Below are 72,089 nucleotides of genomic sequence, written 5' to 3'. Positions count from 1 at the left end.
GTTTGGTTTGGTAGACACTTTTCAGAAAAACGCTGGGCACCAATAGTTTTATTACGATATATGATTGATTGTAAAATGCTGATATCGTTGACGGTCAGTGAGGAAATTATATCATATCGGAAGCAAACCGAAGTTTGGTTACCATCACCTGATGATGATAGCGCCGCAAAGGATCTCGGTAGATGAATAATTGGCAAGTTTACTCAAGGTGGAGCATATGATCACCGACGGCATTATGTACAATTAATTTTAGATGATGCTGAATATGACTTCGTAATCGCTGATGCAACAGCGAGAAATATATTTGTAAGTCGAAGAAACGCTTACTTGTTTGACGGAACATGATTAGGTACTGTTGTTGGTTATATGAATGGCAAAAATCGATTCAGTATACTCATTTAAGATCTTCAATGCTCGCTTATGTGTCTATAAATTCATTATCGATGATAAATAGATTCCCGGACACTGCAGTCAGAGTTGCAACGGATTCGTTTTATATCGATAGCAAGTATACATCATTGGTAACTCATTTTACAAACACTGATGCATCATGGGGTTCGTGGAGAATAAAAGAAGAAATGTTATATAATTATACTGAATCCGCGGATGTTACGATTAAAGATATTTATCACAGCAATCAGATATCAGAATTATAGGGAGGCATCCGTGTATGTCCAGTAGCCAGACACAAGACGGTCTATCTAAACGGACCAGAAGGTTCTGGTAAGACGACTCGGGTGATTGAATTATTTCGACAGAATAAAGATATGGTTGTTTTAACACCTACACACAGACTCGCAAGAGAAATGAAACAACGCGGAGTGCAATCATGTACTTATCATAGCTTTTTCAGACACAAGGATGGAATCCTGACCGAATGGGTGCGAAATATATTCCAGAAATTATTGTTTGGGATGAGATATGTACAAGGCCGTTAGAAACATTAAAAATATTTCTTGATTGGTTGTTAACAAAAAATATTGTTGTGATAATGTGTGGAGATCATGGTCAACCACGACCGTTTGTTGGGAAATCTCCGCATGATTGGCTAAAGAATTTAGTTGATTATTATGAAGAAATAACTGATGATCATAGAGCACTTGATGCAGGATTAAGAGAGATTAAAAAGTTCAGACTACAACCGAATAAAATTCAATGTGAAGAAATGCGTAAAATAATTTCAGAAACTTCTATGAACAACTTTCTGCAAATGTGGACACCAAATGATTTGATAGTTACAAGTAAAATGATAGTTCGTGATACACTTCAACAACAATTATTTATGTTACGTAAGGAAAAGTTTCCGGAATTACCAGTGCCACTGTGTTATCGACCAGCAGATACACGACGGCAAAATATTGACTTTGATATACCAGGACAGACCGAGAAACAAAATCTTGTATTAAATGATTGTGTCGCAGTTGATATTAGTGTTGTTGAGGATGCATTGCGTGCTGATAAATCCCCCTTGACGTTAAGATACGCAATGATAATTCACTCATCTCAGGGGTTAACCATCTCTGACACTCGAGTTTGGATTGTCGATGATCGTGTCGAATGGTCAAATTTAGTTTATTTGGCAGTGTCTCGAGTCAGAAGAATATCTCAGCTGCGGAGAATTGTCATGGACGCAACAGAAACCATCAAGGATGTTATTGACAGCAATATAGTAAGAAAAAGATAGCCAGTTATAAACAAATTGATAAAAAAGTAATCGAGATTTTGATATTGATGCCGAATTTATCATGACACTGAAGCATCAGCAGAATGATTACTGTGCGATCTGTAATTGTGTAATGTTGTTGTAGTACTCGAGTAAAAATCCAAGACAATTCAAGAAAAGATAGTAGTCGCGTTAGTACAGGTGACAATACGATGCTGACTTGTCTCGAGTGTAATCGACGTAACGGCCTTGTTAAGTGATCGCGGTGGCAATTGTGTGTCTTCGGGAATTACGTGTAATTGTTCACGTGTAAATCCACGTTGAGGAGCAGTTGAATCTAGTCTGTAGATTGCAGGTCTACCCGTGGATCTTGTTGTATTTGATATCTTGGAGCTTCGTAATACTCCAAATAGGATCCGTTCCTCTTTTTTTCCACTTCAAGTTCACCAGGTTCATATAAATATCTTACAGTCACATTGCCTAATACTGGCTGTGCTGAAAGATCACGTCGTTGTATTGCAATAACGGGTTTCAACGCAGTTGTTCTAGTAATTTCATTATTTAATGCAGCTTGGTAATCTTGCAACTTACTCGCGAGATCTTTTGTCTTGAATGAATTCCTTCGCATATTGAAATCCAAATAACCTCTCAGCAAGCGTTCGATTAAATCGTTCAACGATCGCCTGATCGCGGTGAATTGCAGTATGTCCTCGTGGTATTTTGACATTATGTTGCTTCATCAACGATGATACTGCGCCCTGAAATTCTTTGCCAGGATCAACCTGTAACAGCTGTGGCCATCGTAGACTACCTCGTTGATAAATTCGTTTAAACGCAGAAGCTATTTCAGCAGCTGTGTTTGTTGATAACGGCTCTGCTGCCTTGTATTTACTTGCAACATCAACGACAGTTAACGCGTATTTGTATGTTTTACAACGTCTAGTATCATGTGGTAAAAATAAACTTCATTAGGGACGCGTTCGAGTCTCGGGCTCGGCTAGCGTGGGTACGTGGGAAAGCCTGCCTGTAGCTTCTCGTGCGTCGGTGGTTCTTACCTGGGTTTTCCCGGCTTCTTCCTCCACAGATTATACTGGCCGCCATGTATAGCCTATCTTGTGCTGAAAATGGCGTTAAACCCTAGAACAACAACAACAAAATCATTAGGGACGCTAACATCAAAATGCGCGTACTGTATTGTTTTAGGCGGTGGTAGATAAATTTGTCATATTGCCTGTCCAGCTAACCATTTTTCAGCAGTAGAACGTTCGACACCTGCTGGTTCAGCGAGTTTGCTTATCGCTGCTCTACCTTTCCAGTATCTTGTTGGGGAATAATAAATCGACTCTTATTTCAATAATCGGTTGATTAATTACCGTTTCCCAATACAAGCTTACCCTTCACTGCAGATCTCACCAACCAAATAGTTATTGATTCTTTGAAAGATTTATTTTTTATGGAATTTAATGCGCGAATTAATTTTACATCTGCAATATGCCTATCTTGCAGATCTTTACTTTTATAAGCTACATCATGAGCGTGACAAGCTCGATCAATAGCGTTTATTGGATACTCACCTGGTTTTGGTTGGTCTTGGCCGTCAAGTCTGATATCAAGTCGGGTTCCAGGTCCGCAGTAATTGTATCCTGGAAGATGTTTTTCTCCTGGGTATGTCGCCCACGGAGTTACTGGTAGTTAGGCTAACTGGGCGGCAGTATCACCTCCTTTTCTTTTTAGTTTTGGTTGTTGGTTTGCCACCTGACTCTGTGGGAATAAACTTAAATTTCTTTGTACCGCATCGTTCACACTTACCTGTTACTGCTGACCTGTTATGTTTTGTTGTGATTGTGTCAGTGCACTTGTGGGAGTACGCGTCCTGCATTTCACACAATATAAATCCATATTATTTATCATAGTTCTATAACATGGAGGTCACTGACTTTTAGGCGTTAAAAAAAAACGACAACCGGTCAAGCATCATGCTGCGCTACCAAATTCTATTCGAATGATTACCATAGGTCCGTCTGGATCTGGTAAAACGCAATTGTTACTTAATTTAATAATGAAGTGGATGACCTGGGACAAGTTGTATTTGGTAGCTCCGTCTGTAGATGATGAGCGGTGTTATGATGTACTTAAAGACTTTAATGAAATAGCAAAGTTATTAAATGAAAACGGTGATGGTGTTGTTGAATTTATTATTGATATCGATGAAACACCATCTGTAGATGATATTGATGGGTTTTTTAACAATTTAGTTGTGTACGATGATGTGATGCTGGATGAACAATCTAATCCAGCTAGAATATTTTCTCGAGGAAGGCAAAAAAAACCACAGATGTGATTTATGTTACTCAGCGGTATACACAAATCCCTAAAGTGATCAGAGTCAATTGTAATATTCTTGCTGTGTTTAACGGAGTTGACACGCATACGTTACGAAATATTCATCAGACCTGGTGCAACGGTGATATGGATTATAATCATTTCAGGAACTTATTTAGTCATGCTCGGAAAACGGCGCATGGATTTGTCACGATAAACTTTCATGACCCACGGTAACGATATCGAATCGGTCTTGATACAATTTTAATCAATAGCAGAAGAGAGAGTGAAGCCTCATACTCGGCACTCAGTTTGCAATCCCTTTTTTTTTACAATTTCCAGGAAGGCTTATTTTTGCGAATAACGAGTGAGTCAATTAAAGGTTATTCGCCCTCTATGCTACTTTTGTATTTGATAATGTATTTAACGGCTATATTACTACATCACTGAGACAAATTTCCAAAATGAAGCAAAAACTTAAACTTTTACAGATTTACCTCGCGCATATCCTTTTTCAAATTGTGCACTGTGTCAAATTATTGAGTGTTTCCATACAAAAAGTAATAGATTTGAAATTTTCGTCAACACAGTTCTAGTTCGGATTGATAGTCAGCATTGTCCGAGTGGGAATAAGAAAGAAACATTACCGAGCGGTCGTATCTGACAGACTTATAAGCGTCCCATCTTTCTAAAAGATATCATCCTGATTTTACGTTTATGGAGAAAGATTTTGGTTCATGGTTTTGTTTATTTCTGCATTCGAGCGTGAATTGTATGGCCTGGACAAGCTTGCAGTCTAGTTCCCTAAAAGACCTTGCACCAAAATTTCGATTGTCACTTAATTTTAGTTCACAGTCAACACTCATCTAGCCCCATGATTACGATTTTAACGAGAGTTTAAATCTATATATATTTTTTTTTCACCATATAAATTGACATTTTCTGTATCGCTCATTTTTTTAAGTATGGCACTTTATAAGTAAAATTAATTTGATTGCACATTAAATGCACTGAAAAAAATCAAACATTAATTCACAATGCTTCTAAAATATATCAGAAGTACATTAGTGATATAGAAACTGTCAGGTTTCTACTACTTTAAAAATTAGAAAACAGATAACATAATATAAAATCTGTTTTTGCAATTATTTGAAACTGAAAGGCAAATAGTCATTTGTGTCTATCAGTGTTACCCCTGGACTTATTTTTCTTTCATTTTTAGTTCGTTTAGTTCGTGAATGCTGTTGTCTTCGTGCCTTTTAGTTCGTTTAGTTCGTGATCGCTCCTGTATTCCTGGCTTCTTGTGTGCACTCCATAGAGTAATTAAATATGTTTATTTCATTCCAAAAGTTCCCCTCTTGTTTTATTTTAGCTTGACTCTTGTGAAAGGTTAAATTGCAATCCATATTTATTCATCGTCTGAAAAAAAACATTTTAAAATCCAATAGATATTTAATCCATTGTACAAAGTGTTCCACAGAATGATAGTATTCTCTACGACATATTATAATAAATTATCAAGTTTCTCACTATCAATTCCAGTTAATGCTGTCTTTATGTTTTAGTAAAACGAGGTTGTAAATAACGATGTCAATAACTATTCTTACAACCTGTATAGTGGAATTTCTAAAAGAACAGGTTTTATAACTCCATGTATGTATTGTAGTTACATACATACTATATTTACCATTTGAGCAATACCGTATTAGGTTTGATGTGAATTCTTAAATCGGATAAACATAAAAATATAAAGCTATGGCTGGAAATCATTTGTCTATTATTTCATCATTGAGTTTTAACATAATTTTTATCTCAGTAAATGAGATAAGGGCGTTCCTCGCAAGCACTCCTGACGTCGCCAATGATTTATGTAGTTGAGGTTATAAACTCAGAGCTGGGTTCATTGTTGTTAATAATTTGATTTTGACTGGTGGTGGTGGTGTGTGATTTCTTAACAATGAAAATAATGAGATTTATGGCTAGTCTCTGAGGTATACCGTTTAAAAATGTATTGTGGATGGTTTGGTTTTCGTATATAAAAAATATTTGTCTCTTGTGGGTGGGGTAGTATGGTGTTAATTTTTAAAAATCTAAATAAGGTAATTCATTGAGATGTTGTTGTTGCATAGGAAATAAAGTTAGAGGTCAGTAGTTTTATTAAAATGTTACTAATTTTAGTTTTGTTCATCTGAATTCAAATTTACAGTTTACGAATTAAATATTCATCTCTTTTTTTTTTCTTCCTTTCTTCTTTCTTTCTTTCTTTTTTTCTTTCTTTCTTTCTCTCTTTCTTTCTTTCTTTCTTTCTTTCTTTCTTTCTTTCTTTTTTTTTTTCTTTTAAAATCTTACCAATGCCTACACGTGACACAGTCACACTTTCTGGAAAGAATCCAACGTAGACGCAATCCTTCTGGGACAAATTAATAATTGAATTCCTTGTGTCAGCGGTATATCAATTTAAAGACGTTTCTTAAAAACAAAAACAGTTAAGAACTACCAGTTGTACATATATGTTATCGTTGAACATCTACCTGCCGTATATAAAATCGCTAGAAAGTGTAGGACACCTAACAACAATAGAATGTCTCATTTGCTTTTTCTACCAAAAATATTTTTTGGACTCAGTCATCATAGATTTATTGTTTAATGCATACTTAGTGCTAACAAGGATCAAGTTCTTCATTGTTTGATTTAACCTGAAGCAATGAAGTATTTATATTCTCATTAACTTCAAAATAACGTGATTATATCATCCAGCGTGTCGCATCTGCAAAATGTGACACTAAACCAGTACGAAATAGTATACACTTGTAAAAGTATAACACAAATACAAAATTTCCTTATTATTTACTAAATAGATTCAAATAAAGAATTCAGAATTCAAGTATCACATGTAGACGCAGCTTACTTTTCTAACCTCAACATGACGTATACTGGAGTCAATATCGCTTTTTTTGTTAGCAATGGCCAATGCATTACTTGGCAAGTGTAGTTTTGTTTTAGGAGTGGACAATGCATTCCTTGGCAAGTGTAGTTTGTTTTAGCAGTAGACAATTCATTCCTTGGCTAGTGTAGTCTTTTCTATTAGCAGTAGACAACGCAGTACGTGGCTAGTGTAGGCTTTTTTTTATTAGCAGTGGACGATGACTTGGCTAGTGCAGGCTGGATAATACATTACTTGGCTAGGGTAGACATTTTAATTAGCAGTTGAGAATGCATTACTTGCGTAGTGTAGGCATTTTCATTAGCAGTGGACAATGCATTACTTAGCTAGTGTAGGTTTTTGTTTAGCAGTGGACATTGCATTACTTGGCTAGTGTAGACTTTTTATTAGCAATGAACCATGAATTACTTGGATAGTGTAGGTTTGTGTTTAGCAGTGGACAATGCATTACTTGATTGTATAAGCCTTTTAGCAGTGGACAATGCATTACTTGGCTAGTGCAGGCCTTTTTATTATCAGTTGACCTTGCATATCTTGGCTATTGTAGGCATTTTTATTATCAGTGCACAGTGCATTACTTGCCTAGTATAGGTTTTTGTTTAGCAGTGGACAATGCATTACTTGGCTAGTGTAGGTTTTTGTTTAGCAGTGGGCAATGCATTACTTGGCTATCGTAGACATTTTTATTAGCAGTGGACAATGCATTACTTGGCTAGTGTAGACATTTTTATTAGCAGTGGACAATACATTACATGGCTAGTGTGGGCTTTTTATTAGCAGTGGACGATGCATTACCTGCCTTGTGTAGGCTTTTTATTAACAGTGGACAATGCATTACTTGACTAATGTAGCCTTTCTATTAGCAGTGGACAATGCATTGTTTGGATAGCGTAGGCATTTTTATTAGCAGTGGACAATGCATTAATTGGCTCGTGTAGGCTCTTTTTTTTAGCAGTGAACAATGCATTACCTGGCTAGTGTAATCATTTTTATTAGCTGTGGACAATGCATTGCATTGCTCATGTAGGTGTTTTTATTGGCAGTGGACATTGCATTACATGCTCAGTGTAGGCTTTTTTTATTAGCAGTGGACAATGCCTTGCTTGGCTAGTGTAGGCTCTGTTATTAGCAGTGGACGTTGCATTACCTGTTAGTGTATGATTTGTCATTAGCAGTGGACTATGCATTACTTGGCTATTGTAGGCTTTTCTATTAGCAGTAGACAACGCAGTACTTGGCTAGTGTAGGCTTTTTTATTAGCAGTTGTCAATGCATTACTTGGCTAGTGTAGACATTTTTATTAGCGGTGCACAATGCATTACTTGCCTAGTGTAGGCTTTTTTATTAGCAGTGGTCAATGCATTACTTGGCTAGTGTAGATATTTTTATTAGCGGTGCACAATGCATTACTTACCTAGTGTAGGCTATTTTATTAGCAGTGGACAATGCTTTACTTGGCTATTGTGGGCTTTTGTATTATTAGTGGACAATGCATTACTTGGCTATTGTGGGCTTTTTCATTGGCAGTGGACAGTGTATTTACTTGGCTAGTGTTGGTTTTTTTATTAGCAGTGGACAATGCATTACTTGGCTAGTGTAGGCTTTAACAGATACATCAGAATCTCTTTTGAACAGAATGACGATTTGAAATGAAATAAATGATATTATTAGGTAAATATTTTGAATTGTTGTCACTACTCACGGAATGACCAGACATGGCGGAATCGTATGAAAGAGGTATACAATCAAGGCGACGGCATAAATAAAGATTATTTGCAAACCGTAAACATCTTTAATCTTTAAGATTGCAGCGAGGTTTAAGATTCGACCGCTAGGTGGCTCTGAATTTATTACCTTGACACTAACTTCGAAATCAATCTTACTGACCATACGTGGAGTGTATGCTGATATTCCCGATTCGCACCATCTTGGTTATTAACCAGACAGGGATTGAGCAAGATGTTACGAATGATAGAACTTGTATTAAATTCTTAACATCTCGGTTAAGCATACAGTTAATTTAATGGAAAAAAAACAGCAACTATATTCCTAATATAATAGGTTTTCTTTTCTGAGGAAAGATTTCTAGCGAGCAAATTTGCACGAGACATTTTCAAAGGTCAAATTTTGGCAAAACTTAAAATGCTAGAGGAAACGATGTATCCTCGGCATATTATTATTCTTGGAAATTAGTTTGGAGGGTTTTGACATCACTTTTACATTATACTTGCTATATCATGACAAAGAAATAGGAGATAAGGACCTTTCTCAAGGGTACATTGAAGTAGCTGACCCAGGCTGCCTGTTCTGGTATTGAGCCCATGAACCTTGGATTTCGATCCCGACGTTCTACCAACAAAGAATGGTAGCAGTCTTTGTTTTTATAAATACCATACAAGGTTTTCTATGTACAATTCTACGCTGGAACAATAGAGAAGGATGCTTCAGCGGACGTTTGCGTTAAGAAATCCGTTTATAGTCGTTATTTATAAACATCTGTCTGTTGTTATGTATATTTAATTTGGTATTATTTGTTGGCTTTTCTTAACGATTATATGTTACTCACATCCGTATTTTATGCTTGAATTTGTCTAAAATTAAGGTCATAGTTTACCTGACCAGGAACATTTATTTTGGTAACAACATAGTACATAGCTAATAATTCTCTATCATTGTGGATTAAATATTCAGAACATTTTCAATGGACGTTTACATGTTTAATTTGGTCTGGGTCTTGGACATCAGATTTCTTCTTGGAAATTCCTAAACTTGCTGACAACTTTGAATGTTTTATAGAGGAGACTGAGTCATATCCTGGCTTTATTATTATGTCATAACCTTCTACTTAATGGTGTTTACTGGAGAAACTTCTCATTCTTGCATTGCTATCTAAAGCAGGATCAGTCTTGTTGCTGTGTTTAGTTTTTAGCTTGGGTAGGTTTATTTATACAAATTATTATTAGCTGGAATTAGTAAGTGCTCCATAATATTCTTGGACTGGAATATTAATTTGGAATCGTAGAGAATTTAGATAAGGACCATTTGGATTATATTATTGTGATGTATTAAAAGACTGTTATCACATCATCACTCTCCAGGCCATTGACACATAAGAACAGTCGAGAATACAGGCACATCATCACATCCCAGGCCATTGACACATTAGAACATTCGAGAACACAGGCACATTATCATATTTAATTTCGGAATTTATTTGGAATACCACTGGAATTCAACTGAAAATTCATAGATTTGGAGTTGTGGAGAGCTATGAGGACAATTTGGGATTTAATTCAAAATACTGTAATTTCATTTTAAAATTTAATTTTGTAATCTAGGCAAATAAATTATTTATTGAATTTTGCAAGATTTGTTGATTTTCGATTTCTTCTATTCCTTAGTTAAAGACCATACGGTTGTACACTGAACAATAAATGACCTTTACATGTATTAGCACAAAAATAAAATTAACACGCAAAGATCTCTCTATGCATGTATGTATGTATGCATATATATATATATATATATATATATATATATATATATATATATATATATATAAAGGAAAACAAATTATACATTATTGCAAATTTGTAGCCATATCTTTAATTTGCTATTTGCTGCATCAATGTAACATTACTGAAGATCTAGTTTACCACAAATTATTGATTCAACAAATCCATAATATCTAAGGCATCATTCAATCTTGCTCCTGTGCTGGTAATAGTTTACAAATTAGGAGTCATTAGCATGAACTTTTCACATTTGCTCAAATTCATTTTTCAGCCATTCATGTCACGACTGTGACTTGTGTACTACTCTCTGTGACCTAATCTCTATGCTCAATAAGAACTCTTTTAAAGTTTTGGCAACATAAGTGGGAGTATCTTTAACCTACCGCTCATTAACAGGAGTTTAATTGAGTCATCAAGTTTTGATTAGCCATATATTAAAAGGAACTGTTACCTGATTTTAGAAAAAAATGAATAAGCACACTAAATGCATAAAAAAAACTCTGAAATCGGGCGTTCAAATGCTTTACGAAAATAATAGCAATGAGACGTCTACTTGCCCTGACCACCAAGTACATACATACATACGACCGCTCAGGTGGCCTTGTGGTTAGAGCTTGCGTCTTGGATGCGGGAGGTCGCGGGTTCTAACCCCGACCGCATCATATCAAAGTCTTAAATACATAATACTAGTAGTAGCCTCTCTAGGAGATCAGCATTAAGAAGTTGGTGTAAATACTGGTCGGCCTGGTGTCAGGATAATATGACTGGGTGGTACATCATGATACATGTCTGCGACATGATGCATCAGTGCTAGACATCACTATAAAATGCCTCACTGCAGACATCATTGCGATATGATTGAAATATTGTTAATGCTACGTTAAAAATCCAATACATACATACATATATACATTCATACATACATACATACATACATACATACATACATACATACATACATACATACATGCATACATACATGCGTACATACATCATCATATTAAGATGGCGGACAAGGTGGACGTATTGTGTTCAAGCTCTGTTGAATTATGGACGCCTGTAAGAGAAGAGAGAAGTGCTTTTCATTCCAGTGTTGAAATTCTGCTGTGTGAATACTTTGGCAACAGAATGGCATGTGCACCATAGTTTTATATAAACTATGTTCCAAGGAAATTCGATGAAATTCATTTTCCTTTCGTACTTTTTTCGCGCCATTTTCATGTATCAAGCTATGAAAGGGTGTGTTGTTATCGTGTATTTTCGAAGTTTCTGGTGAATCTTATGTGCTATTGGAGATATGTTAGGAGACGTGCTGTTGGATACATGTTGAGAGGTTACATAAATTATGTTTGTTGCTACTGTGGTATAACTAATGTTAATTCAAAATAAATAAACGCATTCTCATGATTTTGTGACTCGAGTAGCTCGATTCCGTGGTCAGTGCATTTTGACTAACTTGAACACGGTTTTGTTTAACTTTGCTGTGCATAACTGATGTGAATTATATCTGAATAATATTTATATTCTGGACTAAATTTAGATTTTGTGGATTTGAATTTCTTGGATTATTCTGAAAGATGTTCTTGGATCAATGGACGCAGTGGGTGAGTGTAACACTCCGTTTACTCGTGTAACATGTAAAAAATATATAATGCATATTGTCTTGGTCGTCAGCAATGTGCAAAAGGATGAAAAGCTGAAAATAGTATTCTAGTTTTCATGTGTAATATATGACGCTATAAAACGCAGATATATCCTGATAGATAAATATATATATACGTTTAGTGCTCTTTTATGTTGTATGTGACTGTTATTGCGATAAATGGAGTTGTGATTCGTACACTTCGAACATGTTCTGATTTAGTGCTAATAATTACTAATTATGACGATATGCCATAGACATGTCAGAGATTTCCCATCTACAGTCAGTTTCTAGATAAGATCTAAATTCACATTTGGGCATTCGGATCAAGATGTTGGAAATGTGTTGAGCGGGTATGTCAGATACATTAAGTATCGTTGTTAAAAATCATATGTATTTTGTGAGCTGTTTTTGTGAACTGTTGTTCACGTTACATCATTCCAGTGTAAATGTGTACTCAGTCCTAGTACCAGTAGGGCCAGTAGTTATATCCTTATATGTGTTATATATATTTAGTTTTTAGTGAGTAGATAGTGAGCAAATCGCATATGTATGAATTCAAAATATTATGTTAGCGGACGCGTTAGCTTTGGTACCATTACAATGCGTTAATTCTGAGTTAAGTTCTGAGTTAGACCAGATATCATACCTCATTCTAACAATGAGAACTGTTTCAGTTAAGTGATGCACGAGAGGTAACAGAACATACAACTGTTACATATCTGTCCTAGCAGAAGAGGGCTCACATTCGTTAGTGCAAGTGCGAGCGATATATAACAGGTTTTAATCTATTTATCAATTGTATACGGACTTCACTGTAAACCGTTGAACATGGATGACAACCTAGAAATAGATGAGCGTTACAGTGGTGATGAAAAGTCCGGTTTAGAAGAAGACTTAATAGCAACCCAGACCGAAAAAAATATATACCTTCAAATTGATTCGAAATTTGGAACTTTGGACAGAGATGGATTTATAAAGATGTGTTTGGAGCTGGATGTACAGAGTTTAAAAGATATAAGACTATCACTACACGACCTGGCAAAATTGGAAAATGTCAATTATCCTGTGACTCGTATAGTTGAGAGGACAGTAAGATGTGATAGTGCACCTCTAGAGGAGAGGCTAGCTGAGGATATATTTATTCTATACCATTTCTTAACAGGAGATAACAACTTATCCGAAGTTAAAAGCCTTGCGTCGAGGCAGAAGCCGAGCACGGGTATGCTTGATAACAGTACATGGGTGAGTCAAACATCTAAAAGGAAAGGATCTAACAAACAGTCTCAGCGATCTGAACCAAAACCAGAACAGGTGATAAAGTTATCAGATCACAATTCAGTATCATCACTATCAAATGATAAAAATGACAATTCAGTAACAACAGAGAACTTTTACAAGATAATAGACTTAAAGCATTTTATACAAAGCAGTATTCAACAAATGAAAGATGACATTAGAAATGAATTGAAAACTGAGCTTGACAAGATACGTAAAGAACTGCTCAGTAGAGATGTTAACTCGACTAGACTACAATCGGAATTAGGAAGATGCAAAGAGGAAGAGATGAAGTTATCAAAAGACAATCTGGCCTTGAGAACATCACTCAGGGAGAAGAATAACCAGCTGGAAACTGTAAAGGCTCACCAATTGCTCGGTGATAAAGTATATAAAAAGGATAAAGAAAATGTAACTTCCAAATGTGCTGCACAAACCCAGACATTACTAGCTGATATAGTGCGTATGGGCAAACATTGAAATGAAACACAAACGGAAAAGATGGCAAATGCGATAAATGCTCTTGACTCTGATTATATCATACGGCGGAAGCATTTATCGGACCAAACGTAATATACGGCCAAGTCAACTGGCTCAAGGGAAGGAGTGACGTTGACACTGTCCACCATACTCAATACCTCCAACAAAGAACCTACATTAGTTAAAGATAACGGTGTACGTGATTATCGCCACGATCAGAAATACTCGGCTCGTGTACACACAAGGAACAACGACAGGTAGAGAAGGTCACCATTAGCAAACAATCCGGGCACCTCAGCGAAGGACGTGGATAAAGTAAGCAAAAGGATCGATGTTATCACAACCAACAGAAACTGCAGACCACATAAACGTATGAGGAACTCTTATGAACGTCGAGTTCTAATGTCAAGAATACCGGTTGACAGAACGGGAGAGGAGATGAGAACTTGTATAAAAAAAACACGCTAAAATAAAAGGGGTAGAAGTAATAGACTCTCAAATCTTAAAGCATTGGCGAGTAAGAGGAGGAAAGGACACTTTTACTGCTTTAATCACGGTAGATAAGTTAGACTTTGAGAAGGTTTTAGAGGAAGGTTTTTGGCCAAATTTTGTATGGGCAAGAGAATGGTATGAGGATTATGGTGATAAGGACACCAGGCAGCACTGGCGTAAATAAATAAAGGAGCAGTAAGTAAAATACATATATTATGGTAAATTACTATATAGTCATTGCAATACTTGTGTTGAAAATCTATTTTTCGTTAAGTCAACATATGTCTAGTCATACATTTCGTCTGATGACATGGAACGTAAAAGGAGTCATGTATGGGTCACCTTACTTGTATTCTTTGCTAAATGAGGTAGATGTTGCTGTGCTTACTGAACATTGGCTTCTCCCGGATCAGCTCAATTTCCAAAACAATATACATCCAGAGTTTAAATCATTCTCACGCTCTGACAATAGGCTAACATTAAATTTCGAAGAAAGGCTAAGGCATACGGGGTTCGGGGGAATAGCAATCCTTTATAGGAAATCACTCCGCGTTAATCCCTTGTCGAGCGCTGGCAGTGACAGAGTTTTAGGGATAGAGGTAAAATGTAACGATAGACTTAAATATTTTAATTCGGGGCACTTTTGCTATCAACTAATTTTCCTATTGCAAGTTACTCCGAAACAATAGAAGAACTAAAGGATCAGTTTGATATTTTCTGCAAAGAATTCATTCCCATACTCGCCGTAGACTTCAATGGTCAGTTAAGTTCACAGTTTAGCTCCAAAGCAAATTGTCTAACATCAAACGCTAGAGGCACTATTCTAGAAAAGTGTCTGAGCGATAGGCATTTAGTATCTGTTAATAGTCAATCCATTTGTGAAGGGCCAGATTTTACTTTTTTCTCAACCGATGGCAAATCAAAATCTTTGATAGACCATATACTATTGCAAAAAAGTAAATTCGATTTAGTGGTTAAGGCAGAAATAATAGATGATCATCCTTTCAACATTTCAGATCATCATCCTGTAAAAACAGAGTTGGTCACACCTTTAGTACATAATGCAACAATGGCTGACGAGCATATCATTCATTCCATAAATTGGAAGAAAGCCTCGGCAGAACAAATAAATAGATATAAGGAAGCAACAGGCAATGAATTGTTAGCGCAACTGCATAAGGCAGAACTAGCGACGAATGTCGATATTGAAATTATTATTCAAGACACCGTAAAGATTTTACATGAAGCAGCTTCTAGGTTTCTCCCCATAAAGATGTTTTGCCCGTACGCTAACCCCTACTGGAAACTACTAAACGTAAAAAAGTTTCACACGGAAATGCGGCTGAAACGCAGGGTATGGATTTCTAATGGTAGGCCAAGAGGCTGGGAATATATGTCACACGCGAACAATAAGAAAGCGAAGAAATTGTTTGCAAAAGAACTATTGAAAGCTAAAGAAATGTACGATAGAGAACAATTCAGTGAGCTTGAAAAGGCTGCGGAGCTCGATATTTCTACTTTCTATAAGTTTATACGGAATAAAAGAAATAAACGCGATTACATTCACGAAATCGAATCAAACGGAAAAATTGTACGCGATCACGACTCTATTAGAGAGTCATGGGCATATCATTTTTCCAGTTTGTCACTACCTGACAATACTTATCTGTACGATGAGAATCATTACCAGATGGTCTTAGCAGAGGTTAGAAAACAGAGTAAAGAAACCTATTCACACTTTGATGAAGTTGTTGATAAAATTTCCACTAGAGACGAAATCAGTAGTGCAATTAGCTCTCTCAATAAAGATAAGGCATGTGGTCACGACGGTATTGTTGCTGAGCATTTACTGTTTGCGGACCCTCCAAGCAGTGTACAATTACTTGAAATTATATTCACAAAAGTGTACGAGGCCGAGAAGTACCCGTGCCACTTTAAACAAGGTTTGGTAATACCAATATTCAAACGAGGAGGAAAGAACAAATTAGATATGAAAAATTACCGCGATATAACTATAATTCCAGTGCTTCAGAAAGTTCTAGAACAAATTATATATGGTAGACTACTTATATTTTCTAAGCAGATTTCTTTTCCAAATCCATTGCAACAGGGTTTTAGAAATAATTGCGGTAGTATCACTGCAGCGTTCTGTATTAAAGAATCTATATGCTACTATTTGGATAAAAATACTCCTGTCTATGCTACATTTCTTGATAATGCTAAAGCCTTCAACACAGTTTGGCACAACGGGTTATTCTACAAGTTGTACAGACTTGGCATCAAAGGGAAGACCTGACGCATCACGAAAGACTCGTTTGAAAGAGTAGCAAGCTCTGTTTTATTTGCGGGCAAGCTGTCCAAACGCTTCTATATTAGGCAGGGTGTAGGACAGGGCCGTATCGTATCTGCCTCGTTCTTTCTTGTAATGATAGATGATGATCACGGAATTAGATCACACTTTGCGAGGTCTAAAACTTGTCGTTCTCCACCTGCCTTGTATCTTATTAGCAGTGTCTAACTCGCATCATTCAATGCAACAGCTGCTTGATACAATTTTCAACTATGCGAAAAGGTGGAGATTAAGATATAACGCAGATAAAAGTTGCACCATCTTGTTCACTAACAAAAGAACGACAGGTATATCTTCTTTTCTGCTCGACAAATCTCCAATTCCGGCAGTCAAAAGTAAGAAGCATGCCGGCATACCTCTAAAATACAACTTAAAACCAAACGACGCGATGAAAGAAGCATGCGATAAAGGCAAACACTTGTTAAACTCTTTTTATTTTATTGGTATCAGAGATGGAGGAATGAACCCTCTAACAAGTCTGAAGATTTGGAAAAGAATTATTCTCCCCTCGGTCCTATATGGATGTGAACTATGGTCAGATATCACAAACTCGAATATAGAAGAACTTGAGTTATGCCAGAGATATGCAGCGCGACGTATGCAAGCTTTCGATAAATATTCGCCTACGGAGGCAACGAGTAGTACCTTAGGACTCTGGTTAATGGAAGCATACATAGATAGGATGAAGTTGCTCTTTTTCAACCGATTGTGTAAGGGCGATTGGACTTTTATCTGGAAAAAGATTTTCATTATGCGCTTATGTCAGTATCTGAACAACCCGCTAAAACAGATGGGATTTATACCAGATATTGACAGAATAACTAAGAAATATGGTGTGGGAAGTGTTCTTTTAGACTATGCAGCAAGAGTACAAACAGAAGAAAAACTCATCTGGAATCGACATATTATTGATATTATCTAAAACCATGAAGAAACTACCTGGAGAGCAAATATGGAACTAAGGGATGATTTAATTCACTTCAGAAACATTCATTTGGACTTAAAACCAAGTAATATATGGTTTCTTGGGCGTAAATTTCCATCCATGTTATGGCCTCTCTCTGAAGTAATGAAACCATATATCATGCCTGTTGGTAAAGTTATGGTATGCAAACTCTGTGGAAAAGAGACTGACGACAGAGCGAAACATCTTATTTTAGGTTGCGAAATGCTGCTTGAGGAACGGAACGCTTTCTTTGAGGGAGTGATTGACTCTTTAGAAGTGAGAGACGGGGTTAACTGATTCAATCAAGAAGAAGATATATTGTTAGAGACACTTCTTGGAAGCAGGGTTGACTGCATGTCGTCTATTCACGATGATGTATCAGATAGGCTCATGCTGGTGACCGCAAACAGCATAGCTTCATTCTACAATAAAATGTGTGCCCTACTATCAACTAACATGCTCTAACATGATATAAAAAGTAAGTAGTAAATTAACATGAAAATTAAACAATTAAAGGCCAAAGTCTTTTTGTCAAATCCGCAAATTTTGTTGTATGACAGCTGTATACAGTGTATATATATATATATATATATATATATATATATATATATATATATATATATATATATATATATATATATATATATATATATATATATATGTGTGTGTGTGTGTGTGTGTGTGTGTGTGTGTGTGTGTGTATATGTATGTATGTGTATGTATCTGTGCATATATGTGTATGTATGTACATGAATGTGTGTGTATGTATGTGTATATGGATATATGTGTGTATGTATATATGTGTATATGTGTATGTATATGTATGTGTGTGTGTTTGTTTATGTATTTGTTTGTGTATATTTCCTTAAGATTTCTATATGGTTTTCTGTATTTATATATCTCGTTTTGTAAATGCATTAGTTGACGATGTATATATCATGGTTGCGTTCTCGTCTATACTGAGTCTCATAATCTTATGACATGTATAATATGTATCTTAGCAACCTGATATACTCTTTGTTGAAGAGGTAACTAAGTCATTTAGACAGTCGGTCATAGATAAATGCATGCACGCACACATACGCGCAAACAAGTATATATATGCATGAATACATGCGTCATATGAAGAAAAAAAACTATATATAGAATTACACTGTTATAAGTTTTCCATTTCATTTTCGTTGCTATCTCGAACTTAATGTTAAGCACACAACACTATAGACGTATTAACTTTTCGAAATATTATCATCATCAAGCAACTGTTAAAAGATCAGTGCCATGCTCCGCCAAATGATTGCAGATTTGCTTAATTGCAGGTATTGAGATATTTCGTTTTGTCAATACGGTAGCTGACACAGTATTACTATTGTATTACTATTGTATTTTTGTCACTTTTCTGTTCTATTTTATGATCTTGTATTATCCTGAATTTGTTTAGTCTGATGTAATCTCTTTTGAAAAGGAAATAAAGTCAGTCATGCATACATACATACATACATACATATATGCAAACACACATGCATACATACATACATGCATTCATGCATGCATGCATGCATACATACATACATACATACATACATACATACATACATGCAAACATACGTACATACATACATACATAGGGGCCCCGAGTGGTCGAGTGGTCTAAAGCGCTCTCTGTTACGGATTACTGCCATCTCACCTCTGTCTACGTGGGTTCGAGTCTCGGATTCGACCAATGTGTGTATGTGAGAAAGCTTGCCATTAGCCTCTCGTGGGTCGGTGGTTCTTCCTGGGGTTTTCCCGGGTTCTTCCTCCACCATTAAAACTGGCCGCCATACATAGCCTCTCGTGTGCTGAAAAATGGCGTTAAACCCCACAACAACAACAACAACAACAACATACATACATACATACATACATACATGAATGCATCCATACATCCGTCCATGTATCCAAGCATGGATGCATGAATCCATCTATCCATCCATCCATAAATCCCTTCATCCATGCATGCATGAATCCGCACATCAATCTATCAATTCAGGCATGCATGCATGCATCCATCGATCCATCCATCCATTGATCCATACATACGTTCATACGAAAACAATGTTTGACAGAGACATACGTGCGGCCTTGGCATATCTTAAATAATGTCCAAAATAACAGGTCACCCATACAGATGTTTATCAGAATATTACACATTTAGAGATATATTCATTGTTATTATAATCACGTCCTGAGGTTAGCTGATATAGTTCTTTTTCCAGATACCTGAGGTTAGGAATGCTTAGAAAAGTACCTAAGACACAAGCGACCCACTTTCCGGTGGTTGTGCAGAAAAGTACATACAAATATTTCGAACGAAGACACCAGCTTAACCGTTTAGCCATCTTGCTAGTTATAGAGGTATCATCTCATTAATTTTTTTGCAACGCTGAAAAAAACTCAACAGAAATAAATAATTTGTACTCGTTAACTTCTGTAAAAGTCACCTATTAAACGTATATTCAAAGTGTACAGTCTCCATGCAAGCAAAACTATCTATCTTTATATCCATTTACATATATAAATAAATCTGCTAGCGGGTAGCTGACAAACAGCACATGCGCACTTACATCAGTACATATACTAAGACTTATATATATATATCTCCTTAATTAAATGCAAAATAAGCAAAATCAAATATAGTTAGATAGACAGACAGACAGATAGACAGACAGGCAGACAGATAGATAGATAGATAGACAGACAGATAAATAAATAGATAGATAGATAGATAGATAGATAGATAGATAGATAGATAGATAGATACATTCAATTTGATAGCTAATCCATGTTACAGCGATTATTCAAATAATTAAGACCTTCACCTTTCTAATTGTTTGGTCCAATTAATAAAAATGAATTTAAATCATTGTCAGACAATTGTCGTCAAGCAACTCCGTTCATTTTAGTTGTATGATCGACTTCATTGATTTGATCGAAAGCGATGCCAGCGTTAGGTTTCTGAAAATGTTTGTCATCCATAAGATAACCAGATGAGTACCAATTTGAAACCAACATAGGATTAGGTAATGCTCCAGAGTGTAACTGGGAAAAATCTTAAGAATTTTTCAACCTATTTAGCAAGTTGTCAGGATGGCAGCACTCATTAGATAGCATATGCCTTATGAAAAGACGTTTTAATGGAGAGCTATGACACTTGAAAAACACTTCAAACAAGTACAAGCTATTAATTGCAAAGACAACGAATGCGGAAGTATACTTGGATCAGCAATGCCTCACGTGGATATATATTAAGTTGGTCTTGCCTAACTGAGGAATAGGCGAACAAATTAATCAGGAACGAACATATATATATATATATATATGGGAAACGCATAATAGTTATAGGCCTATGATAATGATGAAATTCCCTTTAATCTATAGGCATTTTAATTATGCACACCATGCATACACTAACGGAATTTTTGTTTTTATCCAGTATAAATATGTGATTCTGTAAATTAAAGATCGTAAGCGCATACTGTCATATATACTAACAATCGTAAAAGCTAAATTTATAATATCGTTCAACCATACCTCTCGCATAGGTCGATGAGATCTGCACGACCATAAAAATATCTAGAAAAGATATACATACGATTACATAGTTTTATGAACCAGACCACTCGCCTTGAGATCATTGTCATTTGAAGGTCTGTTAAAAGTCTATACAAACGATCTCAATACTCAAAACAAGGACTGGTAAAATATGGTATAATCTTTGCTTGACAGATTATTATCTTGATCACAACTTAGATGACTTCAATGTACAATTTTCACATTTCAATCCATTTTGAAAGGACCAGGTAAAACCTGTATAAATGATGTAGGTTTTAGCATCTGGACGAAAATCTAGCAACTTGCATGACTAATACTAAGTACCCACTTTTAAACCTATACATTTACCACGTTTAAAGATCATTAGACACATTCGTACATTTATCCCTTATGCATAAAAAAGTCTGATGGACTTTACGGTATTTCTGATATATTTTTCAAACAGGAAAAGAAAAGCGATATGAGCAACACCAATTAGAAGCAATCAACTGCACAGAGAGTTATCAATGTCTCCGTCAGAGTAGATCTGTTGCACTCATTTAAGAGTCTGGTGAACAAAAGTACCGTCTGACTGGAAAGACAAAAATATTGTAGCAAGCGGTATAATATAAGTCAGCGTTACACAAGTTTAAACAAGAACTACCGAAAGAAATATTCATGCTATGAGAAAACATTATCTGTCTGGGTCACACATCAAGGTTAGACTTACGGACAAATGACGTCATTTGTAAAACTAAAGTACCAGCGACACAAAAACCGACATAAAATGTTAAATAGCATAGGTATCACAAGCCTAAAGGTACAAAGTGGTAAACATACCAATCTATTTACCAAAACCGTAGCTATTTATCATACAATTCACATTTGTTTAGGTTTTGTTAGCATAATACCCTCATTCTCTCTTTCACCACACTCTCATATGGAGAGAGTCACGGATAGACAGCCAGACAGGTAGACATACAAATATATCCCTTTTAAACACAAGTTCAGTTTTTTATGTTAACATATACCCTCTTTTAAAGAAAATTAGTAAATAAATAGTTTCCTCATTTTGAAACAAACATTGCTTGAAATTGTAAACGGACAAGAGAACATTGGACTCTATCATCGCATAGTGCACTTATTGGCAAGCTCGTGAAACCAATGTTTCACAGTTAGTACCAAAAAGTGCTGATTATGATATAGTTAAGGAATGTATCTTAAAGGGTTATGAGTTAGTACCTTAGGCATATTGACAAAGGTTTAAGAAATGTGAAAAGGAAACTGGACAAATTCAAGTTTCATTTGCTAGAGAAAAGAACAATTATTTGATAGGTGGTGCTCAGACAAGAATGTTCATCAAGAATACGATAACCTCACACTGCTCGTACTAATTGAAGAGTTTAAGAATTGCTTCTATAATGACTTTAAGATCTGTCTTGATGAGCAAAATATCGGAACGTTATTGAATGCTACTCGTAGAGATGACGATTATTAGTTGACTAAAAAATATTCTCTGTCAGTAAGTCTTTCACTCACTAGTTTAATGGTAAAAAGTCATTTTAGTCTCTTATGAGCACTTCCAAATATGAACCTGCACAACATTTTGTAATCAGGTTTCTGATAAGACTGATCAGATATCCTTATCAATTCCTACTTTTACATATTGCAAAAAAAAAAAAAAAAAAAAAAACGGGCACCTTATTTCTGATTGTCATAGATTGCAAAATAAGCAACAGAATCAAAACAGACCTTTTCCAGATGATTTTATTTCTACGGGGTCAAGGTCAAGGTCTGATATTGAAAGCTGTACATTTGTTGGGTCAGACAATATCAGTCTGATTGTATTATTGAAAATTATAAACCATTCATGTCGAACGATTCTGTATACATATTAGTGATTCTACCAATCATATCCCTATCAACATTGTAAGGGATACGGGAGCTTCTCATAGTCTTTTATTATCATGTACGTTGTCGTTTTATGACAATTCTTGTTTTAAAGAAGTGTTCTAATTCAGGATGTTTAGTTCGGCTTGTTAACGCTCTTCTCCACTGTATACATTAGTCACTAGTCTTAATGTCAGGACCCGTGACAGTCAGAATAGTGACTTTGTTACATATTAAGGCTAATAATTTATTACAAGGCAATGACCTAGTTGGTGATAACGTTGTCGTTGATCCACTTGTAAATGACAAACCTTGTATGGATGAGAAAGTCGATCCTACTGTAGTTTGTGCAGTTACTAGAGCTATGGCGAAGAATGCTTTTGAGAATGAAGTTGATCAGGAAATTATTCCTTTAACTGGCAAATTTGTTGTTCAGGGTTTTGATGAAATCACTTTTGCTCCCGGTAAGGATAAATAAAAAATTTATTAGCACAAATATCCTTTTTATACTATTGATTCTCGTCATACTAATCAGGGTGACAAACGACAATCACAGTCGAACAGCAAAAAGATCCTGATATCTGTTTGTTTCAAATGTGTCTTAGCAAAAGTGAAGCAAGAGAACTTCATATATGTTATTTTGTTAAAAATCGGTTCCTTGTGAGGAAAAATCGATCATCTGAGGCAATGGCTGTTGACTGGTAAAAATCAGTCAGCTATCAGATTGCTTTCCTAAGTCGTATGGACAGGAACTTCTTAGTCTAGACTACAAAAAGGCATTGGCTGGTATTTAGGGATCAACAAGACTTATCAAAAGATCATGAATGTTTTTTATTTGCCAAAATTTAAACTAGATGTTTATAAATATGCAAGATCTCGTCAAATGGGTTGGTGGGGGTATTGATTCAAGAAAAGAAAAAATGATGCAGATGATCAAGTGTGCTATTTTGCTATAAAACAATTAAATAAGCACCAGAGAAATTGTTCCACAATTGAGAAACAACATTTGGCTTTGATATTGGCTTCGCAACTCAGTGAATTGTATAGTAGTTCACCTCCTTCTCCGATTATTGTATTTGGTGATCAGAACACTTTTACTTTATAGACAAGATGAAAAAGAAAACTCAGATTATTACGGTGGAGTTTGGTGTTGCAGAAATATAATATTGACATCTGGGACATCAAAGAAAAAGATAATCTAATTTCAGATGTGTATTGAAGTGTTATATTGCTTCATGTATCTTTTGTGTTTTTCATAAGACTTCAACTTGTGTAACTTTTAATCACATGTATATTTGATTAATAGTTAAAAGAGAGCATTAATGTACATGTGTTTCTTTTGTATGAAGGGAAACATTAGGTATATTTGGTTTGTATTGTTTGTAAGTCTTCTTTTCTCCATCATTATGTCCTCTATTCAAGTGTACTTTGGACCTAACCTTATCCAAAATCAATATCAAAATCACCGTGTTCCTGACTAGAGACACTGATGCTGTTTTTTACCCCATTCCCCCATAATTTATAATATTCTTTATGAAAATTGTAGTAACATAATTTTCCTGAAATGAAATTTTGTCTTACAGCCTGGTTCTTCTTTTGCGTTTTAGTTTTAAAAAATCTATTTGGAAGGAATATATCATTCAGATCATTTTTTCACAGGAAATACTAATTACCCTTAATATTCTTCGAAACGTTCATTTGGAATTTGTGTGAATGAGGTGAGGACAACTCGATTATATTATTATGATTAATTGGAAGACTGTTCGCACATCATCACATTTCAGGCCGTTGGTAAATTAATACATTCAAGACTACAGGCGCATTGAGGCCTTCAGCGCTGGATATTAATTCATTCAACACCACTGACATTTAATTAGACCTTTATCATTTGGACTTGTGATAGAGCTTGTTGGACTAGCAGAGATTTAATTGGTAATAATATAGGTTCTTTCTAAATTTTCACCTTGTATTCAAAGGAAATACATTATTTGTTGAAATTTACAAAACTTGTTGACTTTCGCTCCTTCTATTATCTAGTTACAAACCATATATTAATAATAATAGGTGTTACAGAGTTGGCTTGGTTCGAACTCCGTCACACTTACTTGGGAGGTGTCACTCCATTAAGATACGTGATAGATGTTGCATTATGGGGGGGGTGTGTGCAAGAGGTGACAATCTTCGAATACATCTTTAAAGAAGAGAAGAGAACTATCAGGACTGTAGACAAAAACTATGCCTTATTAAATCAAAGAACATTCTGTACATAAAATTATATATGACATTAACATGAAATTGTTCTACTTAATTAACTACTACAAATTTCATATTTGTTACAGATTTCATGATTTGAAATATCATGTAAAGTTCTGTACATATTAAAAAATTAATTAATGAAAGAGTAGTCCAGCTGTACTTGAGGTGTACTAGGAAAACAATATTTCTTAATAACACTAAGATCGTTTGACACTAATTAGATCAATACACGAATGCTAGACATAATGACGAAAAGTGACGGCTTATACCTTTTAACGTAGGAAAATTAATTTCCAAATATAATTATAATAGGTCATAAAGTTGCCAGCTAAATACTTTTACAATAATAAAGCTAATACCAAAATCAGAATCAATAATGACGAAACTACAAGAGTCAATCCCCAGAATTATTACATTTTCCCAAATACTGTATATCAATTTCTAACAGATATATGACAAACCATTGCACTATGTGTTTTAAAATTTTTAAATATAAAAATGAAACGATTGCTGGCATTTTGTTAAAACGCTTATCATTTTTCTGATAGCTTAACATTTGAAGAAAAGAATTTAAAATCTACAAAACACAAAGATGATATGCAAAGATTAAGGTAATTTCATACCAATAACGAAAAGAGGAGGACTCTCAGTATTGCTGATACAACCATGCTCGGGTCTGCATCCCAAAAGACATTTAGCTAGGTTTTCTTGTTCAGAATGTGCCGAATATTCTACAGATTAGATGATATTACTCATTTCTTCCGAAAGCCTATAAAAAATGTAAACGGAAGGAAAGCCACCTGACTGATGAACAAATGGCATCTGTCCCAACCTGACAAAGCTAAAGAGAAAAGAGGAGCTTTGTCAGACTGATATTTACACTATGTATCCGTAACAGGTGTTTTCTATCCCTATCTGACAAAGAGAAATGGGAAAGCCGGTTGACTATTTTATATCATTTCGCACTGAAAGTAGCAGGAATTTTCAAAGAAAATTCAACTTTGTGAAAACCTTTTGCAGGATAAATCGTAATTAGAAAACTGGATTTTATTAAACATGGCAGCAAATTCAGTTCGAACAGTAGTAGCAGTAGTAGTAGTAGTAGTAGTAGTTTTATTAGTTGCTGCTATTGCTGTTGACGATATTGGTGTTTGCGGTGAAGACAATAGTCGAACTGGTGGTTGTGGTGGTGCAGCTGAATGTATATGACGTTTTTGACCCCACATATTTGTTACTTGTGGGAATATTGAACTGAGGTATAAAGTGTAATAATAGCTATCGATTACTGCGCACTTTTGGGAACACCTACCAAAGTAACTCAAATAATTAAATTATACAAAGTTAAATTTTAGTTTATATATATATATATATATATATATATATATATATATATATATATATATATATATATATATATATATATATATATCAGCGCGCCGATGTTAGGATCTTGCCTGTGTTAAATAGGTTGATGAACAGTTTCTTCCCTGCTACAGTCGACACTCAAACTAATATTGTTTTTATTCTTTTATTTTTTTTTTCTTGGCATTCTGTGAAACGTTGTATCCGGAATTGATTAATCTTCACGATAGTTAGAAAAGTGTTCTACTTGCTGCAGTTGACCGTCAATGTTAAAGCTCAAAAGAGAGACGGCATATTTCTTTGTAGGGTAAAAAATAATGCTGAAAAAAATTCTTCTCAAGATATCACACCCAAGTTTGTGGTCATACATATTTTCGGTTTTCTTTCATATAAGAAAACATTGAATCAGCTTAACTTCTTGTTCTAGCTGTTTCTTAACAATTATACTAAGGTATACAATTGAGTCTCTATGACCGATTAATGTAGGTACACGTCTACGAAGTTAATTATTCGTCGAGTGCGAAACAGGTACCACCACATGACAAGTTTACACCCATGCTGCCTACAAGCACGCATGCTTTCGGGGTTTAAAAATTGTGAGTACTGCATCACTATGGTTCCTCGAATGGAGGTGCCCATTTGAAGCAATAACGTATGCGCCGCATACTTCTGTCTTGTTATGATGCTGGTAAGGGAAGTCCGGCTGGAGTCCCCAAGCGTCATCGGACACTTTTTGAAACGCCATAGCTGTTCTATTGCTCAAATTCTGTCCATTTATCTAATTTGGGGCTAATTCCTACAACCAACTGTGTGTAAGCAACATGTTTTAAATTAGGATCAAGCTAATCAGTCATGAATTTTCCTACTCTTAGCTATGATTGCAATTTATTTTCATCAGATTACGTCCTTTTGCTTATATATAGAGTACCTCGACCTAATAGGATGCACTTATTTGCTTATATATAGAGTACCTCGACCTAATAGGATGCACTTATTTGCTTATATATAGAGTACCTCGACCTAATAGGATGCACTTATTTGCTTATATATAGAGTACCTCGACCTAATAGGATGCACTTATTTGCTTATATATAGAGTACCTCGACCTAATAGGATGCACTTATTTGCTTATATATAGAGTACCTCGACCTAATAGGATGCACTTATTTGCTTATATATAGAGTACCTCGACCTAATAGGATGCACTTATTTGCTTATATATAGAGTACCTCGACCTAATAGGATGCACTTATTTGCTTATATATAGAGTACCTCGACCTAATAGGATGCACTTATTTGCTTATATATAGAGTACCTCGACCTAATAGGATGCACTTATTTGCTTATATATAGAGTACCTCGACCTAATAGGATGCACTTATTTGCTTATATATAGAGTACCTCGACCTAATAGGATGCACTTATTTGCTTATATATAGAGTACCTCGACCTAATAGGATGCACTTATTTGCTTATATATAGAGTACCTCGACCTAATAGGATGCACTTATTTGCTTTTCAATCTGTGAAAACGGGAGTCGCAACAGATGGCACAACTGTTCAGATATAAACGGAGAATCGTTCGAAGGCATAGTTCCACAGGACTTCTGACGACTCATGTCGAGATAAAGGTCCAGACACTTGTTATTATGAGTCTGGACAAAAAGAATACTGGATTAAAGAATGTCCACATCATCAAAGAAAAGGAACCTCTAAGACAGGAGAAAGAAAAGACACTGACACTTTCAGAATGTGCCAAAAAAAAAAAAAAAAAAAAAGAAAAAGAAAAACAACAACAAAGAAATGAGGGGATGGTTTTACTGCTTCTCACAAACGTCATAAAAGTAAAATTATCATATTTCCTTGGTCAAGGTAAAATATCACTTTATGTAAATGCATATATGTCCATATAATATGTTATCATCTTTCATCGTAAGTAAGATTCGTCCTTTTATGCATGCGACAACATTCTCCATTTTCCGACATATTTCTTGTGGTTTAAATTATAACTAAAGGTATGTAGCCTTGGCCTTGATATCGGTGTGGTTTTACTGAAAGTAATTTGATTTCACGGACTACATAACGTAAACAACTAAGGTTAATTAGGCGGTCACTGTTCGGGTTAGAAATATGCATATATTTACTGAGATTTTGCTGGTTTATTTCAGGTTTCAAACTGTATAATGATATTAATAATGTCAAAGATTTGAATTAAATATATGCAGCTTGATGACAAAAATCATCTTTTCGCCTACATTGTGGTGCAAATAGCAAACTCGTACAGTAACTAGCATCTTCTGTCTATGAACCCTGCTGAAAACTTCGCATTCGGTTTTCTGCTTCCGGTTTGTGTTTGTTTACTCCGTATCATTTAGTTAGTACCGGATCGATATTCAAAATATTCAAACAAAGTATTCAAAGAAGACTTAATTTTTCTAGCAGAGCTTCATTCCCTAAATAACACTGTCGATGTTTACTCAAGAAATCAATATTCCACGCAAAGCAAAAGCCCTTTCTTTGTATAGGTGAAGAATGCGTATAAGCCACTACGCAAACTATTTCAAGAGGTTGTGCTGTACTGTTGCTTTTTATGCTGATTTGTGTTCCTCGAGCTAACGAAGCTTAAGTCAGTATACCAGATATTCTTAGCCTTTGCCTGTTTCATAATATCGTCTATATTTCATGATGTCTTTCATGAAACGTATTGTTGACGAAAAAAAGACGAAGTTACGATTAAAACATAACATATTCATACCAAAAGTTGAACTATATGCAATATCGTGTTGGGAAAAGTATCTTTTATTTCAATCATTTACTTGATTTGTCCCTGATTCAAAGTGTTCAAAATGAATCCAACTCTTTCACCCTCAGGTCTTGTGAAGGAAACATGACGATGTTTATTATTTCATTCATATGCTTGCAAATGATTGCTTAAAACATCTATGCAAATATGATTATCTGTATCAAGCACGATCCTGTATTTCACTATGGTCCTCTCTCTCTCTCTCTCTCTCTCTCTCTCTCTCTCTCCCACACACACACAGAGATGCACACTCCTATTATGCAAAGTGCTAAATACTGGGGAAGGGCTGTAACTCATTTTAAGAGTCTGTGGCTCAACACCAATCGCTTCACTTATATGACAATAAAATAGGTTCAATGAAAAAACCTCAAAGTTAATCTTAAAGTGAGTAAAGATGTCTATTATACAAATAAGAGCCATCTATGAGAATCGCAGATTTGTAATGCACTAATTTGTTTCAGTAAATTATAGTTTTGGACATGTTATGAAATATTTGGACATGTTATGAAATATTTGGACATGTTATGAAATATTTGGACATGTTATGAAATATTTGGTCTGTTTGCTACTCCAGCAGCTAGTCCATTTGAAAAAGAAGACAGCGGCTTTTGGAAGTCGTACTTTGAGCAAACAGTAGCGAGTCAAATATCATCGACATGAAATAACTTGTGTGCCTGTACAGTTTTCGTTAAATGATCTGGGTCATAAAGCATTCGTTCTTTCAACCGTCATGATATCGACTGCCGGAACATTATTTGTAGCGTCGCGTGGCATGATGGGAAAATTATATTTTTACAGGTGAACACTACTGGGATCTATATTTTAAGATATATAATATAATTAGGTATAATACGATAAACATTTCGACAATACTTTCTCCATTAAACTTTTGGGAATATCATTCAATGTTAAAATAATATTTGTGCTCAATAATTACAAAACAATCCCAATTTTCGTAAACTGAAAGTTCAGCTATGTTTATTGCATATAACCTCACTTCTCTCATGGCCCAGACGGACAATATATACCAGGTTAAGCATCGTGATAAACAATTATTTGTGTAATATGTCCAGATGCGAAGACAGGTACGGGGCATAGATTATTCAAAGCACGTCATATGCCATGCTCCTGCTGACGTAAATTAGGCGTGAGCGGGAATACATTTGAGGACTGGTTATATCCTTAAATTTTTCCTTGTCCAAACTTAATCTGATTCCTTTCTGGATGGCGTGGATCCATGGTCTAACACATGCTTGGCTAGAACGAACAAAACTTTTCAGGTATGTTTTTTTCTTGTAGCGGTTTTAAAGAGATAAATATACCATTTATGCTAGTAAACATATAAGTAGGTTTATATTTTTGTTAGTTTGTGAATACTTCTGTCCATTCTGCTATTTTCAATTTAATCATTCGTTCTCTTTTCACTCGCACTTACGCGTATCTATCTATTTATTTATTAATTTATCTATCTATCTATCTATCTATCTACCTACCTACCTACCTATCTATCTAAACACAAAGATTCACACTAATGAAAACATAATACATAATACATATATCCAATGTTTAGCCTGTATGCATATATATATATATATATATATATATATATATATATATATATATATATATATATATATATATATATATATATATATATAGATAGATAGATAGATAGATAGATAGATAGAGAGAGAGATTGATAGATAGATAGAGAGAGAGAGAGAGAGAGAGAGATATGCTTTAACGGCACGTCAGCATAACAATGCCTAGATACTGTATATTAAAATTAAAGGTCTAAAAATGCACAAAAAGCAATGCACAAACAAACTAAGTGGAACGACCCTTCCAAATAACGTGAAGATATATTACTATAAAAATATAAATAAATAAAAAATCTTTAGTTATAAAATAAAAGTTAATGCTAACAGACACAAAATCATTAAGAGGCAAGGCCAAAACTTGTCATACATAAACATTACCTCGAAACGTCCAAGGCATCACGTTCTAGCATATCTTCGTAATTATGTTTAATCGAATTCGCATTAAAAAAAAATCCATGGCCTTAAGGTGAAGTCGATACACTGAACAAGAAGGTACTTTCGGTGGGCACTTGAAGGGTATGCATTTTTTTTTACAAGGTTCACCCTTTAAGAGGTAAGCATGACCATTTTGCGTCTGGCACAATATCACAGCGTGTCTGCAATGTTTTCTATTCAGTGAAGGGTTTGACGTTCCGATGCTTGTCTGTTGGATTTGCATTCCATGTATTTTGCGAAGCATATGGAACATGTTGATTTATATAACAAATGAAGTTAGTATATGGAATCCTCCTGTTGTAAACGGGCGTCTGCAGCGATTTTTTTTGTTAGTTTCATATGCTCTTTCATTGTGCTTTATATCAATGTGACATGACATGCAACAGTTCAGAATGCTTTTTTTCTAACCTGTATTAACAGGTGTCAAAATCGCTGTTTTAAAAGGCTTTGAAAGTTGAAAAGGAATCTCAAAAGATTCAAAGTTCTGTCTTTTTAGAGGTTTGAATGTAGTTAAAATATATGAGTAAGATTGGAAAGTTAACGAGATTGGGTCGTGCGTTCTTGTAACGGCAGTCCTGTCTATATCTTTCGAACAGTTTGTGTCAGGGATAATAGGGGGTGACAAAGTAGGAAAACTTAAAACCTGTATATTACATTACCACGACTTGTACTAGTAAGACAACACTGAGAAACAAATTGAAAATATTAAAATCATAAATGATGGAACAAACAACATAACAAAATTAACATACATGGCCCAGCCGAGGTCAATAGATATCATGTGCTGTTTTTAACGGAACTTTGTCAAAAACGATGTCAGTATTTCTGTCGAATCATTGTAAATTGATGTTGTAAAGTTGATGAGATCTTTGCACTGTAAATTTAGCTGAAAAGAGACTTGTATCTTTATTCACATCAGATACGTAATTGAGTCCTTACTTATACATTACTTTTTAATGTTTTAACAATCTTGCTACTGTTATGATAAAGTCTGCATCATAGCCTTCTTCTCATCAATAGGTATGAGAAGGGATAAATCATAAGTTAAGAAATGTCTTTGCCCATGGAGAGAGAGAGAGAGAGATAGAGAGAGAGAGAGAGAAAGAGAGAGGAAGGAGTTTAGGCTCTCTAACAAGGGTGTCACCAACAACCGTGTAGATACAGCTACATCTTGGAGAATAAGGTACGGAATCGCTGTAAGGAAAAGACAGAGCTGTTCTGACTCCAGGAACGACCTTTTTATTGATATATATAATGCTACATTCTAAAGATATATGTATAAGGCCGTTATATTTAAAATACAAGAAATACATATAAAATTACACTTTCCCATCGAGCTTACCAACTTCATTTGTATAATTTCTGCCTTTAGAATGTAATACAGATTGTTAAATCTCGGTTACTTCATAATATCCAATGAGTATAAAATTCAATAGTTGCGATTAATGCAACAATCATTTTAAAGAAATGCATTTTACTAAATTTAAAAAAGAATAATAATTTGGAATATGTTACTAAACGTTACTCATTATTACTTAAAGAATCTTTTATTTCCAGATTAAATCGAAACATGAAGTTGGTAGCGAATTCATCTTTTCCAATAATACCTGTCGCAAATACAATTAAACATTCCATTATAATATAATATAAAATAAAATAAGCCCACAAAAATGTTGGAAAAATATGAACTTTACCGATAAAGTCTCAGATATTAAAAAGTGACCATTCTTTAAAGAAGTTTGCGAACACAGACCATTCTTACATGTAAGGAAAAGACAGAGCTGTTCTGACTCGAGGAACGAGCTAACCCTTCATTTGCCCGCTTCTCTATTTATAAAGTTTTTGGTTTCGTTCAGTCCAGTCAGAACAAGACCCTTGACCCTTGACCTTTCCCAAGGCCATCGTGTGAACAATCTGCGTAACTCATCCAATATTGATATAATGATTTGTCTGTCCAGCAGCTTCCCTCCAAATCTAAATTGTTGACATTTAGATACGAGCGAAATGTATTTTATGCTGACAATTGTTGACATTTAGATACGAGCAAAATGTATTTTATTGATTTCTGCACCTGCTCGTAAAGCGCATTTTTTATAAAATAGCATACAGTTATATTACACAAATATGTAACATTTATCTCAATATATTTTAGTGGAAAATTACTTTCAATACAATTTAACGAAAAATTACTTTTAATACAATTTAGAGAAAATTTCAATCCTAATACTTTTTCTTAAAAGTTCTGTACTAATACTACTAATATGATTGTCTCGGTGTTATCATCACCGAAAATAATCAGTAAATATTCATATTTTTTAAACATTGACATGATATCATTTTGATGTTTTAAATCGATAAGTAAAACTGTTTATTTTATGCTAAGCAGTGAATTACTTGATTTTCTATCTAAAATAATATTGATATTTCAATGTAGTGAAAAAATATTGTTATTTTTTCACTACAGGAACTACTTTTTGGGGTCAGAACATACTTATCTCCCTTTGATTTTCTGTTTTAATATAAAAAAAAGGCAATTCTACATTGTTTTCTTATTAATAATCCTTGTATGTTATCCTTGAAACTTGTAGTTTGTTATTCTGGAAATATCAGTTAATTTTTATCAATCTGATGTGGAACTAACTTTGTGCGCAGGTACACATAGCACAGCATAACATGTACGGTAAACAGCTGACATTACCATAAGAAATCTGCTAATTCACTTTGTCACAAACTTTAGGTAGCCAACGTATGTGAGCATAAAATAAAAAGAATATTTGCTTGAAACGAGTGAATAACGGATACATTTCATCTCGTGGGTGAAAAACTCTAGTATTTTCACTCGTGGCTTCGCCACTTGTGAAAATACTGAGTGTTTCATCCACTCGATCAAATATATCCGTTATTCACTCTTTTCAAGCAAATATCCTCTATTTAATTCACTTATTGTGAAAAACAACTAGCTTGGACTACACTTTTTTATGTCATCCAAACTTGCAAACAATTCACGTTATCTCTTGATACTGAGATGTTTGTAGTCGTGTTAAGCTAATGAATTTTTTTTTTCTCCTCACCGAAATATACACAATTTATCAGAATATAGTTTTGTGTGATAATTTATTTTCTGAATGTTCTATAAAAAAAATATTTTTGCGGTATACTAAATGCACAATAAAGAGATTATAATTTATATCTGGGAAAAATTTTATTTTGTTTTTTATAAAAGATAAATATTATCATCACACTATGGGGGAGTAGCTGCAAAGCAATATTTTCTTAATCCTACAATAGATAATGGTTATCTATAACTTTACAAGAGTTGTACTCGTACCTCGACTCTAGTTGGTAACATTTAGATTATTTACAAGTGTCCGCATCGACCGCCCTACTCTCTTCCCGCCAACTAATGGCGCTCTGTGTTATTGAATTTATGATGGAAATGAGATTATTGGTTGAGGACTGTTTAAATTAACAAAAATTATTTGTTAAGGTTCGATATTCATGGTGGTGATTTGGAAATTAACATTTTACATGCTCGCCAACAAGGATTTTTGTCCTGCGTCTGCTGAAAGCTTATCACACCTCAATGGAAATATACATAGTAAAGGTCCTCTTGAATTATTTAACCTAGGTCTAAGGGTAAATCTACCTTTCTTTATATCCATTTTGAAAAATATATTTAATAGTTGAGATAATTACTATGATTCTATCTGAAAGCTATCATCAAGATATTTGCGTACCTTAAATAGTTGACAGTCACCTTCTTCAGTATCCATTGTTACTAAACAGTGAAATGCCTTAATACAGGAACTGACTGTTTATTATAGGTGGACCAGTTTATGATGTGCTATAGATTCAAGACTTTTGAAAATATACTGCATATCTGCTTAAATAAAGTTTAGAAACGATCAGAAAAAAGGGCTTAAATTGGTTGTATGTACTTCTACCGATTGCATAGATTCAGTGATGACACAAAATTCTATCTTGTCGGTTCTCTTGCCGCTGTTATAATTATTTGGACGTACTTTTGACTGTAAACTAACTTTTGTTCCTGATATTAGATACCTCAGGGATAAATTTCAAAACGTTTCATATTTAAAACGAGTCATAGCAAACGCTGATTAGTGAGTAGAACTGAAATTCATACTGTGCTTATACACCGGACTTTATTATTAAGTATAAGTATGGATCGTGCCTGCATAAAATCTTATATATAATGAGGAAGTTAAATTTTGTCTGAGAACACTTAGAGTATCACCTTAGAAAGCCTCTACATTGTGACAAATGAACCATGATTTTATATAACATGGGAACAAACTTGGCTTTCATTGTACGAAAGGCTGTACTTATTCACATATAATCCTGCATATGAGAGAGAGAGAGAGAGAGAGAGAGAGAGAGAGAGAGAGGGAGAGAATTATAAATATACCCCAGACAGAACGGAAAGTGCTATCCCTGGATTCTATAGAAGAAAGATTGATAATAGTAGGCAGAATTAATATTTTAATACTAACTATACTAATACTATCATACAGGACCGAGAATTTTTTATTCGTATTTTACGAAGATTCGAACCCAGTTCCGCGGGTAAACTGCACCCATCGCCTTGCCTGCACACACAAGCTCAGCTTCCCTCACGACTAAGCACACATCACCATAAAATGATGTTGTTTAATCTATGTTAAATGCACTCGTATGTAGCAGACACACTCGCATGACGACCTAGTAAATAATTATAATGTATCTACACAGTCATTCCTAATTCATATTATATATATATATATATATATATATATATATATATATATATATATATATATATATATATATATATATATATATATATATATATATAGTTAGATAGACAGACACATGCATACATATATACATAAATACATTGATACATACATAGATACATTCATAGATACATACATACATACATACATAAATACATACATTGATACATACATAGATGCATACATACATGCATGCATGCATACATACATACATACATACATAATGCATATATACATGCATACATACATACATACATACATACATATATACATACATACATACATGCATGCATGCATACATACATACGTACATATATATACATACATACATGCATACATACATACATACATACATACATACATCCTTACATGCATACATGCATACAGGCATACGTACATACATGCATACATACATACATACATACATTCATACATACATACATACATCCTTACACGCATACATGCATATATACATGCATACATGCATGCATACATACATACATACATACACACACACATACATACATGCAATCATACATACATACATACATACACACATACGTACATACATACATACATACATGCATACATACAAAGATACATACATACATACACACATACATACATACATACATGCATGCTTACATACATACATACATACATACATACATAAATACATCATACATACACACATACATACATACATACATACATACATACATACATGCATACATACAAAGATACATACATACATACACACATACATACATACATACATATCGTCGAAAGGCAAGCATTTATCGGATCAAACAGAATATACGGCCAAGTCAACTGACTCAAGGGAAAGAGTGGCGTCGACACTGTCCACCATACTCAATACCTCCAACGAAGAACCTACATTAGTTAAAGATAACGATGTACGTGATTATCTCCAAGATCAGAAATACTCGGCACGAGTACACACAAGGAACAACGATAGGGAGAGAAGGTCACCATTAGCAAACAATCCGGGCACCTCATTGAAGGACACTGATAAAGTAAACAAACCGATTGAAGTTATCACAACCAACAGAAACTACAGACCACATAAACGAATGAGGAACTCTTATGAACGTCGAGTTCTAATGTCAAGAATACCAGTTGATAGAACAAGAGAGGAGATGAGAACCTGTATTAAAAAACACGCTAAAATTAAAGGGGTAGAAGTAATTGACTCTCAGATATTAAAGCATTGGCGAGTAAAAGGAGGAAAGGACACTTTTACTGTTTTAATCACGATAGATAAGTTAGACTTTGAGAAAGTTTTAGAGGAAGGTTTTTGGCCAAATTTTGTATGGGCAAGAGAATGGTATGAGGATTATGGTGATAAGGACACCCAGCAGTACTGGCGTAAATAAATAAAGGAGTAGTAAGTAAAATACATATATTATGGTAAATTGCTATAAAGTCTTTGCAATACTTGTGTTGAAAATCTATTTTTCGTTAAGTCAACTAATGTCTAGTCATACATTTCGTTTGTTGACGTGGAACGTAAAAGGAGTGATGTACGGGTCACCTTACTTGCATTCTTTGCTAAATGAGGTAGATGTTGCTGTACTTACTGAGCATTGGCTTCTTCCGGAGCAGCTCAATTTCCTAGATAATATACATCCAGATTTTAAATCATTCGCACGCTCTGACAAAAGACTAGCAGTAAATTTCGAAGAAAGGCTAAGGCATACGGGGTTCGGGGGAATAGCAATCCTTTATAGGAAATCACTCCGCGTTAATCCCTTGTCGAGCGCTGGCAGTGACAGAGTTTTAGGGATAGAGGTAAAATGTAATGATAGACTTAAATATTTTATATTCGGGGCACTTTTACCATCAACTAATTTTCCTATTGCAAGTTACTCCGAAACAATAGAAGAACTAAAGGATCAGTTTGATATTTTCTGCAAAGAAGGCATTCCCATACTTGCCGGAGACTTCAATGGTCAGCTAAGTTCACTGTTTAGCTCCAAAGCAAATGGTTTAACATCAAACGCTAGAGGCACTATTCTGGAAAAGTTTCTGAGCGATAGACATCTAATATCTGTTAATAGTCAATCCATTTGTGAAGGGCCAGATTTTACTTTTTTCTCAACCGATGGCAAATCAAAATCTTTGATAGACCATATACTATTGCAAAAAAGTAAATTCGATTTAGTGGTTAAGGCAGAAATAATAGATGATCATCCTTTAAACATTTCAGATCATCTTCCTGTAAAAATAGAGTTGGTCACACCTTTAGTACATAAGACAATAATGGCTGACGAGCATATCATTCATTCCATAAATTGGAAGAAAGCCTCAGCAGAACAAATGAATAGATATAAGGAAGCAACACGCAACGAATTGTTAGCGCAAATGCATAAAGCAGAATTAGCGACGAATGTCGATATTGAAATTATTATTCAAGACACAGTAAAGATTTTACATGAAGCAGCATCTAGGTTTCTCCCCATAAAGAGGTTTTGCCCATACGCTAACCCCTATTGGAAACTATTAAACGTAAAAAAGTTTCACACGGAAATGCGGCTGAAACGCAGGGTATGGATTTCTAATGGTAGGCCAAGAGGTTGGGAATATATATCATATGCGAACTATAAGAAAGCGAAGAAATTGTTTGCAAAAGAATTATTGAAAGCTAAAGAAATATACGATAGAGAACAATTTAGTGAGCTTGAAAAGGCTGCAGAGCTCGATATTTCTACTTTCTATAAGTTTATACGGAATAAAAGAAATAAACGCGATTACATTCACGAAATCGAATCAAACGGAAAAATTGTACGCGATCACGACTCTATTAGAGAGTTATGGGCAAATCATTTCTCCAGTTTATCACTGCCTGACAATACTTATCTGTACGATGAAAATCATTACCAGATGGTCTTAGCAGAGGTCAGAAAACAAACTAAAGAAACCTATTCACACTTTGATGAACTTGTTGATAAAATCCCCACTAGAGACGAAATCAGTAGTGCAATTAGCTCTCTCAATAAAGATAAGGCATGTGGCCACGACGGTATTGTTGCTGAGCATTTACTGTTTGCGGACCCTCCAAGCAGTGTACAATTACTTGAAATTATATTCACAAAAGTGTACGAGGCCGAGAAGTACCCGTGCCACTTTAAACAAGGTTTGGTTATACCAATATTCAAAGGAGGGGGAAAGAACAAATTAGATATGAATAATTACCGCGATATAACTATAATTCCAGTGCTTCAGAAAGTTCTAGAACAAATTATATATAGTAGACTACTTATATTTTCTAAACAGATTTCTTTTCCAAATCCGTTGCAACAGGGTTTTAGAAATAATTGCGGTAGTATCACTGCAGCGTTCTGTATCAAAGAATCTATATGCTACTATTTGGATAAAAATACTCCTGTCTATGCTACATTTCTTGATAATGCTAAAGCCTTCAACACAGTTTGGCATAACGGGTTATTCCACAAGTTGTACAGACTTGGCATCAAAGGGAAGACCTGGCGCATCATGAAAGATTCGTTTGAGAGAGTAACAAGCTCTGTTTTATATGCGGGCAAGCTGTCCAAACGCTTCGATATTATGCAGGGTGTAGGACAGGGCCGTATCTTGTCTGCCTGGTTCTTTCTTGTAATGATAGATGATTTGATCACGGAATTAGATCACACTTTGCGAGGTCTAAATCTTGTTGATCTCCACCTGCCTTGTGTCTTATTAGCAGATGACACAACTGTAATGTCTAACTCGCGTCATTCAATGCAACAGCTGCTAGATACAATTTCCGACTATGCGAAAAGGTGGAGATTAAGATATAATGCAGATAAAAGTTGCACCATCTTGTTTACTAACAAAAGAACGACTGGTATACCTTCTTTTATGCTCGACAAATCTCCAATTCCGGCAGTCAAAAGTAAGAAGTATGCCGGCATACCTCTAAAATACAACTTAAAACCAAACGACGCGATAAAAGAAGCATGTGATAAAGGCAAACACTTGTTAAACTCTTTATATTTTATTGGTATCAGAGATGGAGGAATGAACCCTCTAACAAGTCTGAAGATTTGGAAAAGAATTATTCTACCCTCGGTCCTATATGGATGTGAACTATGGTCAGGTATCACAAACTCAAATATAGAAGAACTTGAGTTATGCCAGAGATATGCAGCGCGACGTATGCAAGCTTTCGATAAATATTCGCCTACGGAGGCAACAAGTAGTACCTTAGGACTCTGGTCAATGGAAGCATACATAGATAGGATGAAATTGCTCCTTTTCAACCGATTATGTAAGGGCGATTGGACTTTTATCTGGAAAAAGATTTTCATTATGCGCCTATGTCAGTATCTGAACAACCCGCTAAAACAGACGGGATTTATACCTGATATTGACAAAATAACTAAGAAATATGGTATGGGAAATGTTCTTTTAGACTATGCAGAAAGTATGCAAACTGAAGAAAAACTCATCTGGAATCGACATATTACTGATATTATCCAAAACCATGAAGAAACTACCTGGAGAGCAAATATGGAACTAAGGGATGATTTAATTCACTTCAGAAACATTCATTTGGACTTAAAACCAAGTAATATATGGTTTCTTGGGCGTAAATATCCATCCATGTTATGGCCTCTCTCTGAAGTAATGAAACTATATATCATGCCTGTTGGTAAAGTTATGGTATGCAAACTCTGTGGAAAAGAGACTGACGACAGAGCGAAACATCTTATTTTAGGCTGCGAAATGCTGCTAGAGGAACGAAATGTTTTCTTTGAGAGAGTGATTGACTCTTTAGAAGTGAGAGACGGGGTTAACTTATTCAATCAAGAAGACGATATATTGTTGGAGACACTTCTTGGAAGCAGGGTTGACTGCATGTCGTCTATTGACGATGACGTATCAGATAGGCTCATGTTGGTGACCGCAAACAGCATAGCTTCATTCTACAATAAAATGTGTGCCCTACTATCAACTAACATGCCCTAACATGATATTAAAAGTAAGTAGTAAATTAACATTAAATATAAACAATTAAAGGCCAAAGTCTTCTTGTCAAATCCGCAAATTTTGTTGTCTAACAGCTGTTTGTGTGTGCGTTTATGTATTTGTTTATGTATTTGTTTATGTTTATTTCCAAGAGATTTCTATATGGTTTTCTGTATTTATATATCTCATTTTGTAAACGCATTAGTTGACGATGTATATATCATGCTTGCGTTCTCGTCTATGATGTGTCTCATAATTCTATGATATGTATAATATGTATCTTAGCAACCTGATATACTCTTTGCTGTAGAGGTTGCTAAGTCATTTAGACAGTCATTCATAGATAAATGCATGCACGCACGCATACGCGCAAACAAGTATATATATATGCATAAATACATGCGTCATATGAAGAAAAGAAACTACATATAGAATTACACTGTTATAAGTTTTACATTTCATTTTCGTTGCTATCTCGGACTTAATGTTAAGCACATAACACTATAGACGTATTAACTTTTCGAAATATTATCATCATCAAGCAACTGTTAAAAGATCAGTGCCATGCTCCGCCAAATGATTGCAGATTTGCATAATTGCAGGTATTGAGATATTTCGTTTTGTCAATACGGTAGCTTACACAGTATTACAATTGTATTACTACTGTATCTTTGTCACTTTTCTGTTCTATTTTATGATCTTGTATTATTCTGAATTTGTTTAATCTGATGTAATCTCTTTTTAAAGAGGAAATAAAGTCAGTCAGTCAGTCAGTCAGTCAGTCAGTCATACATACATGCATGCTTACATACATACATACACACATACATACATACATACATACACACATACGTATATACATACATACATACATACATACATACACACATACGTACATACATACATACATGCATACATGCAAACGTACAAAGATACATACATACATACATACATGCATACATATATGCATACATGCATACATGCAAACATACAAAGATACATACATACATACATACGTACATACATACATACATGCAAAGATACATACATACATGCATACATGCATACATACATAGATACATACATAGATACATACATACATACAAACATACATACATGCATACATGCATGCATACATACATACATACATACGTACATCCTTACATGCATACATGCATACATGCATATATACATACATACATGCATGCATTCATACATACATACATACATACATACATACATACATACATACATACATACGTACGTACAGACATGCATACATACATACATACATACATACATACATATATGCATGCGTGGAACAAATGTACTTTTTCTGTTGTTTTTTTTTTCAAAATTGTAAGAGAAAGCTAACCGGATTATTATTAATTTTTAAAGCAATATCTCTTCTTATTCTTTAAACAACTTCGTACAAACCTGACATGTAATTTGTCCTTAAACTTTTCGATTAATGCAAGAGTTTACCCACATCCATTGTAACTCTTCTTTTTGGATAGTTGAAATCCTATCTAACGTATTTTACACTCTTGACTGCCGACGACAATTATACAGTTTATTTTTTCTCTTGATTAAACTAGTCTAAGGCGTTTGTCATGATTTGAACAAACATTCTTGCACTTTTTCTTTTGTCCCCTTCTCCATTCTCACTATTCTATTTCTACCCACCACCAACCCAACAAGGATATTGACACACAATATTATAATGCCTCTTTTGCATGCAGAAACCAGCTCAGATTATATCCCGTGGTATAAAGGTGTCAGGAGTGTGAAATTATTGTCACCGAAAGTCACGTAAAAGACCATTGATAGATATTATTAAATATAAGTGGTCTAATTCGTAATAGTATGTCCTGAAACATATAACAGGTCAGACAAGATTATTATCGTAAATGTCAATAATAATTGCATTTGTTGTTGTAGTGTGACATGTTGAAATTTCCAGTCGACTTACATGCAGTACCACCGGCCCCCTTGACCTCTGTATGGTACCTTTAGGGACTCGGAAAAAGCTTGAATGTATCAACGGAATTGTGACCTCTTATCGATCGTTAAGCGACTGGAATAGAAAATCGGATTTTCTCACTCAATCAACATGAAAGATCATGCTGGGTCAACCTCCAGAGAAGATGGTTAAGGATTGGTTAAGCAAGCTGATGCATATTCACGAAAAGCAAGATCTCATCACAGGTAGCCCTCACTTCAGCTGAGCGTGGAGTTTCGCGGTGGTTTGCGATGATGATTTAAGGAAGAATCTATAAAACGCACATAAAAACTGGCGTAGATGATAACTAAGGGCATCCTAATACTCAGAGCCAAATATTGAAATTATGTGCATGCTATGTATGCATGCTGTATATTTGTTCAGCTGACTACATGGCGCGGCTAAAATGTTGAAGATACTTTAAACTTTTGCAAGAAGAGTTACAATTATGTTAATGTCATTTTAGTATTTGGAACACGTCTTTTACATAAAACAGTCTTTTCCTTAGCTGTTAAAGCTACGCAAGCATACCATGCATTCCTTTCATTGCAAAGCGTGTTAATTAGGATTTCTGTACAATCATTTGAATTTGTCACAGGTTTTCCAAGTCACTGAAGCATATGACACCTGACACAGCGATTTAGGACATTAGTCTGTAAATTTATCGGTATTAGTGTAAATATAACGGGGACTTGATTCGTGAATAACATTTCTAGTACATATAAACTTAGACATCTCTTTCAAAAAGATCCCCACCACACACACACTTTGAACAACGAAAGATCAGAATGTTTCCAACACATATACTGGTGTACTGTCTATCAATAATATTACACACAGTTGTATAATTAATAATAGGTACTAAGTAAACAAGCTAAATTCTTAAAATTCCTCTATTTTGAAGCTTTTTAAAAATGTGTTCAAAAATGAACCAAAGAAGAGGCAAATTCTTACCGCTCAACTAAACCTTTAACATATTTAGGTTGCAAAGTTTCAATAATATCTTCAGAACTGCATAGGAGAAAATAATCTATGCTGAATTTTCAAGAAACGTTAGACAAAACTATAGTCAGAAACAGGAAAATAAAAAGTATTGTGCATTGTAGAAGCCACAACTCTATCATACAAGTCCCTATAGAATCTTCCAGACAGTGTGGAAGAAGCGATATTGAACATAATACCCCCAAACACCCACTTTTGTGGAAACGTCATTTCTGGAAATGTCATGACGAAAGAACCATAAGATAAAAGTAACCGTATGGTATACAACAACACATCCATCCTTCAAGGTTCCATTCAAATCCTCTATACAGTGCACGAGAAGAAACTTTACAGAATTTAATTTTTTTATAATAAAAAACACTTTATAGACAATGTTTAGCCAAAATGGGCTACATGAAATGTTAAAATGTTATTGCACTTCTGTTGAAACCACATATCAACCATTGAAAATTTCAATAAAATCCTCCAACCAGTGAATGAATAAATGTGATGAGGAATACAATTTCCATAATATTTTAAGATTGTTTCAAAACAATCGCACAAGAGGAAAAAATGTAAAATTACTAGTCATATGCACCAACAATATAGCTAGCCACAAAGTTTCAATAATATACACCAACCAGTGTAGGAGAAGAAACGAAGACGAACCGAGTTCTCAAAATATTCACTTTTTGACAATTTGTAAGGAAACATGTAACACCTTGCTGTACACTAATATTCACTTTTTGACAATTTGTAAGGAAACATGTAACACCTTGCTGTACACTAATATTCACTTTTTGACAATTTGTAAGGAAACATGTAACACCTTGCTGTACACTAATATTCACTTTTTGACAATTTGTAAGGAAACATGTAACACCTTGCTGTACACTAATATCAATTATGCACATAGACCTCACAATTTCATTAAAAGCTTCCAAGCGGAAAAGGTGGCAACGACAATTTATGTGTTACGAATCTATGTCTTAAACTATGTAACAGAAGAAAGCGCAACCAACATAATGTAGTAAAATTAACAAATATTGTATTTCTCTAAGTTACAAAGAGAAGAATAAAGAGAACCTTTCAGTAATGTGAAGTAAATCCAAAATAATCCTAAATTTAATACTAAAAATCCAAAATTATTGAATGTTCCGAATGAATTCCATAAGTCTTCATTGTCCTAATATATGTTCCGAATGAATTCCATAAGTCTTCATTGTCCTAATGTATGTTCCGAATGAATTTCAACGGTCACGAATGTATCTGAATTTGTTCTCAATAATCCCAAAGTAGTGCTTTAGTCCAAAACGTCAATGAGCCCTTTGCAATGCCAATGAATACTTTCAATAAATAATTCCACTCTAATTATACCTGAACACAACTATAAACTCTGATCACAGATTTCGTAAGACTGGTATTAAAGAGGAATGAAGACTTTCTTTAGAAAACCTCTATTTATATATTGTCACCTGACCTTTTGCGGAAAAAAACACTAACTCGTAAACAAGGCCATGTCATGAATTTAAATTCAAGAAAACTTCATGACAAAAATCAGGTACGCACAATCCACCAGCATGAAAATAGTCAGGTACACAATATAAATTCAATATACATGTGTCGTTTGACAGAGGGAATGACTGAAATACAGACTAACATACGAACTAATCACGATTATTAAGACAATATTCACTCTGTTCGCAGAAGGGCGGGTAAATATGTATCGTTTAAATCGTTCTTTGGATTTTTCAAGACAAATGTAACAAAAAATATTTAAACGTATATGTATCATCATCATCATTTTATTCCTCGTCATCAAATGAAACGCGAAGTTTTGATAGGATCATCAATTTTCAGTTATGTTTGATACAGTGTATTCAGTTATGTCTTTTTGCAACCGATTTTCTATATTATGTCTAATAATGTGTGAAGTTTAGTTTATCTTGCACTTATGTTTTTCTATGTTGTAAGTATTCTCTGCAATAATGAACACATAAACTATTTGCATAGCTAATCAATTTTATTCGGCAACTTGTCCAGTACTAGCGGTTGTAGAAATTTCACTTGTTCCACCTCCATTTTTATTTGCCCCAAATTTCAGTTTCTTGACCAGATTCCACTTGATCTTTGCATTTTCGTCCACAGAAAAGAAACAATAGAAATATTTTTGCCAAGATACGGTAGCAATAATTCCATCATCAAGCATGGAAATTAATTTCATGGAATTCAGACTTTCCCTAACACCTGATCTTAAAATTCTGGTGAATTTGACAGGGCAAAGTCTCTTGCCCTGAGTCTGTTCTTATAATTAAGACCAAGTTTAGGATCGTTCTTCTCTTGGTTATCAATGCTGGGCTAAGGTTTAGATTGTATTCAAGATACCTCTCATTTTCTTCATTTCATTCTCATTTAGTTTTTAAATGGCCATTCCGCGTAGTGTATTAGCAACTCTTGCAGTTTCTGCACATGCTGGCGAGTGTCATGCATTATACTGTGTTACACATGCTGGCTAGTGTCTCACATTATACTGTGTTACACATGCTGGCTAGTGTCATGCATTATACTTTGTTTAGCATGCTGGCTAGTGTCACGCATTATATTGTATTACACATACTGGCTAGTGTCATGCATTATACTGTGTTACACATGCTGGCTAGTGTCATACATTATACTGTGTTACACACGCTGGCTAGTGTCATGCATTATACTGTGTTACACATGCTGGCTAGTGTCACGCATTATACTGTGTTACACGTGCTGGCTAGTGTCATGCATTATACTGCGTTACACATGCTGGCTAGTGTCATGCATTATACTCTATTACACATGCTGGCTAGTGTCATGCATTATATTATGTTACACATGCTGTCTAGTGTCATGCATTATACTGTGTTACACATGCTGGCTAGTGTCTCACATTATACTGTGTTACACATGCTGGCTAGTGTCATGCATTATACTTTGTTTAGCATGCCGGCTAGTGTCACGCATTATATTGTATTACACATACTGGCTAGTGTCATGCATTATACTGTGTTACACATGCTGGCTAGTGTCATACATTATACTGTGTTACACACGCTGGCTAGTGTCATGCATTATACTGTGTTACACGTGCTGGCTAGTGTCATGCATTATACTGCGTTACACATGCTGGCTAGTGTCATGCATTATACTCTATTACACATGCTGGCTAGTGTCATGCATTATATTATGTTACACATGCTGTCTAGTGTCATGCATTATACTGTGTTACACATGCTGGCTAGTGTCTCACATTATACTGTGTTACACATGCTGGCTAGTGTCATGCATTATACTTTGTTTAGCATGCTGGCTAGTGTCACGCATTATATTGTATTACACATACTGGCTAGTGTCATGCATTATACTGTGTTACACATGCTGGCTAGTGTCATACATTATACTGTGTTACACACGCTGGCTAGTGTCATGCATTATACTGCGTTACACATGCTGGCTAGTGTCATGCATTATACTCTATTACACATGCTGGCTAGTGTCATGCATTATATTATGTTACACATGCTGTCTAGTGTCATGCATTATACCGTGTTACACGTGCTGGCTAGTGTCATGCATTCTGCTGTTTTACACATGCTGGCTAGTGTCATGCATTATACTGTGTTACACATGCTGGCTAGTGTCATACATTATACTGTGTTACACACGCTGGCTAGTGTCATGCATTATACTGTGTTACACGTGCTGGCTAGTGTCATGCATTATACTGCGTTACACATGCTGGCTAGTGTCATGCATTATACTCTATTACACATGCTGGCTAGTGTCATGCATTATATTATGTTACACATGCTGTCTAGTGTCATGCATTATACTGTGTTACACATGCTGGCTAGTGTCTCACATTATACTGTGTTACACATGCTGGCTAGTGTCATGCATTATACTTTGTTTAGCATGCTGGCTAGTGTCACGCATTATATTGTATTACACATACTGGCTAGTGTCATGCATTATACTGTGTTACACATGCTGGCTAGTGTCATACATTATACTGTGTTACACACGCTGGCTAGTGTCATGCATTATACTGTGTTACACGTGCTGGCTAGTGTCATGCATTATACTGCGTTACACATGCTGGCTAGTGTCATGCATTATACTCTATTACACATGCTGGCTAGTGTCATGCATTATATTATGTTACACATGCTGTCTAGTGTCATGCATTATACTGTGTTACACGTGCTGGCTAGTGTCATGCATTATGCTGTTTTACACATGCTGGCTAGTGTCATGCATTATACTGTGTTACACATGCTGTCTAGTGTCATGCATTATGCTGTGTTACACATGCTGGCTAGTGTCATACATTATAATGTGCTGTACAGGTTTTATGAGGTCCATAACGTTCCTAACACTTGCTTGATTAAATTCTGAATAATTCAGTTTCATTGACAAACACACCGGTTTCTTTTGTAACATTTATCGGCTTGGAATGTTGGTGAAAATAATTGCAGAACATCGTACCTTCAGAGTCAAAGAAATCAATCCATATATAATTATCACCTCAGTGTATCTCTTAGTTTTGTCTTACTTGACATGTTGTTGCTGACACTCTGGCTTATATTGAATAATTAGTTACCTCAGATTTAGTGGCAGAATTACGTTTTATCCCTTCATTTTCACATGAATTTTTCTTCTCTGAAATGATGGCCTCATTTGACAACTGCTTCTACTAAAGTGAGCATAAAATACATTTTGTCTTTGGAACACATACCGCTTTTTAAAACGCAATGTAGCACGATGAAGTTGATTCTCTATAATCAATTAAAAGTCATTTAATAAGTTTTCAAAGGGAAAAGACACGTCATTAATTTCAACGCATTTATTCGGTGGATTGCAATCTAATGGTCATCCTCTCGCGAATGTCACGACTGAGTAAACACAGTAAAACAAAGTCATTTAAAAGGCTGCTAGTTAATCATACCGCATGTGTTTTTGTTTTGAATTATTTTGATGGGTTGATCATTTGGTCGCTGTCCCAATATGTAGACAAGCAGTACGTGCGTGACAGTTATTAATGATCACTTACTGTAGCATCACAAGATGTGAGCAAATAAATCAAGGTAGATTCAAGTATTCAGTACGCCCAGGGAGCATAAATAATGATAACGTGTTTAAAATATGAAAATTAGTGATTGCCCAGTGTGTTTTAAAATAGTTAAAAACACCTGTTCCAGTTTAACTCACTGGAGAATTCTGCTTGTCCGATTTCGAATAAGAATACCCCAGGACGTTGGGTTATGATGTTTGATCAGCCCTGAACCATGCTAATATTCCCTTCGGGTGAATATGCATGAAAATGCTTGGATAATTATATGTGATCTTACAACACTCAATACCTTATGTACATATATGCATGATAAGCAACTCATGTGGGCAAAGTATCTTATGGCTCAGTTTTGTCTTATTTAAAGTTAGGAAAGATCTAAAAAAAAAGATTTATTTGCAAATAAAGTTTACGCCATCGGCGTTTGGAAATAAGTCTTTTGTTTTGAATTACTTTCTTTAAACGTGGATGCACATAATATTGCGATACCGCAAGTCAAGTGTTAAAGAAAGTGATATGCTGGAGAGAGTTAACTTTAGTAAAATTTCTAAGTATGTTGTTGCTGTTGTTGTTGTTGTTGTTGTAGGGTTTAATGCTATACATGGCGGCCAGTATTAATGGAGGAAGAACCCGGGAAAACCCCGGAAAAAAACACCAACCCACGAGAAGCTACTGGCAACCTTTTTCACATACCACATTAGCCGAATCCGAGACTCGAACCCACGCAGACAGAGGTGAGATGTCAGTGATCCGTAACGGAGAGCTCTTTAGACCACTCGGGACCCCTTTCTAAGTATGTTTTGCGCCTTATAAAACATGTGTTGTGATGTGTGATGTGATTTGGATTTTTAACGTAGCTTTAGCAATTTTTCAGTCATATCGCTACGATGTCTATAATGTGCCAAGAAAGCAGCAATTTTATTAATGAAAAGAAAGATCGAGAGAACATGATATCTACTTATAAGTAACAATTTGTATGTTTACAAAATTGATAGATTGGAGATTTTTAAAAATATTTGTAGCTCGTTTTAACAACAAGGGTGAGAGCCATATAATATTGTATGTCTTCCTTACTGTGTTATACGCAGCTTAGTCCACGAAAATGTGTCTTTCTTAGTGTGTTATACGCATATTAGTCCACGAAATGTGCGTGATGTAACCTAAGTCTCTCTCCACTGTTCGAAATTGCAAAGTGAAGAGCAAAGCTGGGAGACTTTGCAATATGGAATAGTTGAAAGAATTGTATTGTTATATCATAATTTTCAATCACCATCAACTCACTTTATTTTGAGTTTGGTGCAATATTCGAATCGACGGAAAGGATGCAGCTTGGAAGAAAATTTTGCGGCTAAGTCTTTGAACTTTAAAACAAAAGACACATTTTGCCGATAGCACCTTTTACTTAGCTAGAAAAGAAAAGCATTACGAATGGTAGAAGACATCCACACTGAGGACAGCAAGCTGCCAAAGTGATCGCTATACCAAGCTTCCGCAAAAGAGGCTGAGCAAAAATTTCCATCTTTACAGCATTACCGTAACAAATAAGGCCTTTGTTTTCTGTTTTAATTCAGCGATTTCATTTCATTTTTTTACCGACTAATTTGTCTCCATCCTTTAGTGTAAATAACAAGGTCATCATATGATTTTTCACTGATCACTTCTTCCCAAAAAATCGAAATCGAATGTTACACAGTGCTTGTAATATATAGATGATGCAGGCAATTGTTCTGCTTTTTTAAACATGCTTTCACGCACACACGCGGGTAAACCAACTCAGAAAAAATGCTACCGGCAAACAATTTATGTATACTGTCTATTTTTGTTGGCCAAAAATGTATCTATGTTTCAATTTGCGAAAGACACATGTCCATGAAAATGAACAATTGGAAATAAACTTAAATGGAATGTGTTTGATATACTGGTGGATAGTGTGGGTAGATGAGTGCATACAGTTTTGAACAGCACTTTATCAGTGGAATGAAATATCAATTTTCAGAAAGACTGTTAACGCAGGAGAGTGAGGGGGTTGTGCAGACATTATAATAAGATTGATATAAATTGATTTCAAGAAATATAAGGCAACTCTTCTAATAATATTTACAAACAGTTAATCCATCTGTATTTTAATAATAATAATAATAATAATAATAATAATCAAAATATATCATCATCATCATCATCATCATCATCACCTCATCATGCATGCAACAAAAGCATTAAAGTATGACGATAATCAATTTGTTAGGATTCCGCTAAATATCAGCTTAATATTTGCATGGTACATTCCAACTATTGCTGCAAGGAACGTTTTGTCGTTTTCATGCTCTATAAAAAAAGTTGTTGAAAAGTGCTCATTTATAATTCTATGAATGGTATAATTTTAAAACAAACCGAGCGTGTTGTCTTCTGATGCTATGTCAGCACATACACCGGCTGGCTGTCTTCTGTTGCCATGTCAGTATGTAAACCTGGTCGGTTGTCTTCTGTTGCCATGTCAGAATGTAAACCTGGTCGGATGTCTTCTGATTCCATTTCAGCATATACGTCTGGTTGGATGTTTTCCGATTCCATGTCATCATATATCTTGTCAGATGTATTATGTTGCCATGTCAGCATGTAAACCTGGTGGAATTTCTTCTGTTGTCATGTCGGGTTATGAACCTGGTCTGATTTCTTCTGATGCCATGTCGGCATGTGAACCTTATCTGATTTCTTTTGATGCCATGTCAGCACATACATATTTACAATTTCTCAATTTTTTCCATCTTACATTCGTAGAGAAGCTTGTCTTCATCTTTGTTTTACACGCCTACAAACGTTATCAGTACCCACATATACATTAAGGATGCATGGAAACATGTTTACGAGTTATGTAGAAATTTGCATTGTCACGATTCGCCACAATTGACAATATGAAATGTTTTCACTTAACAAGTTCAATCTTTCTGTATATGTACTCAATAAAAGTAAATTTTCGTTTTTTATATATATATAATTTTCGAGGGTAAAAGCGATTTAACTGCACGGGTCTTCTCCATCCTGTGACAGTGCGACTAAAAGCTGCGTTAATACAGTTTAAGTTTTAATATTGTTCACATATTGTATGTTCGGATTAATACTATTCGGATGGAGTAACTCTAAACATAACGGAGTGGTTTTATCTGACTGACTGACGTTAAACAAAATATTTTAATGATTGTGAGTATACTTGTAAGGTTTTTAATCTTTTCATTTATTTCTAGATTGAAACGTAAACTTTTGGTGTAGCTTTGGCAAGCTTGCAGTCTAGTTCGGTAGCACACACTATATGCAATTTTCTATTGTCATTTAATTTCGATTTATTACAGTTATACAATCTAATGTATGGGTGGAGCATCCTTTAGCAAACTAATTTTATAAAGTTAATACCTTTTACTGTTTAGAGTTTGTTTCTAGGCATTTTTCATGGCACATCATTGATCGTATAAATGTACACTTGAAGGTCTATTGTTAATACATTTAAATATCTGTACATTCTGTTGTAGAGGAAGAGGAAGTGGAAGATAAGGAGATAGAGTGAATGAAAGAAGAAGAAAAACGAAAACGGCCTAAATATGGAAATACTAGTCTGAATAACACATATAAGGAAGATATCGCTACTGTGGCGATGCCATTTTTCTCCCGTTAACATATTTCAGTATCTCACTATAAAATATATAGTAAAATGCATGGCAAGTTATAAATTTGCACAACACATATATTGCGGGAACGTGTCACTTAATACGCTGTCATTTGTCAACATAGCAATATATCATCTTTTTAAGTTCCTTTCATGCTGAAAAGTATGTCTTCTTCTAAGTGGATTGATGATATATTTTTTTTACATTTGCTCCTTTATTATTCAAAGATGATGTGACAATATTTAGTTTTTACATTTCAGACGAATGCCAAAAAATGCGGATCATGAGGAACAGTAAGTGGAATTCAGACAGAACATAGTACGTAACTTTGGTGCCAATTCATTAATTGCAGCCTACTTCTGCTCGAAAATGATCGAAATACTAATAACAATTGCCAGTTTGTTCCTTTTCTGTATAGTATATCCCAGCTGTATTATGCTATATGGCTATTGCCTTGTTATATGGATGATGAGATCAAAATGGCGGACAAATTTTATCAAGTCTCTTCTAAATGGCAAACAGCATCTTCCAGCCAAAGGTTTTTCCACTTTGCCGGAAGAAATTGATCTTCTCGACAATCTAGGTGATGTATTTATAGACCACGTTTGCTTCTATGGATTCAGTGAAGATGGGAGCATGGTCACCTTCTCTCAGCTGAAGGTAGACTACGTTTGTAGATGTAGAGTCACATATCGGACTTCCGATGGAGTAGTATACATGTGGGAAGATGAATTAATAAGACGGAGAACTACCAATAAACTCTTTACTGGAAAGATGTATATAAAAGTACTGGAACCATTTCGGAAATGGAAAATAACTTTTCAAGGCTTTTTGAAGTCGAGTCAAGAAGGTCGAAAATCAATATATGCGAATATTTCTCTGCTATGGCAGTGTACCTCGGATCCATATGAACATGTGTTCAACAGAACATCATGGTCCTTTGCAAAAATCTCTGCTAAGCGTATGATAGCTTACAAAGAGCTTCGAAATATGATTGGAGGAGAGAGCCTTCGCTTTGACCAATGGGGAGGACTTTGGGGGACTCTAGACCTAAACCAGCTAGGACGAAAATTCGTCCGCTTCACAAGTCCGAGGAGCAGATCATTCTCTAATCGCGATGAATGTGATAGGAAACAAAGTGCAGTGCACTACATCAAGATGAAGCAAACATGTTGGACACTTATGCTGATGGAAGACTATATTGATGACTTCAAAAGTTTACATGGATACATTGCCTACCCAAAAGGCGAAATTTGGCCACTGCTTGAGAGATTGGTGTACACGATCGAGAAAAAACCTCAAATGGAAGAAACAGTTATTACCGATGATGGAGATTGCAAAATATTAAAAATAAGGAGCCACTCTGATGATGAGGTGAATGAACAATCAGTGAAAGATCAATGTTTTAAATGGTACATCGTAAATGATGACGCCTGCTTTGGTTGTCTAATCAGAGAAGAAACCAATCGAATTTCCTTTGGTGTAAGTCATGGTATTTCTTTATCAAGAGAATGTGAATTAGATACTAAGTCAAATGTGACTCCTCTCATGATATCCTTTCCTGATTGTTTGAGTAGACGCCCTGATATAGTTGGAGGAAAGGGCGCTTCGTTGTCTCGCCTGTTAGTCATAGAGAGTGAACTGGATGTGAAAATTCCTGCGGGATTTTGTGTCGGCACAGAGGCGTATGTAAAACATATACGTGAAAATCAAAACGTATTATCATGTATGGAAAAAATACAACAATGCATCCAAGACAGTAAAATAGATCAGTTAGAGGAAATCTGCAAAGAAGCAGTTTCGACGTTGGGTCAAACTAGAATATCTGACATCACCCAATTGGCACTAAAAGAAAAGCTACTCGCTTTATTTAGCACTGAATATGAAAACGAATATCTGGCTGTCCGTTCTTCTTCTGCCGGCGAAGATGGGTTCGAGGTTTCAAATGCTGGACTAATGGAGACCATTCTCAACGTGACAGGTTATCACTCCATAATACAAGCCATTTTGAAATGCTGGTCATCATCGTTGAGTTTCAATGTCGTGAACTATAGGCGAGAAAATGGACAAAACGTTATAGAACCAATGGCGGTGGTGATACAGAAAATGGTTCAATCACAAATATCTGGTGTTCTCTTCACAGCAGATCCATTGACCAGTAATGGAAGCTCCATGGTAATTAATGCATTTCCTGGACTTGGAGAGACAGTCGTATCTGGCAAAACAAATGTCGATACAGTATTGATTAATCGAACACTAGATGGTCATTTGAATATCATTAAACGTATTTCAGCCAAGAATAGAGAGGGCGATGATAAATCTATCCACGAGGAGGATGTTTGCTTACAGGACGAAATGGCGCTCAAGATATCCAAAGTTGGTATATTGATTGAATCCCATTTCGGATGTCATGTTGATGTAGAATGGGCGATAGCTGAGGGACGTTTATATCTCCTCCAAGCAAGGCCTATTGTCAGTGTTCTTGGAGAAACTGAGGAAGAACTAATGCACGAATTTGATACTCCAGTTGTAGATATGAAAGAATGTTTAACAACTGGCAATATTGGGGAGATGCTGCCAGGGGCTGCATCGCCTCTTACAATAGATTTATTTGGGCGTACTTTGGATCTGGCTGCGAAGAAAATGTATGGATGTGGCATCGCCTTTAGATACCCTACATACGCCGTAAAACCCATGTGCCCATTTTACTATCGCTTGTTCGTGAGTATGTCGGTGATATGTGCAGCTGCCTTAAGCAGTTTAATAAGTGACAAGAATAAAGTAGAGCTGCTTGTCTTAGGAGAGGTTCTTCCAGAAAACTCGACGCAAAACCTATTAACCTTTCGTGGTAGAAAGCCTTCACTTTTTTCAGTTCTGATCGGTTTTCTTAAATTGCGAATGGAATCAAGAAAAGCTGAAAAGGTGCTAAGATCGTACGAAATAATGTTACAAAATGATCAGCTTTTGCCTTGTTCAACTAATGTCAGCGAGCTTGTGGGAGAAATAGAACACTGCCATGAACATTTGTTCGAGGTCTGGGAAAGGTCAGTCTATAAATCAGCCCAATCCGTCACTGGATCTGCAATTTTGATGTCCATCTTGTCTGGAAAATCCAATAAAATAACACCAGATGTTAGTGCTGACTTAACACATCTCCTTTCGAACTGTCAGAATGTGTATAGCGCTGATGTTCCGGCAGCACTAAAAGATCTCGCTAAGACAATCCAAGAGTCCCATGAGAAGAATTATTTTCTAGATTTGTCTGAAGCAGATGGGCATACTTTTTTGGTATCATCAAAACTTTTTGGAGAAAAATATCGCACGTTCCTGAACAAGCACGGACACAGATGTGTGAGCGAAGCAGATTTTCTGGAAAAGTCTTGGGCCATGGACCCGACCAAACTTATTCGTAGTCTCAAAACCCTAATAAAACTTGGTCATGTTGACGTTGATTTAAAGAAAGAAGACATTGGAGAAATGGTCGAGAATTTGAAAAGTCCTCTCACTAGATTTCAGAAATTTATGTTCAGAACCTTGCTTATAACTCTTGCCAGAAGAGGTGTTGCAAAGAGGGAATGGGGAAAATCTTTATCGATCAAAATGGGGGATGTCTTAAAGCGGGCCTACTGGAGACTAGCGGACCTGCTGGTGCAAGAGTGTCGACTACCCGAGCCAGAGCTTTTGTTCTTTTTGACGCACACGGAAATTAAGACCTTGATTAAGACGAGGTCTGCAGAGTTAGTTAGAAAAAGTAGAAAAAGAAGGAATGTCTTTCGAATCCTATCTCATTATAGCTTCAAGAAAGTCAACTTTGACATCCCAGTACCTCTGCCATTGGAATCAGACCAAAACAGAACATCGATGTTCGAAGCAAAAGGCATGGCTGTTAGCAGAGGGGTCGTGACTGGAAGAGCCTGCGTGATAAAGGAAATAGGCGAGATGGGACTGATACAGAAAGGAGATATTTTGGTCTGTTTGTTCACGGATGTAGGATGGACACCGTATTTTCCTGTCTTGTCTGGTCTAGTTACTGAGATTGGTGGACTTCTGTCCCACGGCGCTGTAGTGGCTCGTGAATATGGACTTCCTTGTGTTGTGTGCATGACGGATGCCACAAAGCTCTTCCAAACCGGGGATTTTGTAAGACTGAATGCAACGGACGGAACACTGTGTAAGATCTGAATGAGAAATTACTTCAAATATCAATATCGTTGTTTTATGGGATGACAAAAACATAAACACCTTAGTTAACTAAAGCCTGACGAAACGAATCATCAGATCTATTTTTATTCGAAGAATATTATATACAGTTATCTAGCAACACATATTCGCTTTAATGGCCATCTTGAAAATTTAGGAATTAAAAGCGATTCAATATATTTTCACAGATGTGTGGCTTTTTATATCTATCGGCTAACATTACCTTTTAATGCTACAGCATGAGAAGAAAGTTGAACAATTGTTTCCTCTTGAAAATCAGAAAGCATGGTGCTAATCTGACTGGGCGTAGAAAATGTTTTGACAGTAAAATTTGATATCCATTGTCTTTTCTAAAACATCGGAGCAAGTAAGTCAAGTTGAGGGTACGTACCAATCCATGAACATAAAGACACAGTCAAAGAACATAATGTTTCTTAAGAATTTTAAACATTACGGATGTAGATGAATTACGTTTACAATTACGATTCCAATTTTGATTTTATAGCAGTTATTGATATTAGGCACAAGAAATTACGGAAAAATCATGTACTGCTCCGAATAGTCTTATTCAACTGCTTTTATATCACAGAGCTATTACGGAATCTGCAATTCAAATGATGTTTTCAGAACATAGCTACACACATCTTCGTTTTATACCTTTATAAGGTGTAAAATATAGGAGCGGATCCAAGGGTGGAGGTGTGAGATAGATGGTCCCATAATGCGCCCTCCACTCCGAAAATGACTGGTAGCCTCCCAAAAGAGTTTGGTTAAGATTCTGCCCTGGAAACGCTTAAAATGCAGTCGTTTCACCACTGGGCACCTATGGTCGCACGGACTTCTCGACTCTTTGTCTACGAACGTCTTCCACAAATAATATTTCTTGATCCAGCATTGATAATAAATCTACATGTACAATCTATATTCCACGTGGAAAACAGTTTCATAATTATTCTGTGGCTTTCTTGGCCAAGTTCAAATTCGTTTTGTGTACAGTTCATTTACATTGTTCTGTGACTTGTTTGGCCAAGGTCAAATTTGTTTTGTGTACAGTTCATATATATTGTTCTGTGACTTTCTTGGTCAAATTCTAACCTCTTTTGTGTGCAGTTCATTTACATTACTCTGTAACTTTCTTGGTCACGTTCAAACTTTGTCCTGTGTACAGATCATTTAAGTTACAGCTTTAAATATAAACACTAAAGTTGTAACAGGGATGTAAAAGGGATGTAACCCGGATGGATTATGACGATCATTGCATGATTTATAAATTGATATAAATGTTAGTTTTACGGGTGATTCTTGCAAACGAAGGAAAGAAAGCTTGTCTGCAATATCTTCTCATTGCAGAAATATATACATCCTCTTATTTTTTCTATAAATCCATTTATATGTGTACTTACCCATGTATCTAACAAGCTATACCTTTAAACGTATATATATGTATTTTTAATTTTTAGAATTTGAGGAAATAAATTATATCTGAAACAAAATGAACTTATGCAGATCAACGCCCAAAACTTTACTTAAATGTATTTGTGCTCCAAGAGTTATGAAATGGCTGAATTGATAGACAAAGAACAGAGACCGAAATTTCACAAACACTCACCTAGGAATGTCACACAAATATATACCATCAAATTTTTGTTGTTATTGGGGGAAGGTGTCCAATTCTGGTATTTTCGTGCGTTGTTCCAAATCACGTCTTGTCTGCTTCAATCATATTGCGGTCATCTGAATTCACAAATTATGGAAATCTAAAACAATGTTGGTAATGAAAGTGTTTTTAATATCCACTTTTCATACTTGACATTATGTTCATGAACCACTTTTAAAAAACACAATTAAGGACCCATCATCTACTGACCTCGTGAAACGTTTGTCAGAATTCATTATAAATGCTATACTAAACAAACAGAGGTAACTCAGAAAGTTATCAAGAGAGTACAAGTGACATATGTGTACTTAAATCACCATAGGCACAAAGTAAATAGGTACAAGTGACGTACGTGTACTTAAATCACCATAGGCACAAAGTAAATAGGTACAATTGGGGTTTTAGTTGTTGTTGTTTACAAAGTTCCAAGCATAGTAGCATGTATGGTCAACACAATTAATGCTTGCATTCACCATTGTCACTTTTGTAAGAACCCATGACAAGATAAATATGAAATGAGGTAAGAACGACATATCTATCTTCTTAAAGTGGTTATGCTACGTTTTGGGATTGTATACCAGCGATTTTTGGGCAACACATAGCATTAAATAAAATTTCATGATGGTTCATTCTTAGCACATATTTTCAAATTTGCATCAAGCGAGATAAAGGTTTGAACTGTTTCGTGCACCGGAAATACACTAACATGTTTTCATGCACTTTCTTGTATGGCAGCCTCCTATAGTGTCACGGTATTCGATGTTTTCGGTATTTTTCTGCATAGCGCCACCTATCGTTTGCCTATCTAATACACGTTACTATAGGATTAAATGATCATGGTTGGCTATTTATCAGCCACATGTTTTATTTGGCTGCATAGTTGAGTGCAGGAGTGATGGAAGGAATTATTGACTGCACATCCAAAATAATTTAAATTAGCAAAACAATCACCTTTATTGATGATATGTATTTTTTCAATGGTGTTAAGTCACATTGATTGAGATGGTAGTTTTACTATTTTAAAACTTTATTCAGTCTTTGAATAATGGTCTCATAAATATTTGTTTTTATTTTTGTGTAAGTGGTCATATTCACACCATGCCACCAACACCCACCCACGTTTTTGAAAAAGCAACCAAACTTAAAATAAAAAAATTACCATTGAAAATGCCAATGCCCCATTTTGTATTTCGTTTAATAGCCTCTTAGTACTGATTTATTTCAATAGATTTTAAGTCCTCCTCAGATAATTTCTTGTATCTTGGTTTATATCCCCCAGAGGCCTCAAAATTGACTGGCCTAGTTCCCACGCTATTATTGTTGTTGTTGTGTATGGCTAGGGTGACTGAGGTCATGGGGTGTTGTGTGAGGGAATTTATTAATCTCTGTTGTTCTGTTTTATTTTCAGCGTTTGTAACATCCATCACATTCTCGTCAAGTCCATCTTCATCTGCTTCAATCGCTGCTATTATTTCTTTTAACTCCTTGTCATCTAATTGTTAAAAGAATTCCGCCGAAAATTCCAGTGAAAAATCACCGTAATCGGCCATTTTGCGCCACTATGTAGCAGACGAAGGCCAAATTGTAAACTATGCATTTCAATCAAAGAATATTTGAAAAAGAATAAAAAGGGTATAATTTATATTTATTTGCTTAATAAAAAATTTAAGAGATGAAACAATCTTTTCATAATGATGTGTCTGCAATGTTTATTTATATTGCAAACAGTACAAAAACCAAAAGCAGTCCCAGAATGTATCGATGTGTAAAAAATTCCAGACCAGTATCACGTGACCGTTTGCAGCCAATCGTATTGCAGAAAATACGTTTCATTTATAAAAATTGGAATAATACTAACACAAGTTACTACTTCTGCATCACCAGGTGATTTTGGGAAAATGTTGGGAATGCTGGCGTATAAATTATTATAAATATATAAAAATAAATATCATTGTTTCCAAATAATGGCCTTCCCATATGTTCTCAAAACAGAATCTATTATCTTCTTAAAATCGCTATCACGGTAACAAACCTATTAACCAGTTTGTCCTCTGATAATGTCCAATAATGTTATGCAATGGCAGAATATGTGTCAAAATGTGAAGCATGTTTATGTACTAGTTTGCTGATGGCTTTCGGAATTGACATACGTTGACTTGAAAACCTTGTTGTACACGATTTATTACCTTTTCTTGGATCATCTGAAGAAGTTAAAGCGGAGTGGTCGACATCTACTTTCATGCACATGTTACCGACAATACCAACGCCTCTTCCCGGTCACAGGTGGATACAGATGCGTTGTTTTAATTCTCTCAGATAAATATCTGTTGTTGGAAGGTACAGGCGGCAGAATGATGGCCATGAAAACATCATCCATTTTCCAGATGATGTACACTTTGTTCAATATGAACATCATGTTCCAAACATTAGAACAAGTATATGCCATGGTAAAAATATATTTTTGGGGTATTACCGCGATATAAGAGTAACTCTCCAAGCATCACCTAGAATATACACGGTGTCTGTTTATCAAATATTTCCCGCAATCCTCTAAATTAAACTGGAAATTAAATATACATATACTTACACACACACACACACACACACACACACACATATATATATATATATATATATATATATATATATATATATATATATATATATATATATATATATATATATATAAAATCTTGAAAGTCAGTGTCTTTATTTACTTACTGGCCGGTTGCTAGATTTATGACTCGCAATACCATAGCGCTTCGGCATGTTACACTTACCTTGTGCTTGTGTTGACTTAAGTTGTGAATTTTATGTAGACGTCTTTGCAGAAGTGCGTGAGATGACCTGTTTTGCCGGTAGTTAGTATTACCCTCCAACGGACACCGTACAATTGAGTGAACTATTGATAGGAATGGACAACTATGTCCGATAACAGCCCGATGTAGACAGTCCAATATGCTCAAACAGTTCTATTTACATCGTATTCTCAGGAACACCAGCCTCTTATTAGAGTCACCCTTTCTTTTCTGAAATTAAAGAAAGACATTCTTATAGGAAAATACTTTTTACTTTGTGGAATAAATACAACCCGACAAATCTAATAAGAGCGTCCTTCATTAATGTTCAATCATTTCCCTGTCAAGGCTCATATCCTTGGTATAAACGTATTCACCTTAAATTGCAAACATATGTTACACAGGAAATATTGCCTGACAGGGATACGTATCAGTTTGCTAAGTGTCGATATTTCATCTATTAAATCTCTTCATTTTGTGGGTTCCATGCAAGTGATGACTAAATTGAGACACGGTGTTTACTGATCCAACCAGGAATAACAATAAACCTGGCCAAATCGAGGTAGGAGCCTTCTCTGTAAAAAACCATATTATATGCATAATTCTCCTCAGCTGCTCTGCATGCAAACTGGATTATTTCTTGTATTTTTGTCAGCAATAAATGTATTACAAATAACAAGCAAATTAAGTTTGTATAAATTGGAAAGAGTTGACAGATTTTGCATAAGGGAATGACAGAATATGACACTACAGTAAATTTCATTTAATATGTGTATTTTAGAAAACGAAATACATTTATATTATCTGGTCTATATTACACTGAAATAAGAACCAACGTTAATTTAAAGACCTTGTCTTATGTCTTAATAATTTGGGATTATACATATCATTATGTCTCAATAATTTGGATTTAAACATATCAGAATATCTATGATAAGAATAATATATGATGAGATGTATCGAAGTAACGACTGTGTTGTTATTAATCTAGGATTAAATGCTCATGGTTGGAATGTTTATCCATGTGCAAATATTACCTAAATCCGAATCCTTATAATTCCAATTTGCTTCCTTTCTATCATTATATCAGAAGACTTCATCCACAAACCATTCACTTTTAGGTCGATTGAAACTTCTAAAATTAGCCTCTTAACTGCGAAAGAATAGATAGGCCGATTTTCTAGTATTAGCCTCTTTACTGTGACAGAATAGATAGGCCAATTTTCTAACATTAGGCTTTTAACTGGGCCAAAATAGATAGGCCGATTTTCTAACATTAGGCTCTTAACTGCGACAGAATAGATAGGCCAATTTTCTAACATTAGCCTCTTAACTGTGACAGAATAGATAGGCCGATTTTCTAACATTAGCCTCTTAACTGAGTCAGAATAGATAGGCCAATTTTCTAACATTAGGCTCTTAACTGCGACAGAATAGATAGGCTGATTTTCTAACATTAGCATCTTAACTGCGCCAGAATAGATAGGACGATTTTCTAACATTAGCCTCTTAACTGTGATAGAATAGATAGGCCGATTTTCTAGTATTAGCCTCTTAACTGCGACAGAATAGATAGGCCGATTTTCGTTAATCAAGAGGATTCTATTCATTAAACAGTAATATAGGGTAGAGTGTCAGAGCGGGTCATGCCAGTGATATTTCATTATGATCATTATTTTAAGATATATAAAAAAACGATAGATGCTGTTTAATGCAGCCTATTTCATTTGTTCCGTAACATTGCGCTTGCGTATGGCACGTGTTGTTATAGCAATAGTTGTTCTTGCTTTCTACGAAATTGATATTTCTACTGCAAAATTATGTCCATTTTAGTGAGATCCCTTGCTCGACATATGACCCTGACCTTTAATGACAGCCGGTGAAACATTGTTAAAGCAAAATGCAATAATTTCTCAAGATTGGCTTGTAAAGCCTGCCATATTCTTTTTTTTTGGTAAAAGGGGTCATTGTTGAAATACAGGGATGACTGTACAATGACATTGTTTTAACTTCTGTTGGCTGATTTAATCTGGGGGTTGAACATTTTGTCGGAAATCACAAAGGTGGGTGGGTGTGGTTGCTGTTATTATTAAGGTGTACGACTTTGGCATAGATAAAACTTCACATAATATTGCATGGAAACCTGGAACCAAAAGTAGTCCGCTGAATTTACCAATGTATAACAAATTTTTCTTGTCACGTTACCCTTATATCCAGTCAGATTGCAGAAATTTCCGTCGATTCATAAAAATTGAAATTATGACTAAATAAATATTAACATTAAATTATTACGCATTTATGAGGAAAAGACATTTTTATGAAACATGAATACGGATTACTTCATTATAGATATGATGCAAAATGTAGATATCAGTGTATCGTGTTACGATCATCAAACACTCTGGTATATGTTGTTCAATAATTGATTCTAATATGGGGCAGATTTTTCAAAATGATCGGGAAATCGATAAATCTATCAAGTCAAATGTAATACAAAGGACGCTCCAGCGTTCTCAAAATAAATGTCAATCAAATTTTTGTTAACGACAATAACCATGCCAAGAAGTTATTTACCTTCAATTGCAAACAAATGTTCAGAGGAAAGAAAAAAACGGTATCACCTGGCAGAAACATGCTTTTTAATTGAGACAATAATTGAGCTTCGTCAAATAAACCTCTTATATGCACGGATCCGTAATAGTTTTCACGTTTGAGACACGGTTGTTCTTCTTTACACTAGTATCTAGAAGCAAATTAGCCAAACATTGCTGTCGGATACTGCTTAATTCACGACCATACGAAACGCATAATTCTCCCCATCTGCACGTTAAGGAAAATCGACTGTCTACATATCTCGGATAACGGGGTGCCATTCGATAGTTTCAAATTGTACGTATAACTGTTAGACACAAAATGTACTGTATACGGCGTCTGATAAATGACCGTATGCTCGTCAGTCTATGACGGTAATCGGACTTTCATAACCTTCCCGCAAAATTTAAACGTTGTTAACAATATTGCAAATCTACACAACTCAGTTTTAAATCTTTAGAAATAGAGAGAAAAACAAGTTTATGATCTTTGTTATAAACATGCTATGAAAGTTCAGATAAGTCAGAGGTGGGCAAACTTTCCAGTGCAAGTGCCGCATACACAAATTTACACCTTGTCGCGGGCCGCATAGTTCATTAAGTAAAATAATAATATTTGAAATAGCAAAAACAAAAGTTTTTTTTAAATAACATCTAATTAATTTTCAGTTGTTAATATGTTGTTAATATTTGAAAACTTAAACTTAAACTTCAAAAGAAGCACATTTATTTGATAAACAGAGTAACCTAAACAGAGTCAGTGGGAATGATGACTTGTTCCTAGGCCGCATGAAAGCCCTTGGCGGGCCGCATGCGGCCCGCGGGCCGTACTTTGCCCATCCCTGACGTAAGTAATCATAGGGTTATTGAATATAGAATGGGTGAAAAGGTGACAGAAATTGAAAAATGATATTACAAGAATGCACCAATAGCATTTGTTTCTTACGATAAATATCTCGGATCACGTGATGCCAGTACATTACCAGTACTAGTCTTACATAGACTCTACATCTCTTTTATATGAAGATGAGAAAGACAGATATGTAAGGCAGTAGCTTTAATTCATAGAAATAAAACAGGTTAATTCAGGATGTGAAAACTATGGTATGAACGTTAAAATAAGCAACACTATTATTATGGTACATATACATATTTGACGTATGACAGCAACATTAACATGTTATTAAAAAAGTAGCAAAATTAATTGCTTTTCATTAACGATATTGTGGCAGTACATTATGATGTAACAAAGCTAAAAGATCTTTATTAAATCTGCTAAAAGAGCAGTGTGTGTTATATATGTATCCATAAGTAATCTGTGTATGATTCATTCTATGTGTGTATAAATGACTTCTGACATCAATGTGTATACTTGAATAATTTATATATTGGTCATATATGAACCTGTTAACCACCATAGTTAACTAAATAATCCCTTTGAAATATGTATGATTGCATTAAAGAGTATACTCAGCGTGCGTAAGTGCCTGTTTAATAATATAACTGGTTGATACGTTGAAAACCAACAGGAAGATGGATCTTTACTAACCAAAATGTGTTATCCTCGTTAAATTATTATTATTATTATTATTATTATTATAAATGATTACGAGCAACCAAGTTTTCTTGCAACAAGAAAAGAATGAAGACAACAAGCTTTGTAAAATTTAACAAATAATTTATTTCCCTAGAAAAACTATGTAAATATGAAATTTCTTTTTTACGGTTTTACGAATCAAATCCAAAAAAAACAATATAAACATAATCCAAGAATTAAAAAATAGAAGTCATAGTAACAAAAAGTCCTAATGAAACTGAGTTTGAATCCGGATGAAATCCCAAATGGAAGGCTGTGACGTATGCTGTGGTCAACTTCGTACTGACGTACCAACAGTTCTTTATTGAATCACAGAAAATAATATTCCAGTGTTTATATTCTGTGTAAATTTCGATAACTGTCTTTGTCTAAGAATTAATCTATAGCTCAGTTATTTAGAGTATATATATATGTGTGTGTGTGTGTGTGTGTGTGAGAGAGAGAGAGAGAGAGAGAGAGATCCTATTAAATGTTGATTGTAAAATGCTCGTAATATTAAAAATCTGTTATATATGCACTGGTTTCATTTTATGTGAACCAGTCTACATTTCTTCAAGGAGGTGAAGAATTATGTACTCCGGAATGTTATTCCTCCTACAAGCTATATCATAAACTATATTTAATTGCGCATTCAGAACATTATTGGAACAAGAATAACGTCGTGTCTCCATTAACAAAATACTTAATATATTTGAGGAAATTAGGATTGTCTGATCATAGCCTTGAATTTGAAAAGGGAAGACTGACTATACACATAGGAAAAGCAGAAAATAACAATTTTGCAAATATCATCTAAAGTATATATTGTAATAAATATGGAGTATGCGCATTTTGTTATAGCGCCCCGTTTTAAGGAATTGTTAGATTTGTGTGATTACTTGTGTGATTATTTGAATTCGGCGCAATATAAATGTTCCTAGCCCGAAATAATTAGCCAATTATTAGGAGCAAACGTCACGGAGTGAAGTGAATGTGAGTTTCCATGATGCCATCGTTCACAACTAGTGAATTCAGACCAAAACCGAATGAATGTCCCTGTCGTAAGATAGTCCATGTTAAAATCTAGTGGTGTACATTGGTGGTGGACTGCAGTGGCAGTATCTACGGTAGGAAACCGGTAAATTACACAAGGGAATAAATAAGTAGGGACTTGGCAGATACCGTTTATGTCGCCATGGGGACAAATGTGGTGCAGTTTTATTGGCGAAATGTGCCTGGAAAGCATACATTGACTGGCCTAAGGTGGCAGAGTTAAAATAGTTCCCAGTGTTAGGTTGTTGTTGTTGTTGTTGTGGGGTTTAACGCCATTTTTCAGCACACGATAGGCTATGCATGGCGGCCAGTATTAATGGTGGAGGAAGAACCCGGAAAAACCCCGGGAAGAACCACCGACCCACGAGAAGCTACTGGCAAGCTTTCTCACATACCCACATTGGCCGAATCCTAGACTCGAACCCACGCAGACAGAGGTGAGATGGCAGTGATCCGTAACGGAGAGAGCTTTAGACCACTCGGCCACTCGGCCCCCAGTGTTATGGGATACTCGTATAGTTTCTAAGACTTCAACGATTGGCGGTACGGAAACATGATGAAGATAAAACATGGAGATGTGCTGTTGATATATATTTGGCAGATTGTTTTATCTGTGGTCTTGCATTAAGTAGAGTGAAATTTAGGTATAGAATGGACACGTCGGGCTTTCTAATTTACAACTGAAGTTGTATGGAAGTCTTTGGAAAGTCGGGGTAAACTTATGACTTCAAGCGAGAATCGAGCAGGGTTTGACAACCGCTCGGTCAAGTAAATACCCCTGCGCGTGTAACAATATTAAGATGAGATCTTGTAATTATCTTATCCACGTTACAATGAAATACGAATAATACGATACTAAGAAAAGTTTGCTGTGTAAGAGGAATCTAATAAAAAATATAAAAAACTAAGGTCATAATGTTATTATGAATATATACAAATTTACTTAATTATTCTTCAGGAGGAAATAAAATTTCCTGAAAGATTTAGATGGTCTACTGTATGATGTACAGAAAACATATATGTAATTTCAGATTATATTTTACCATCACTACGCACTCTCTGCTATAAATAAATTCTTCACAATTTGATTGTAATATAGACCAGTGTCCTATACGTTGAGAAATAAAACACACCCAGTCAAATACAATTTAATACCGAGGACGCCATGAAGTTATCAAACTAAGAGCTCAATGTTATTATGAATATATACAAATTTACTTAATTATTCTTCAGGAGGAAATAAAATTTCCTGAAAGATTTAGATGAATTACTGTATGATATACAGAAAACATATATGTAATTTCAGATTATCTTTTTACCATCACTACGCACTCTGCTATAAATAAATTCTTCACAATTTGATTAAAATATAGGCCAGAGTCCAATACGTTGAGAAATAAAACACACCCAGTCAAATACAATTTAATACCGAGGACGCCATGAAGTTATCAAAACAATTTCAATTTAATTTTTCTTTTTATCATGACGCGTATCTATACCAAACCCAGATTAAGTCAGATGAAAACTGCTGCTTTACAATAATTATCGTCTGGAATAAACATACGTATCGTTTTGGTAAACTAATTTCGTCAATTAAGCTTCTTAAATTCATAAGTCCGTAAACGTTTATAGTTTGCGGACACGGTGTTTAGGAATAACTAGCAGCAGAAATGGCAGAAGAAAATTATAAGCAAAAAGGGACACATCACTGTCATATAATTATCAATTCACAACCATATTTTATGCATACAGGACTGTCTGTATGTTTTGGACATAGTACATCTGAGACTATAATTGAGCGTATCGTTGTGCCGGTAACATCAAAACAAGTTTTCTTAAGTACGTCTGCATGTGTGTCATGTTAATTAGTGAATATGACCTTCATAACTATTGTCACAAAACTTTAGCATTGTTGCATATGATGCAGAAAATTTGTTCTGCTTCAGCAGAGAAGACAAGAAAGTATATAAGCATATACGAGTGTTTCCGTTAAATACATGAAATGATGTTGAAGACTTTCACAAACGCTAACAAAAAGAGCTTTAACATTGCTTGGAACAATCAAATACTCCATCTGCTTAACCAGGCGATAGAGGCAAGACATAAACTCGTACGATATCAGTTTATAATGTCTGGATCTAGGGAAATACTGTATAGAAGGTTCACTTAAATGCTGTACAAAATGGAGAAGATATGTGATTCTAAACATCTTCGACGATACTTAAAAGTTGTTCACAATGCGGATACAAGCTACTTCACTTCGCAGGCAAGACACGCAAGACATGAACTCCAAGCAGATCACTGTATGAACTTTTAGACCCCAAATATTATTAATCTAAAATTTCAGTTTGGTGCGGCAAAAGACGTAGAAGATATTTTACATTAAATCCTTTAGTGCATAACTTCAGCGATGTTAAAAATTATGAACCAAGCTTTCTAATTAAGGAAGCTTGAAATACATGATAGGAACTCCTTGATATTACGAAATAAACTTTAGTCTTATTGCGATATTATTTCAAAATTTGAATGCAGCAACTGATGTAGAATATATGCGACACTCCAAAGTTTCACGCAAATTAACAATATTGTTGAGAACTACACTGCCACTGCCTTCCAAAATATGACTACTCTATCTCACTAAGCCTTCGCAGATGAGACAAAGAGAGGAAAAGTAAAAGAAGTGGTGTTTGGTATAACTGCGTACAGAGCAGTGGTTAGTGTCAATAAGACATGATGCTCTTGCACTGAATCCGTCTCTCTGACTCTTTCTGATTTCCTTTGGAGAGCTTCACTTCCGTTTGCATCTTTGGCTCACTTTCTGCTCGATTGCTAGTAGCACGTTCTGTTGTACTATTCCGGAATCATCAGAAATAAGATACAAAACGGATTGTTTTTCTTCTTTTTATGTCTTTAGCAACTAATCTGTATGTATTTGTTGCCGTTATTTCCCGGAATCTATTTCGTTTAACTCCTTTTATATTATATTCTTATGGCATAAAGAAGGATTATCCTACAGGTTGAGTCGATTCCAGAAACTGATGTTAAAGATAAACGACAAAACCGGAAATATCGTTTTCTTATAATTCCAATTCACTTTCTGTCATCATATCAGCAGATTTCATTTTTTAAAAGCGCTCACTTTCACGTAGAACGAAGTTTTCTTTCATTAGCCTCTTCTTTTTGACAGAATACACAGCCTCATCTTCGTTAGCCAAGATGGTTTATTTCTATATAGTAATATATGGTAGAGTGTCAGAGTGGGTGATGGCAGTTATATAAGGAGATTGTTATGACTATTGTTTTTAACTGTTTATTAAATTGTTGATAATATATAAACAGGTCATGCCTATTTTTCACATTAAGCATGTTTTAGCATCCGTTGTTCCTGATTTCTGCGCATTTCGACCTTTCAAAAGCAAACTTGTGTATATTTGAGTGATATCCCATACTGTTCATATGACCATGACCTTGAGCTGCTGCTGGAACATGTTATCAAAGCGAAATGCATTACCTTCTGAAGACTGGCTTGTAAAGCCTGTCATATACATTCTTAGACAAAAGGTGAGAGTATTGGAGTGCAGGACGGTCTGTGCAGTTACAATGTTTTAACTTTTAGTTCGCGATTTAATCTGGGGTTTATAAATTTGGGTCGTAAATGAGAGGGTTGAATGTGTGGGGACTTGTTGTTATTATTATGGTGTAATGCGTTGATATAGAGAAAACTTACATAAATGACCTTAAAACAAGGAATCAAAAGTAGTCCTCAGAATTTATCGGTGTGTAAAAATTTCCAGGTCAGTACCACGTGACCGTATCCAATATATGTTAGAAAATGTGGTCAATTCATAACAATTGGCATTAAACAAATTTAACATTGGCCACAACGGTGAAGTATGCCTAATGCCGAAGCGGACGACACAGACAAAACATGAACTCCTACCATGTCTGCGTATAAGCTATGTACCTGTGGTAGTGTTATTGCAAAAGTTGACTCAAATGCAGAATAACATGCAGAAGACACGTCACGTTTTAATCGTTTTACAACAAAACATGTACATTGCTCAGAGTGTTGCATCATGTTTTCTACTTAGCATGTGTCAAATTTCTATTTAGCACGTGAGACCACTCCGGTAGACTAGTGGTTAGAGCGTCCGTCTCGGATGCGAGTGGTCGCGGGTTCGATCTCTGGCCGAGTCATACCAAAGACTTATAAAGCTGGTATTACAGCTGCCTCGTTAGGCGTTCAGTATTAAGAGGATAGTGTTAGTACTGGTCGTGCTGGTTTCAGGATAATGTGACTGGGTGAGACATTATGCTACATGTCCCAGTCCTATAAATCACTAAATTGCCATACTGCAGACATCGTAGCGATATGACTGGAAAATTGTTAAAGCTATGTTAAAAATCCAAATCACACACACACACACACACACACACACTTAGCATGTGAGACAAACAAGACATGAAACCTACCAAATCATCATACACACCTTAAAACTCCTTTAATATTTCACCACATCATTATGTACACCTTAAAACGCATTTAATAGTTCACCATATGATCATATACATCTTAAAACCACTATAATATTTCACCATATCACCATACACACCTTAACATTCCTTTAATATTTCACCAAATAATCATATACATCTTAAAACGCCTTTAATATTTCACCATAAAATCTTAAAATCACTATAATATTTCACCATATCATCATCCACACCTTAACACCGCCTCATTATTTCACCACATCATCATACACACCTTAAAACCACTATAATATTATTGTAAGGCTTCAATTATGTCTAGCTTATGATAAAAAAAAATGTCTGATTTTACCAGATTTTGTACAAAACTTAAAAGCTGGTGAGATCAGCAAGACAGGAAGTGTAACATATCACGACAGTAAATCAAGACAGGTGATAGTCATGGAAAGGTTGCAATGTGCACAAAATATATATTACAGTAAAAATATTTCGTTACAGAAATTTTCTTCCCTTTTGAAGTTGTAACAGTAATGTCGTTAATCAAATGATGGAAAGAAAACTTCTGTTCAGTTTATACATATAAAGAGTGAGAAACAAAGCAACAGCATTGCGTAATTACGAATACATTCTCTTAAAACAAGTAATA

The 72,089-nt window shown here is 35.2% G+C and overlaps 1 protein-coding gene across 2 annotated transcripts; it reads left to right on the top strand.

Annotated features, from left to right (window-relative positions):
- Positions 1-30,660: 30,660 nt before the first annotated feature.
- LOC149802076 (uncharacterized) lies at positions 30,661-57,462 on the top strand. 2 transcript variants are annotated; one of them, XM_089956473.1, is made up of 3 exons: positions 30,661-30,793; positions 43,276-43,542; positions 53,338-57,462. In XM_089956473.1, the coding sequence occupies exon 3, from the start codon at positions 53,447-53,449 to the stop codon at positions 57,257-57,259; it is 3,813 nt and encodes a 1,270-aa protein (XP_089812599.1). In that variant the 5' UTR covers positions 30,661-30,793; positions 43,276-43,542; positions 53,338-53,446; the 3' UTR covers positions 57,260-57,462. The 2 variants fall into 2 exon arrangements, with proteins under 2 accessions (XP_089812599.1, XP_089812598.1); XM_089956472.1 differs by lacking the exon at positions 43,276-43,542.
- The last annotated feature ends 14,627 nt before the right edge of the window (positions 57,463-72,089 follow it).

The sequence above is a fragment of the Sinohyriopsis cumingii genome, chromosome 4 (assembly GCF_028554795.1).
Source record: "Sinohyriopsis cumingii isolate HCF-2022 chromosome 4, ASM2855479v2, whole genome shotgun sequence".
NCBI classification, from domain to species: domain Eukaryota; kingdom Metazoa; phylum Mollusca; class Bivalvia; order Unionida; family Unionidae; genus Sinohyriopsis; species Sinohyriopsis cumingii.
Note: the sequence above shows the minus strand (reverse complement) of the source record. Positions and strands in the feature narration are given on the sequence as shown.

Bases quoted from the DNA above. Each gene is read 5' to 3' on its own strand.
- LOC149802076 (XM_089956472.1), top strand. From the start codon at position 53,447: ATGATCGAAATACTAATAACAATTGCCAGTTTGTTCCTTTTCTGTATA.